Source organism: Salvia splendens, chromosome 2, assembly GCF_004379255.2.
Source record: "Salvia splendens isolate huo1 chromosome 2, SspV2, whole genome shotgun sequence".
Classification (NCBI taxonomy): Eukaryota; Viridiplantae; Streptophyta; class Magnoliopsida; order Lamiales; family Lamiaceae; genus Salvia; species Salvia splendens.
The window spans coordinates 33,707,076-33,767,719 of NC_056033.1; the positions used below are offsets into that span (position 1 = coordinate 33,707,076).

The 60,644-nt window shown below is 40.8% G+C and overlaps 3 protein-coding genes, 1 long non-coding RNA gene and 1 other non-coding gene across 9 annotated transcripts; 4 read left to right on the forward strand and 1 right to left on the reverse strand.

Moving 5' to 3' along the window:
• Positions 1 to 24,088: 24,088 nt before the first annotated feature.
• LOC121792323 (probable protein phosphatase 2C 34) lies at positions 24,089 to 26,470 on the forward strand. Of its 2 annotated transcripts, none has more exons than XM_042190221.1 (6): positions 24,089 to 24,284; positions 24,868 to 25,149; positions 25,237 to 25,545; positions 25,632 to 25,749; positions 25,829 to 26,052; positions 26,136 to 26,470. In XM_042190221.1, exons 2-6 carry the CDS (start codon positions 24,901 to 24,903, stop codon positions 26,349 to 26,351), a joined length of 1,116 nt encoding a protein of 371 aa, XP_042046155.1. In that variant the 5' UTR covers positions 24,089 to 24,284; positions 24,868 to 24,900; the 3' UTR covers positions 26,352 to 26,470. The 2 variants fall into 2 exon arrangements, with proteins under 2 accessions (XP_042046155.1, XP_042046156.1); XM_042190222.1 differs by lacking the exon at positions 24,089 to 24,284 and adding an exon at positions 24,296 to 24,638.
• A 234-nt stretch (positions 26,471 to 26,704) lies between these two features.
• Positions 26,705 to 36,705, reverse strand: LOC121792322 (phospholipase D zeta 1-like). Its single transcript, XM_042190220.1, has 20 exons — positions 36,387 to 36,705; positions 35,405 to 35,506; positions 35,143 to 35,258; positions 34,918 to 35,056; positions 34,200 to 34,364; positions 33,525 to 33,698; positions 32,662 to 32,904; positions 32,464 to 32,580; positions 31,499 to 31,638; positions 31,216 to 31,365; positions 30,381 to 30,537; positions 29,847 to 30,308; positions 29,570 to 29,680; positions 28,593 to 28,739; positions 28,319 to 28,516; positions 28,013 to 28,114; positions 27,785 to 27,916; positions 27,602 to 27,667; positions 27,270 to 27,331; positions 26,705 to 27,183 (listed from the first exon to the last, which is right to left on the reverse strand). The coding sequence occupies exons 1-20, from the start codon at positions 36,588 to 36,590 to the stop codon at positions 26,931 to 26,933; spliced, it is 3,240 nt and encodes a 1,079-aa protein (XP_042046154.1). The 5' UTR covers positions 36,591 to 36,705; the 3' UTR covers positions 26,705 to 26,930.
• A 1,470-nt stretch (positions 36,706 to 38,175) lies between these two features.
• Positions 38,176 to 40,979, forward strand: LOC121764888. 3 transcript variants are annotated; one of them, XM_042160930.1, is made up of 9 exons: positions 38,176 to 38,571; positions 38,657 to 38,723; positions 38,921 to 38,960; positions 39,059 to 39,191; positions 39,469 to 39,540; positions 39,921 to 40,001; positions 40,345 to 40,406; positions 40,482 to 40,551; positions 40,688 to 40,979. In XM_042160930.1, the coding sequence occupies exons 1-8, from the start codon at positions 38,290 to 38,292 to the stop codon at positions 40,546 to 40,548; spliced, it is 804 nt and encodes a 267-aa protein (XP_042016864.1). In that variant the 5' UTR covers positions 38,176 to 38,289; the 3' UTR covers positions 40,549 to 40,551; positions 40,688 to 40,979. The 3 variants fall into 3 exon arrangements, with proteins under 3 accessions (XP_042016864.1, XP_042016858.1, XP_042016851.1); XM_042160924.1 differs by having other exon boundaries at positions 40,726 to 40,979; XM_042160917.1 differs by having other exon boundaries at positions 40,482 to 40,979.
• A 1,474-nt stretch (positions 40,980 to 42,453) lies between these two features.
• On the forward strand, positions 42,454 to 42,560 carry LOC121793227. The gene has a single exon (XR_006049063.1). It is a non-coding gene; the product is annotated as a small nucleolar RNA snoR69Y (small nucleolar RNA).
• A 10,514-nt stretch (positions 42,561 to 53,074) lies between these two features.
• On the forward strand, positions 53,075 to 54,422 carry LOC121764912. 2 transcript variants are annotated; one of them, XR_006042658.1, is made up of 3 exons: positions 53,075 to 53,329; positions 53,438 to 54,152; positions 54,262 to 54,422. It is a non-coding gene; the product is annotated as an uncharacterized LOC121764912 (long non-coding RNA). The 2 variants fall into 2 exon arrangements; XR_006042657.1 differs by having other exon boundaries at positions 53,446 to 54,152.
• The last annotated feature ends 6,222 nt before the right edge of the window (positions 54,423 to 60,644 follow it).

The following is a 60,644-nucleotide window of genomic DNA, read 5'->3' on the forward strand; positions in this document are numbered from 1 at the left end:
GCCTTCCTCAAGACAGCATTCGATCCTACCGAGATCTAATGGATGCTTTCCATAGGAGGTTCTTTCAGAAAGCGGAAGCCCGAATTACCTCGGCTCAGCTGCTTTCTATACGTCAAGGTCGCGACGAAAAGATCAGCGACTTCCTGACGAGATTCCACAGGGAATGCCTACAAGTAGATAATCTCAATGATCTACTTGTCATTTCGGCATTCCAAAATGGAATCCTGCCCGGAGCTCTCTACAGAAAGCTCGTGGAGTGCGGCCCGCAAACAGCTCAAGAAATGTGGGACATTGCGGACCAGTTTTCCCGTGCGGATGAGGCAGACCGTCGAAAACGGTCTTTAGACAGCTCATCCCAAGAAGAGAAAAAGAAGCCCGATCAAAGCGGCCAGGTGCTTCCTCGCCGAACTCCTTTTGAAAGAATTCAAAGGGCACCGGTACAAGGCAGATTGGGGCCACGGCTCAATCCTGAGAAGCCGCCCGCTCAGTTCGTACCATTAAACAAGTCAAGAACGGAAATTTTCGAACTACATTCCGATATGTTCGAAAAACCAAAGCGGATGACGAAATCAGCCGCGCGGCGACCTCAGGATCAATATTGCTCCTTCCATCAAGCCCACGGTCATGATACCGAGGAGTGCCGAAATTTGGCTGCAGGTATTGATGTTCTTGTGAAAACAGGAACGTTAAAAAAATACCAAAGCAAGCAGCCGAAAAAGAACAAAAAGCAGAGAGGTGCGAACTGCAATCCTCAGGATCCGAAAAGGCGTGAAGATCCCGAAGACGACGACGAGCCGCAATATGATGGAGTAATCCAGACTATTGATGCTCTCCCTGCCGGGAAGACTAAGTCGTCCCTAAAAGCAGAACGCAGAGGTTCCAATCAAGAGGAGCCGACACATAAAAGGCTGAAGAAAGACGAAGTGATTACATTTTCAGATGCCGATCCCGTCCCAGCCATCTCTCCTCACCAAGACGCTATTGTCATTCAAGCCGGAGTGGCAAACAAACTGATCCACAGAGTATTTGTGGATACAGGAGCGTCAGTCAGCGTTCTTTTTAAAGAATGTTTTGATAAAATGGAAGTGGATCCAGCTCGGCTCAGTCCGGCTCCACTTCCTCTGAAAAGTTTCGCCCAGGAGGACACCCGCCCTGAAGGTATTATCAGCCTTCCGATCACGGTGGGGAAAGCGCCTACAAGCTCCAATACGATGATCGAGTTCTTTGTGGTAAGAGCTCGGTCCCCGTACAACATCATCCTGGGGAGAGACTGGCTCAACACAGTTCGGGCCGTTTGCTCTACTTATCACCTCACCATCAAGATCCCCACTAAAGGTGGGATAGCGGTCATCCGAGGTGATCAAAAGAGAGCAAAAGAATGTCTGCAGATTGCGCTTAAAAGTGCCGAGCAATCAGTTCGGCACCATCAAGCATAGCAATCACAGCAACCGGAGTCACAGGCAAGCGAGATGACCGAAGTCACTTCAGAGCCGAACTCAATGACCGTTCGGTTATGCGAAGACGATCCATCCAGAACGGTCAAGATCGGCTTCGCAGGAACGCCTCTACTCCGAGAAAAGACCATTCAGCTCCTCAAGGAGTACAAAGATGTCTTTGCATGGTCTTCGTTGGACATGACCGGAGTGCCCCCCGAGGTAATCACTCATCGGTTAAATATTGATCCTTCAATCCGGCCAGTAAAACAGAAGCAAAGACTCTTTGCGGCAGAAAGAAGCCAAGTCATTCATGACGAAGTCCGCCAATTACTAAAAGCGGATGTACTATTCGAGGTGAAATATCCTTCTTGGGTGGCCAATCCTGTGATGGTCAAGAAAAAAGGAGGAGGATGGCGGATGTGCATAGATTTTACCGATCTAAACAAGCACTGTCCTAAAGATTGCTATCCCCTTCCGAATATAGATAAAAAAGTAGAAGCTTTGATCGGCTTCGAAATTTTCTGTTTTCTTGATTTATACAAAGGATATCACCAAGTGTTGATGGATGAGAGTGACGCTCCGAAAACAGCTTTCGTTACCGATTTCGGCATTTTCGCTTATAAAAAGATGCCATTCGGTTTAAAGAATGCCGGAGCCACTTATCAAAGGATGGTAGACAAGCTTTTTCGGCACCTAATCGGAAAACAGGTTGAAGTGTATGTCGACGACATAGTTGTCAAAAGCAAAAACACTTCGGAGTACGAAGACAACCTCAAATCCACCCTCGACGTGCTCCGAAAAGCCAACCTCAAACTCAACCCCCAAAAATGTACCTTTTTGGTAGATTCGGGAAAATTTCTGGGTTGTTGGGTTTCAAAGGACGGACTCAAGGCAAACCCTTCAAAAGTTCAAGTTATTCAGAACATGGCGATGCCGAAGTCCATACACGATGTGCAAAGACTAACTGGATGTCTAGCCGCATTGAATAGATTCCTTTCCCAAGCAGCCGAAAAGCAACTGCCGTTCTTCAAAGTGTTAAAAAAGGCACCAAAGTTTGAGTGGGGAGCCGAGCAGAAAAAGGCTTTTGACGAGCTCAAAAGTTATTTAGCCGAGCTTCCAATTCTCTCTGCTCCAACAGATGCCGAAGTGATTTTCTTATACTTAGCGGCATCCGATCAAACCATTAGTGCGGTGCTTGTACGAGAAGAAGGCCTAAAGCAGTTTCCCATCTACTTTACAAGCCGAGCATTAAGAGGTCCAGAAACAAGGTATCAACCTCTGGAAAAAATTGCTCTGGCATTAGTGAATGCAGCAAGGAGACTGCGGCCATACTTCTATGCTCACAAGGTATGCGTCTTAACCGATCTGCCTCTTCGGCAAGTTTTGACCAAGCCAGAAGCATCAGGCAGAATCGCCAAATGGGCCATAGAGCTGGGAGAACACTCAATCGAGTACCTACCTCGGAAAGCCATCAAGGGACAAGCCTTGGCAGATTTTCTTGCAGAGGCCAAGTTCGATCAAGCAATCCCTGTCATCGCCGAACAGAAAAATTCTGCCAATGCCGAACTAGCACAGCCCTTGGAATCCGAAGAAGAGCCGCCGGACTGCTGGAGCGGATTCGTAGATGGAGCTTCGAATAAAACGGGAAGTGGAGCTGGTATTCTGCTTATCGCTCCCGATGGACACGAGGTAACCTATTCACTTCGGTTCTCATTCCCAACCACTAATAACGAAGCCGAATACGAAGCCCTCCTTGCCGGACTCCAGCTAGCGCAAAGTCTATGTATCAAGTCTCTCAAAATCCATTGTGATTCACAAATCATAGTGAATCACATGTTGGGTACAAGTGAAGCCCGAGATGAGAGGATGAGGAAATATTTAGACAAAGCGCAAAGCATTAGCCGAAGTTTCTCTTATTTTCGGATAGTCCGCATTCCCAGAGCAGGAAACAGCCGAGCAGATACTTTAAGTAAGTTAGCCGCATGTCCAAGCTCAAAGGTGGAGGAATTGATGCATCGAAGCATTGACGAAGCTGAGGTACATTCAGTAACCAGCTCGCCGAACTGGATGACGCCAATCTTACAGTATCTAGATCAAGGACAATTGCCCGAGGATAAGAGAGAAGCTCGGAAGATCACATGCCGAGCACTTCGGTACGAACTTCATGAAGGAGTCCTCTTTAGAAAGTCTTACCTCCAGCCATTATTGCGGTGCGTAGGACCAGAAGAGACGGACTACATCCTCAGAGAAGTTCATGAAGGATCGTGCGGTAGCCACATCGGAGCTAGAGCTTTAGCTAAAAAAGTTCTAAGATGGGGATATTATTGGCCAACCTTGGTACAAGAAGCAGTGCAGCTCGTCAAGACATGCCCGAAGTGCCAAATCCATGCAAATATCCCAAGGATGCCGCAGACCGATCTATCCACTATGCAAAGCCCTTGGCCTTTTATGCAATGGGGTATAGACATAGTAGGACCACTACCACAAGCTCCTCGGCAAATGAAATTCCTTATCGTTGCCGTGGACTACTTTACGAAGTGGGTGGAAGCTGAACCATTAGCTACGATAACGAGCTCGAAGGCATTGGATTTCGTCTGGAAGAACATAGTGTGCCGATTCGGCATACCCCACATCCTCATCTCGGATAACGGGACTCAGTTCACCGACAAGACGTTCAAGAATTGGTGCCAAGAGCTGAATATTCAACAACGGTTCACTTCGGTCTCTCATCCACAAGCAAACGGACAAACGGAGGTAACAAATCGTATCCTGGTGAAAGGGTTAAAAGCTCGGTTAGAACAAGCCAAAGGACAATGGGTAGAAAATCTCCCTCAAGTCCTATGGTCCTACCGAACTACACCCACAACCTCCAACGGTGAAACTCCGTACAGTCTTGTGTACGGCACTGAAGCCGTGATTCCGGTGGAGATCGGCATACCCAGTCCCCGAACTCTAAATTTCTCGGCAGAAATGAATGACGACGGACTGAGAGCCGAGCTAGATCTTACCGAAGAAAGAAGAGACTTGGCATGCATAAAAGCAGCCAAGTACAAGGAGCAAGTAGCCCGGTATTACAACCAAAGGGTGAAGAAGCTGCAATTTCAAGTGGGAGATCTCGTCTTGAGAAACAACGAAGTAAGCCGAGCAGAAAAGCTGGGCAAGCTCGAACCCACATGGGAAGGTCCGTATCGGGTGTCAGAAGTCCTCGGCAAAGGGTCTTACAAATTGGCTCACATGTCAGGAGAACAGGTACCCCGAACATGGCACATTTCCAACCTCAAAAAGTTCCATTTGTAAGAGACAGTCCGGTCAGTCAGTCTTGAGTCCTGTTCGGTCAATGTGCTTTCTTTGGTTTGCTTGGTCTTTGTTTGTCTATGTGCGTTGTGTCTGTCTATGTGCGTGTCGTCTCTTACAAATGTTACTGAGGTATCTTGTTCTTCAAAGGCTGATCCCCTTTTTAGAACATATATAAGCTAACGATTGTGAGTCAAAGCTTCTAAAGAGGATACAAGACCACAATTCAGCTTAAACAAGCAGTTCGTCTGAAACGAGCTGCAATAAGCCAACGATTGTGAAGTCCAAGCTTCTAAAGAGGATACAAGACCACAATTCAGCTTAAGAATCAAGCACTTCGTCTGAAACGAACTGCAACGAAAGTCTGATTCACGCGATAAAACTTGCCTGAATTAAGACAAGGGAAAGTCCGATCCACGCGATAAAACTCGCCGAATTAGGACAAGGGAAAGTCCGATCCCCAAATTAGGACAACGGAAAGTTCGATCCCAGCGATAAAACTCGCCAAATTAGGACGCAAACCAAGTCCAGTCAAAGAAGAGTTCACTTCGCTTTCCGGGGGGGGGTAATGATGGGGTACGTACTCAACAAGCCCAACAGCAGTAAAGCCCATCAGCCTAAAGCCAAGAAAGAGTATCAGTTCGGCATGACTAAAGAGTATCAGAGTTCAGTTCGGCACAACCAAAGAGTTCGGCCCCAGCCTACAGCTCGGTAAAAGCCAACCAATCAAACTCTGCTCTCAGGTCGGCATCAAGCTCTACTCTCAGATCGGCAAAAGCTGCTCGGCCATAATTCAGCAGTTCGGTCTCAGTATTCGACCGAACTGGGAGATAGCGGACTCATGCATGACCTCCACGACATCCACGACATAATTACTGATGATGTAAGCCACTGCCTAGTTAGTGGCCACGCAGGATCTCATGACCTCCACGACATCCACGACATAATTACTGATGATGTAAGCCACTGCCTAGTTAGTGGCCATGCAGGATCTCATGACCTCCATGACCTCCACGACTTAGGGTGGTGATGCAAGCCACAATCTCAGTTCAATATATAAATAGAACTTAGATCTGACAGAGGAGGACTCTCTCACTCTTTCGTTCTCTAGAGACAGAATAGATTATATAGCAAGTGTGTATTGTAAGCTGTAATCCCAGATCACGCAATACAACTCTGCTCTCTTTTCTTCCCGTGGACGTAGATTTACTTCAGTAAATCGAACCACGTAAATTCATTGTGTCGTGATCTTTATTCTCTACCAACATTTACAAACATCAGAAATTCGCGGCTTCATCACTGGCGCCGTCTGTGGGAAACAGAGAACCAAATCTGTGATAAAGCGAATTTTTGACCCTTTTTTCACCACAAAAAAATGCATGCCAGATCACATAACTCCCGTGCCTCCGTCCGTGATGACCATGAGGAAGCTAATCCAGCAGCCCATAGGCCTGGAAAGCAGCCTCGTGAGAAGTCTGTCTCCAGTTCTCACGGTGAAGGAACAAGCCGCTCAAAAGGTCCACATACCGAGTCTTCCCAGCAGCCTGATTTGAATGAGGCTGTCAAGTTGTTCTTGGCTGAGAAGCAGGAGGAGTTCTTAGCTTTCCTGCAAAAGAGCCAACAGCCGAAGACGAAAACGGTAGATTCTCCTTCCTCATCCAGACATGAAAGTCACTACCGCAGTAGTGCCGTGTCCTCCAGGAAGAAGAATCCTCAACCCCGACATGTTCCTGTTTCTCCTCGGCACCGGAATCACAGGAGAACTCCTTCTCCTCCGTACCGAAGAGATGTCGGGTTCGCCATGTACGGAGCATTAAAGACTCCGTTCTCGGACGATATCATCCGAACTCCTTTGCCGCGGAACTACCGGACACCGTCAATGACTTATGACGGGCTAGTGGATCCTCATGACTTCTTGGGATGCTATCAATATAATATGGCGAACCAGGGTCTCAATGAGGTCCATATGTGCAAGCTGTTCCCCGATGTTTTCTTGATTTATACAAAGGATATCACCAAGTGTTGATGGATGAGAGTGACGCTCCGAAAACAGCTTTCGTTACCGATTTCGGCATTTTCGCTTATAAAAAGATGCCATTCGGTTTAAAGAATGCCGGAGCCACTTATCAAAGGATGGTAGACAAGCTTTTTCGGCACCTAATCGGAAAACAGGTTGAAGTGTATGTCGACGACATAGTTGTCAAAAGCAAAAACACTTCGGAGTACGAAGACAACCTCAAATCCACCCTCGACGTGCTCCGAAAAGCCAACCTCAAACTCAACCCCCAAAAATGTACCTTTTTGGTAGATTCGGGAAAATTTCTGGGTTGTTGGGTTTCAAAGGACGGACTCAAGGCAAACCCTTCAAAAGTTCAAGTTATTCAGAACATGGCGATGCCGAAGTCCATACACGATGTGCAAAGACTAACTGGATGTCTAGCCGCATTGAATAGATTCCTTTCCCAAGCAGCCGAAAAGCAACTGCCGTTCTTCAAAGTGTTAAAAAAGGCACCAAAGTTTGAGTGGGGAGCCGAGCAGAAAAAGGCTTTTGACGAGCTCAAAAGTTATTTAGCCGAGCTTCCAATTCTCTCTGCTCCAACAGATGCCGAAGTGATTTTCTTATACTTAGCGGCATCCGATCAAACCATTAGTGCGGTGCTTGTACGAGAAGAAGGCCTAAAGCAGTTTCCCATCTACTTTACAAGCCGAGCATTAAGAGGTCCAGAAACAAGGTATCAACCTCTGGAAAAAATTGCTCTGGCATTAGTGAATGCAGCAAGGAGACTGCGGCCATACTTCTATGCTCACAAGGTATGCGTCTTAACCGATCTGCCTCTTCGGCAAGTTTTGACCAAGCCAGAAGCATCAGGCAGAATCGCCAAATGGGCCATAGAGCTGGGAGAACACTCAATCGAGTACCTACCTCGGAAAGCCATCAAGGGACAAGCCTTGGCAGATTTTCTTGCAGAGGCCAAGTTCGATCAAGCAATCCCTGTCATCGCCGAACAGAAAAATTCTGCCAATGCCGAACTAGCACAGCCCTTGGAATCCGAAGAAGAGCCGCCGGACTGCTGGAGCGGATTCGTAGATGGAGCTTCGAATAAAACGGGAAGTGGAGCTGGTATTCTGCTTATCGCTCCCGATGGACACGAGGTAACCTATTCACTTCGGTTCTCATTCCCAACCACTAATAACGAAGCCGAATACGAAGCCCTCCTTGCCGGACTCCAGCTAGCGCAAAGTCTATGTATCAAGTCTCTCAAAATCCATTGTGATTCACAAATCATAGTGAATCACATGTTGGGTACAAGTGAAGCCCGAGATGAGAGGATGAGGAAATATTTAGACAAAGCGCAAAGCATTAGCCGAAGTTTCTCTTATTTTCGGATAGTCCGCATTCCCAGAGCAGGAAACAGCCGAGCAGATACTTTAAGTAAGTTAGCCGCATGTCCAAGCTCAAAGGTGGAGGAATTGATGCATCGAAGCATTGACGAAGCTGAGGTACATTCAGTAACCAGCTCGCCGAACTGGATGACGCCAATCTTACAGTATCTAGATCAAGGACAATTGCCCGAGGATAAGAGAGAAGCTCGGAAGATCACATGCCGAGCACTTCGGTACGAACTTCATGAAGGAGTCCTCTTTAGAAAGTCTTACCTCCAGCCATTATTGCGGTGCGTAGGACCAGAAGAGACGGACTACATCCTCAGAGAAGTTCATGAAGGATCGTGCGGTAGCCACATCGGAGCTAGAGCTTTAGCTAAAAAAGTTCTAAGATGGGGATATTATTGGCCAACCTTGGTACAAGAAGCAGTGCAGCTCGTCAAGACATGCCCGAAGTGCCAAATCCATGCAAATATCCCAAGGATGCCGCAGACCGATCTATCCACTATGCAAAGCCCTTGGCCTTTTATGCAATGGGGTATAGACATAGTAGGACCACTACCACAAGCTCCTCGGCAAATGAAATTCCTTATCGTTGCCGTGGACTACTTTACGAAGTGGGTGGAAGCTGAACCATTAGCTACGATAACGAGCTCGAAGGCATTGGATTTCGTCTGGAAGAACATAGTGTGCCGATTCGGCATACCCCACATCCTCATCTCGGATAACGGGACTCAGTTCACCGACAAGACGTTCAAGAATTGGTGCCAAGAGCTGAATATTCAACAACGGTTCACTTCGGTCTCTCATCCACAAGCAAACGGACAAACGGAGGTAACAAATCGTATCCTGGTGAAAGGGTTAAAAGCTCGGTTAGAACAAGCCAAAGGACAATGGGTAGAAAATCTCCCTCAAGTCCTATGGTCCTACCGAACTACACCCACAACCTCCAACGGTGAAACTCCGTACAGTCTTGTGTACGGCACTGAAGCCGTGATTCCGGTGGAGATCGGCATACCCAGTCCCCGAACTCTAAATTTCTCGGCAGAAATGAATGACGACGGACTGAGAGCCGAGCTAGATCTTACCGAAGAAAGAAGAGACTTGGCATGCATAAAAGCAGCCAAGTACAAGGAGCAAGTAGCCCGGTATTACAACCAAAGGGTGAAGAAGCTGCAATTTCAAGTGGGAGATCTCGTCTTGAGAAACAACGAAGTAAGCCGAGCAGAAAAGCTGGGCAAGCTCGAACCCACATGGGAAGGTCCGTATCGGGTGTCAGAAGTCCTCGGCAAAGGGTCTTACAAATTGGCTCACATGTCAGGAGAACAGGTACCCCGAACATGGCACATTTCCAACCTCAAAAAGTTCCATTTGTAAGAGACAGTCCGGTCAGTCAGTCTTGAGTCCTGTTCGGTCAATGTGCTTTCTTTGGTTTGCTTGGTCTTTGTTTGTCTATGTGCGTTGTGTCTGTCTATGTGCGTGTCGTCTCTTACAAATGTTACTGAGGTATCTTGTTCTTCAAAGGCTGATCCCCTTTTTAGAACATATATAAGCTAACGATTGTGAGTCAAAGCTTCTAAAGAGGATACAAGACCACAATTCAGCTTAAACAAGCAGTTCGTCTGAAACGAGCTGCAATAAGCCAACGATTGTGAAGTCCAAGCTTCTAAAGAGGATACAAGACCACAATTCAGCTTAAGAATCAAGCACTTCGTCTGAAACGAACTGCAACGAAAGTCTGATTCACGCGATAAAACTTGCCTGAATTAAGACAAGGGAAAGTCCGATCCACGCGATAAAACTCGCCGAATTAGGACAAGGGAAAGTCCGATCCCCAAATTAGGACAACGGAAAGTTCGATCCCAGCGATAAAACTCGCCAAATTAGGACGCAAACCAAGTCCAGTCAAAGAAGAGTTCACTTCGCTTTCCGGGGGGGGTAATGATGGGGTAAATGATGGGGTACGTACTCAACAAGCCCAACAGCAGTAAAGCCCATCAGCCTAAAGCCCAAGAAAGAGTATCAGTTCGGCATGACTAAAGAGTATCAGAGTTCAGTTCGGCACAACCAAGGAGTTCGGCCCCAGCCTACAGCTCGGTAAAAGCCAACCAATCAAACTCTGCTCTCAGGTCGGCATCAAGCTCTACTCTCAGATCGGCAAAAGCTGCTCGGCCATAATTCAGCAGTTCGGTCTCAGTATTCGACCGAACTGGGAGATAGCGGACTCATGCATGACCTCCACGACATCCACGACATAATTACTGATGATGTAAGCCACTGCCTAGTTAGTGGCCACGCAGGATCTCATGACCTCCACGACATCCACGACATAATTACTGATGATGTAAGCCACTGCCTAGTTAGTGGCCATGCAGGATCTCATGACCTCCATGACCTCCACGACTTAGGGTGGTGATGCAAGCCACAATCTCAGTTCAATATATAAATAGAACTTAGATCTGACAGAGGAGGACTCTCTCACTCTTTCGTTCTCTAGAGACAGAATAGATTATATAGCAAGTGTGTATTGTAAGCTGTAATCCCAGATCACGCAATACAACTCTGCTCTCTTTTCTTCCCGTGGACGTAGATTTACTTCAGTAAATCGAACCACGTAAATTCATTGTGTCGTGATCTTTATTCTCTACCAACATTTACAAACATCAGAAATTCGCGGCTTCATCACTGGCGCCGTCTGTGGGAAACAGAGAACCAAATCTGTGATAAAGCGAATTTTTGACCCTTTTTTCACCACAAAAAAATGCATGCCAGATCACATAACTCCCGTGCCTCCGTCCGTGATGACCATGAGGAAGCTAATCCAGCAGCCCATAGGCCTGGAAAGCAGCCTCGTGAGAAGTCTGTCTCCAGTTCTCACGGTGAAGGAACAAGCCGCTCAAAAGGTCCACATACCGAGTCTTCCCAGCAGCCTGATTTGAATGAGGCTGTCAAGTTGTTCTTGGCTGAGAAGCAGGAGGAGTTCTTAGCTTTCCTGCAAAAGAGCCAACAGCCGAAGACGAAAACGGTAGATTCTCCTTCCTCATCCAGACATGAAAGTCACTACCGCAGTAGTGCCGTGTCCTCCAGGAAGAAGAATCCTCAACCCCGACATGTTCCTGTTTCTCCTCGGCACCGGAATCACAGGAGAACTCCTTCTCCTCCGTACCGAAGAGATGTCGGGTTCGCCATGTACGGAGCATTAAAGACTCCGTTCTCGGACGATATCATCCGAACTCCTTTGCCGCGGAACTACCGGACACCGTCAATGACTTATGACGGGCTAGTGGATCCTCATGATTTCTTGGGATGCTATCAATATAATATGGCGAACCAGGGTCTCAATGAGGTCCATATGTGCAAGCTGTTCCCCGAGCTGCTCATCGGGAACGCTAGAAGGTGGTTCGACAGCCTTCCTCAAGACAGCATTCGATCCTACCGAGATCTAATGGATGCTTTCCATAGGAGGTTCTTTCAGAAAGCGGAAGCCCGAATTACCTCGGCTCAGCTGCTTTCTATACGTCAAGGTCGCGACGAAAAGATCAGCGACTTCCTGACGAGATTCCACAGGGAATGCCTACAAGTAGATAATCTCAATGATCTACTTGTCATTTCGGCATTCCAAAATGGAATCCTGCCCGGAGCTCTCTACAGAAAGCTCGTGGAGTGCGGCCCGCAAACAGCTCAAGAAATGTGGGACATTGCGGACCAGTTTTCCCGTGCGGATGAGGCAGACCGTCGAAAACGGTCTTTAGACAGCTCATCCCAAGAAGAGAAAAAGAAGCCCGATCAAAGCGGCCAGGTGCTTCCTCGCCGAACTCCTTTTGAAAGAATTCAAAGGGCACCGGTACAAGGCAGATTGGGGCCACGGCTCAATCCTGAGAAGCCGCCCGCTCAGTTCGTACCATTAAACAAGTCAAGAACGGAAATTTTCGAACTACATTCCGATATGTTCGAAAAACCAAAGCGGATGACGAAATCAGCCGCGCGGCGACCTCAGGATCAATATTGCTCCTTCCATCAAGCCCACGGTCATGATACCGAGGAGTGCCGAAATTTGGCTGCAGGTATTGATGTTCTTGTGAAAACAGGAACGTTAAAAAAATACCAAAGCAAGCAGCCGAAAAAGAACAAAAAGCAGAGAGGTGCGAACTGCAATCCTCAGGATCCGAAAAGGCGTGAAGATCCCGAAGACGACGACGAGCCGCAATATGATGGAGTAATCCAGACTATTGATGCTCTCCCTGCCGGGAAGACTAAGTCGTCCCTAAAAGCAGAACGCAGAGGTTCCAATCAAGAGGAGCCGACACATAAAAGGCTGAAGAAAGACGAAGTGATTACATTTTCAGATGCCGATCCCGTCCCAGCCATCTCTCCTCACCAAGACGCTATTGTCATTCAAGCCGGAGTGGCAAACAAACTGATCCACAGAGTATTTGTGGATACAGGAGCGTCAGTCAGCGTTCTTTTTAAAGAATGTTTTGATAAAATGGAAGTGGATCCAGCTCGGCTCAGTCCGGCTCCACTTCCTCTGAAAAGTTTCGCCCAGGAGGACACCCGCCCTGAAGGTATTATCAGCCTTCCGATCACGGTGGGGAAAGCGCCTACAAGCTCCAATACAATGATCGAGTTCTTTGTGGTAAGAGCTCGGTCCCCGTACAACATCATCCTGGGGAGAGACTGGCTCAACACAGTTCGGGCCGTTTGCTCAACTTATCACCTCACCATCAAGATCCCCACTAAAGGTGGGATAGCGGTCATCCGAGGTGATCAAAAGAGAGCAAAAGAATGTCTGCAGATTGCGCTTAAAAGTGCCGAGCAATCAGTTCGGCACCATCAAGCATAGCAATCACAGCAACCGGAGTCACAGGCAAGCGAGATGACCGAAGTCACTTCAGAGCCGAACTCAATGACCGTTCGGTTATGCGAAGACGATCCATCCAGAACGGTCAAGATCGGCTTCGCAGGAACGCCTCTACTCCGAGAAAAGACCATTCAGCTCCTCAAGGAGTACAAAGATGTCTTTGCATGGTCTTCGTTGGACATGACCGGAGTGCCCCCCGAGGTAATCACTCATCGGTTAAATATTGATCCTTCAATCCGGCCAGTAAAACAGAAGCAAAGACTCTTTGCGGCAGAAAGAAGCCAAGTCATTCATGACGAAGTCCGCCAATTACTAAAAGCGGATGTACTATTCGAGGTGAAATATCCTTCTTGGGTGGCCAATCCTGTGATGGTCAAGAAAAAAGGAGGAGGATGGCGGATGTGCATAGATTTTACCGATCTAAACAAGCACTGTCCTAAAGATTGCTATCCCCTTCCGAATATAGATAAAAAAGTAGAAGCTTTGATCGGCTTCGAAATTTTCTGTTTTCTTGATTTATACAAAGGATATCACCAAGTGTTGATGGATGAGAGTGACGCTCCGAAAACAGCTTTCGTTACCGATTTCGGCATTTTCGCTTATAAAAAGATGCCATTCGGTTTAAAGAATGCCGGAGCCACTTATCAAAGGATGGTAGACAAGCTTTTTCGGCACCTAATCGGAAAACAGGTTGAAGTGTATGTCGACGACATAGTTGTCAAAAGCAAAAACACTTCGGAGTACGAAGACAACCTCAAATCCACCCTCGACGTGCTCCGAAAAGCCAACCTCAAACTCAACCCCCAAAAATGTACCTTTTTGGTAGATTCGGGAAAATTTCTGGGTTGTTGGGTTTCAAAGGACGGACTCAAGGCAAACCCTTCAAAAGTTCAAGTTATTCAGAACATGGCGATGCCGAAGTCCATACACGATGTGCAAAGACTAACTGGATGTCTAGCCGCATTGAATAGATTCCTTTCCCAAGCAGCCGAAAAGCAACTGCCGTTCTTCAAAGTGTTAAAAAAGGCACCAAAGTTTGAGTGGGGAGCCGAGCAGAAAAAGGCTTTTGACGAGCTCAAAAGTTATTTAGCCGAGCTTCCAATTCTCTCTGCTCCAACAGATGCCGAAGTGATTTTCTTATACTTAGCGGCATCCGATCAAACCATTAGTGCGGTGCTTGTACGAGAAGAAGGCCTAAAGCAGTTTCCCATCTACTTTACAAGCCGAGCATTAAGAGGTCCAGAAACAAGGTATCAACCTCTGGAAAAAATTGCTCTGGCATTAGTGAATGCAGCAAGGAGACTGCGGCCATACTTCTATGCTCACAAGGTATGCGTCTTAACCGATCTGCCTCTTCGGCAAGTTTTGACCAAGCCAGAAGCATCAGGCAGAATCGCCAAATGGGCCATAGAGCTGGGAGAACACTCAATCGAGTACCTACCTCGGAAAGCCATCAAGGGACAAGCCTTGGCAGATTTTCTTGCAGAGGCCAAGTTCGATCAAGCAATCCCTGTCATCGCCGAACAGAAAAATTCTGCCAATGCCGAACTAGCACAGCCCTTGGAATCCGAAGAAGAGCCGCCGGACTGCTGGAGCGGATTCGTAGATGGAGCTTCGAATAAAACGGGAAGTGGAGCTGGTATTCTGCTTATCGCTCCCGATGGACACGAGGTAACCTATTCACTTCGGTTCTCATTCCCAACCACTAATAACGAAGCCGAATACGAAGCCCTCCTTGCCGGACTCCAGCTAGCGCAAAGTCTATGTATCAAGTCTCTCAAAATCCATTGTGATTCACAAATCATAGTGAATCACATGTTGGGTACAAGTGAAGCCCGAGATGAGAGGATGAGGAAATATTTAGACAAAGCGCAAAGCATTAGCCGAAGTTTCTCTTATTTTCGGATAGTCCGCATTCCCAGAGCAGGAAACAGCCGAGCAGATACTTTAAGTAAGTTAGCCGCATGTCCAAGCTCAAAGGTGGAGGAATTGATGCATCGAAGCATTGACGAAGCTGAGGTACATTCAGTAACCAGCTCGCCGAACTGGATGACGCCAATCTTACAGTATCTAGATCAAGGACAATTGCCCGAGGATAAGAGAGAAGCTCGGAAGATCACATGCCGAGCACTTCGGTACGAACTTCATGAAGGAGTCCTCTTTAGAAAGTCTTACCTCCAGCCATTATTGCGGTGCGTAGGACCAGAAGAGACGGACTACATCCTCAGAGAAGTTCATGAAGGATCGTGCGGTAGCCACATCGGAGCTAGAGCTTTAGCTAAAAAAGTTCTAAGATGGGGATATTATTGGCCAACCTTGGTACAAGAAGCAGTGCAGCTCGTCAAGACATGCCCGAAGTGCCAAATCCATGCAAATATCCCAAGGATGCCGCAGACCGATCTATCCACTATGCAAAGCCCTTGGCCTTTTATGCAATGGGGTATAGACATAGTAGGACCACTACCACAAGCTCCTCGGCAAATGAAATTCCTTATCGTTGCCGTGGACTACTTTACGAAGTGGGTGGAAGCTGAACCATTAGCTACGATAACGAGCTCGAAGGCATTGGATTTCGTCTGGAAGAACATAGTGTGCCGATTCGGCATACCCCACATCCTCATCTCGGATAACGGGACTCAGTTCACCGACAAGACGTTCAAGAATTGGTGCCAAGAGCTGAATATTCAACAACGGTTCACTTCGGTCTCTCATCCACAAGCAAACGGACAAACGGAGGTAACAAATCGTATCCTGGTGAAAGGGTTAAAAGCTCGGTTAGAACAAGCCAAAGGACAATGGGTAGAAAATCTCCCTCAAGTCCTATGGTCCTACCGAACTACACCCACAACCTCCAACGGTGAAACTCCGTACAGTCTTGTGTACGGCACTGAAGCCGTGATTCCGGTGGAGATCGGCATACCCAGTCCCCGAACTCTAAATTTCTCGGCAGAAATGAATGACGACGGACTGAGAGCCGAGCTAGATCTTACCGAAGAAAGAAGAGACTTGGCATGCATAAAAGCAGCCAAGTACAAGGAGCAAGTAGCCCGGTATTACAACCAAAGGGTGAAGAAGCTGCAATTTCAAGTGGGAGATCTCGTCTTGAGAAACAACGAAGTAAGCCGAGCAGAAAAGCTGGGCAAGCTCGAACCCACATGGGAAGGTCCGTATCGGGTGTCAGAAGTCCTCGGCAAAGGGTCTTACAAATTGGCTCACATGTCAGGAGAACAGGTACCCCGAACATGGCACATTTCCAACCTCAAAAAGTTCCATTTGTAAGAGACAGTCCGGTCAGTCAGTCTTGAGTCCTGTTCGGTCAATGTGCTTTCTTTGGTTTGCTTGGTCTTTGTTTGTCTATGTGCGTTGTGTCTGTCTATGTGCGTGTCGTCTCTTACAAATGTTACTGAGGTATCTTGTTCTTCAAAGGCTGATCCCCTTTTTAGAACATATATAAGCTAACGATTGTGAGTCAAAGCTTCTAAAGAGGATACAAGACCACAATTCAGCTTAAACAAGCAGTTCGTCTGAAACGAGCTGCAATAAGCCAACGATTGTGAAGTCCAAGCTTCTAAAGAGGATACAAGACCACAATTCAGCTTAAGAATCAAGCACTTCGTCTGAAACGAACTGCAACGAAAGTCTGATTCACGCGATAAAACTTGCCTGAATTAAGACAAGGGAAAGTCCGATCCACGCGATAAAACTCGCCGAATTAGGACAAGGGAAAGTCCGATCCCCAAATTAGGACAACGGAAAGTTCGATCCCAGCGATAAAACTCGCCAAATTAGGACGCAAACCAAGTCCAGTCAAAGAAGAGTTCACTTCGCTTTCCGGGGGGGGTAATGATGGGGTACGTACTCAACAAGCCCAACAGCAGTAAAGCCCATCAGCCTAAAGCCCAAGAAAGAGTATCAGTTCGGCATGACTAAAGAGTATCAGAGTTCAGTTCGGCACAACCAAGGAGTTCGGCCCCAGCCTACAGCTCGGTAAAAGCCAACCAATCAAACTCTGCTCTCAGGTCGGCATCAAGCTCTACTCTCAGATCGGCAAAAGCTGCTCGGCCATAATTCAGCAGTTCGGTCTCAGTATTCGACCGAACTGGGAGATAGCGGACTCATGCATGACCTCCACGACATCCACGACATAATTACTGATGATGTAAGCCACTGCCTAGTTAGTGGCCACGCAGGATCTCATGACCTCCACGACATCCACGACATAATTACTGATGATGTAAGCCACTGCCTAGTTAGTGGCCATGCAGGATCTCATGACCTCCATGACCTCCACGACTTAGGGTGGTGATGCAAGCCACAATCTCAGTTCAATATATAAATAGAACTTAGATCTGACAGAGGAGGACTCTCTCACTCTTTCGTTCTCTAGAGACAGAATAGATTATATAGCAAGTGTGTATTGTAAGCTGTAATCCCAGATCACGCAATACAACTCTGCTCTCTTTTCTTCCCGTGGACGTAGATTTACTTCAGTAAATCGAACCACGTAAATTCATTGTGTCGTGATCTTTATTCTCTACCAACATTTACAAACATCAGAAATTCGCGGCTTCATCATTTATCAATCTTATACTATATCTCATCACCCATTAAATCAAACACCCCGAAATCAGTAAAATCGTTTTCATTTTATGGACAAAAAGGAAATAGTAATAAAGTTTAGGTATAAATGATTGTTCCTGTGATGACAGAGCTATTTTATTATTTATGAACATATTCTTCATTTACATCATATACACAATAGTAATAAAATACAGTAAGTTTTAATCAGAGAATTTTAAAATAATCATTGCAATTGAAAAAAATAGAACTAGGATTATATTTTAGTGGGATGTAATTATATCTACATGAGGGAAAGTAATTAATGAGTCAACAAGAAAAAGTATGACGCATCATCCATTGGTTTGGTTTCTCTCTAGTCCCTACTTTGTATTAGCGCATTATAGCGTGCAATTAGAACTGAAATTTATTATGGATAAAGGCAACGTTTTTTATAAGTCGCGTGGGAATTAACCGTACCGAAATTGAATGGCAACGCGGTGGATGCGTCGTTTTCTGGTGCGCCGCCCCACATGTGATTGTTGGGTGTGTGCTACGTGTCTTCTTCTAAGTGGGTGTGGTGTTTAAGGTATGGGTTCTACTACCCTGCTCCACAATTTCATCACACCGCCCATGCCTCCTACCTTCATCAAATTTACTAACAATTTTGATAAGGGGGTGTAACATATAAATTGAATCAGGTTTATCCAAGATTTTAGTCTAGTAACACAATCTTACCATACTAATTCTAGTAGTTGTTTTAAGCTTAAAATTCATAAGAGTTTGGTTTAATAATTAAGATTATTTTCAGATCGTGGTTATAAATTTGTAACTCCTCACTGACATATGACAAACAACACCATAATCATGTGATAATAAAAAATATCTTAATTCGTAAATTGTTTAGAAAAATGTCCTACATAAATATCCTAATTAAAGTGCATGTGTTGTTGGTATTAATAATTTTTGTGTAAAGTAATCCACATTTTTTAAACTACACTTGTCTAAAAAATATGTGAGAATAATGTAGGAAATGCATAAATTATCACCAAGACACCAATCATTATATATATTCAGTGATCGTTATGTACCCGCAAAAACCTTATTTTTAAAATTAGATGAAATTATAGTCGTGCATTTATATAATTCACGAAACCACGCCGAAATTGAATAAAAAAAGAAATTTCTTTTTTCATGTTTGAAACATCAATAAACAATTAATTTTTTTATACACTAACTAAATAACTGAACATCTTTTTTAATAAGCTGTTACCTTTTTTGATAAGAAATTATTATGATCTCATTGATGATGAGTATGAATTCAATCTGATTGGTGGAAATAACGCTTTCATCGCCACCATTTGTTTTGTTTCTTTAACTCCAAATAAGTCTACGTTCGGAGACTAAGTATTTAGTTAGGCATTGAATTTTAAATCATTGGTCAATTATTAACCACAAGAAATCATTCCAACATAACGTCCTAACCTAATCTTCTTTATTTATTTTTTTTTCTAACCAATTATTTTCGGAGAAATTTCGGAATAAGGGGTTAAATTCGCTGACCTTTCGTAATTAGGGATTCAATTCGCTGGCCTTTCGTAATTTAGGATCGAGGCATGCGTATTCTCCAGAATAAGAGATTTGTGATATTTTATCTTATTTATATTCTTTTTTAATATTATTTCTCACTAATCATTTATCAATTACCTAAATTACCCCTTAAAATTTTTACCTAAATTCTACTTCATAAAAATTTCAGCAGCCTAAATTATATTTCATAAAAGTTCGCCGTTTCATCTCTTTTCCCCCCTCTCTGTTTCAGCGCACAAAATTGGAGCACTAGATACAATTAATTATTCTTGAGTATTCAAGGTGAGGATTTTCTTTCACCTAACTTGTTTTTAACTGTCGGTGGCTCGGTGCACATATCCTAAATTTTTGTCTGACATATATGTCTCAAAAGAAAGAAAATTTCGATACTAATATCAAATTGTTATGTACTAATATCAACGCACTATTTTTGTACTAGTATGTACTAATATACTATTATTGATAGTATATTAGGGTGTTGATATTAATTTGCTTACGGAATTGGAAAATTTGACATGCAATTGTTTGAAATTTTATGCAGCAGAATACATATATATGTACACTTGTTTGTGGCAGAATATATACACGTTTGTTTATGTATACATACATATTTGTTTGAAATTTTGTATAATTATGTTGAAAATTTTGATATATTTAGTTCTTTTGTTATTTGGTAGGATGGATCACATAGATGAAATTGATACTATTGATTGGGATAATATAGAAATTATTCCACTTGAAGAATCACAAATTGGTGCTCCCGAGAGCTTGATGGATGAAGAAACAATGTTTACTTTTGTTGGTCTAACCTTAGAGAAACCTAGTGATGCAGTAGAGAAAATGAATTCTGATCCAATTGTTAATGAGATAGTGGACATAACAGTTGATGATCATATTCCTAATGAAGATACTGTATTTCATGATATGGAAGACCCTCCGATGGATGTTGGAACAGTATATGCAAATATGAATGATTTCAGGAGAGCAGTGAAGCAACATGCTATAAAGACTCAATTTGAACTAGGAACAGAGAAATCCAATCCAAATTTGTTCAGAGGCTTCTGCAAAGCAAAGAGTTGTCCATGGTCAATTGTTGCTAGGTTGATGAAAGAAGAAAAACATGTTAAGGTAATTTGCTAACTTGTTAATAATTTGTACTGTTAATGTAGTTAATATATTTGCTAATTTTAATTATGTGTGCATTTCTAACTAATATATTTGTGTTCCTGAAATAGGTTACTTTGAATAAAGGTGAGCATTTTTGTTCATCCACTGGTAGAGTGCGTACTAAGATGGCATCGTATCATTGGGTTGGAGAAAAGGCAATCTCTTTTTTAAAGAAAGATCCAAACATGGGAGCAAAGAAGTTGCAAAATGAGTTACAGGAGAAGTATGTAACCACAATTAATTATTCAACTATATATGCTGGTATGCAGATTGCACGTGAAAAATTGTATGGAACATGGGAAGACAGTTTTGGGAATTTGTTTAACTTTAAGGCAATGGTTGAGCTTAAAATGCCAGGGAGCGTGGTTGAGATAGGGTTGAAAGAGACCGAAGATGGAGTGTACTTTCAAAGATTTTTTTGTTGCTTCAAGCCTAGTATCAATGGCTTCCTAAATGGGTGTAGGCCATATTTAAGTGTAGATGCAACGGCTCTTAATGATAGATGGAATGGACAGCTAGCTTCAGCAACCGCATTAGATGGCCACAACTGGATATTTCCAGTTGCTTTTGGGTTGTTTGAAAGCGAGACCAATGAAGAATGGATTTGGTTTATGGAGCAGCTAAAGAGGGCAATTGGAAGTCCACCTCATTTAGCTATTTGTTCAGATGCATGCAAGGGGTTGGAGAATGCTGTGAAGGCAGTGTTTCCATTGGTAGAGCATAGAGAGTGCTTTTTCCACTTGATGAAGAATTTTTCTAAGAGGTTTCAAGGTCCAATTTTTGGACACATGTATCCTGTAGCTAGGACATTTTGTCCAATTTATCATGAACATCTAATGCACAAGATGTACGGAGCAAATGACATAGTGCAACCCTTCTTAGAGACATATCACAAACTACTTTGGATGAGGAGCAAATTTTCTGAAGAGATCAAATGTGATTATATTACAAACAATATTGCGGAAGTATGGAACAGATGGGTGAAGGACCTTAAGGACCTTCCAATAGCCGAGCTAGTTGACAGCCTGAGATCCAAATTCATGGAGCTCTATGCAAGGAGGAGAAATATAGGTGAAAGATTTGAAGGCCACACTATGCTTCCAATTGTTGTTCGTCATCTCAATATTCTTAGTAGAAAATTGGGTCAATTGAAGGTTAAAGTAGGTGGCATGGGTGAGGCAGAGGTGACTGAGATCACAGATAGACACAAGGTAATTAGACATGTGGTGGATCTTGAGCAACACACTTGCTCATGTAGGGAGTGGCAAGTCTCGGGGAAACCGTGCCCACATGCATTAGCAGTGATAACTTCACGTAGAAATCCTAAAATGGAAGATTACCTACATCCTTATTTTTCTGTGAGTTTATTTAGGCTAGCATATGCAGGGGTAATTAGCCCATTTCCTGACAAGTCTCAATGGCCTAGCATGAACCCTGGCTTCAAGGTGTTGCCTCCTTTGCATAAACGAGCTCCAGGGAGACCGAGGAAAAATAGAATACCAGGATGCTTGGAAGGTAAGGGCAACAAATCTAGGACAAAAGGAATGTGGCAGGTCCAATGTATGCAATGCAAAGAATTTGGTCATAGGGAATCATCAGCTAAATGTGTTTTTAATGGAACAAAGAAAAGGTAATTACTTGGAGTTGCATCCTACTCTTTATTTTATTATCTCAATCTTATTTTAGTTTTATTTACTTGAGTTGCAGGAAGAGTCGTGCAAAGGGACGACCTTTAGATGGGATACATACCAGTGCATGCCAAAGGCAGGAGGCAGTAGAAGAACCAATGAGGTACGAAGAATTAACTGTGTATAATTTGTAGTTTGGGACTGACTGTTTTTTATATACTGACATTAGTATAAAAAATTTTCAGCCTAGTAGATTGCAGCATAGAGGTAGTGGAAGCATAAACCTAGAAGAAAATACAGTAAAAATATATGCGAAGAAGAAGCTCACTCCAAGGAAGCCAATTTAGTGATCATGTATTTTGAGGAATTATGCTTTTGAAGAACATTGTTCATGGATGATCTATCCTTTTGTGGAAGTATTTTTTGAAACTATAATTTTGTGGAAGTATTTTATGAAACTATGATTTTTTTGAAGTATTTTGTGAAACTATGATTTTTTGAATTCATTGCTTTTTTGGAAGAAATTGTGGAAGAAGACTTTTGGTAGTTGCTCTTCTATATGAACATGTTTGTTTTTGGATTTCTTAGAAAAAGTTACCCATGAATAAATAAATGTTGCTAGATTGCTTATGATTAAAAACTAGCCTTTTTTCGGTTAATAGCATAAGGAGTTGCATCCTACTCTTTTTAATATTATTACTGTTTATGATTCTAATTCAGACGTAATTTAGGCTGCTGAAATTTTATAAAGTAGAATTTAGGTAAAAATTTTAAGGGGTAATTTAGGTAATTGATAAATGATTAGGGAGAAATAATATTAAAAAAGAACATAAATAAGATAAAATATCACAAATCCCTTATTCTGGAGAATACGCATGCCTCGATCCTAAATTACGAAAGGCCTGTGAATTGAATCCCTAATTACGAAAGGCCAGCGAATTTAACCCCTTATTCCGAAATTTCTCTTATTTTCGATCGAGAAACCATATTAAATATTTCAGTTTTATGATTAAGGATCCTTGAAGATTGCCCCAGAGTCAATTATTAAACAATAGTAGTAGATAACATAAAGTAATTATCTCAATCAAGCACTCAAAAGTGATGATAGCAATTCTTCAAAAAATAATGACGACTCTCGGGTATGTGTGTACATATACTCTCCCATTTTGCTAAAGTATTGCAAGATTTATTAATGTTCTAATTATTTAAATTTTTTGATTTATCAAAAATACAAATTTCATTAAATTTTAAAAATTATATAATTAAAATCATAACAAAACCAAAAACACGTAATTAGAATCCTAAAAAATTTGACAAATTACATAACTAAAATAAAATAAAAACTTGTGAATTTAGGGACTAAACCGGTCGAAATGATCCAAAGCTTCCTGCAAGTGCGTGTATGAGCTCCTTTTGGCCTAGATTGGTTGTATGCATTTGCAAATCTCTCCTAAAATATCTTCGCCTTTTGGTTGTTTCAGATAACCAGATCCACTGAAGTGTTGATGGAAGGTTCCCTTATTTCCTCTCGAGCATAGCAAATACGAGCGTTGAATTTATTGTCAAAAAGTTGAATTTTGTTCAACAAGTACATAGGGATGTCGGACTTGTCAGTTATGTGGGGGAACGTAGACACCTTGGGTTGTTGATGGGAAGGACATCGGAAGTTTGCCAGAACCAGAAGTCGAGGGTGAAAAAATTATTAATTGAATGAATTTTTTTCATAAGAGTGAATAGAAGGGATTAGAGATTTAGAAAATGAAAATCATTGTAGCAGGATATTTGTTTTAGTAAAAATCATTTTAATTGAATTCATAAATATTTAATCGATAACAAATGAGTCCACCTATTGCCATGGTTTGATTGAGGAGAGGCGAAGGGGGCATGCATGGTGGGACGTCAGCCTACTTTTTCAAAGATTAAAAGTAAATAATTTATAAAGAAAATTTATAATTTTTTTCATATGCAAAATTCATAGGAAATGAAAGAAGGGAGTAATAGATTTAAAGTAAATAATATATAAAGAAAATTCATTGTATTTTTCATAGGCAAAATTCAAGGGTCATTGGTAGAAACAGCCGTTAGAAGAAACAGTTAATTGAAGTGATGGTGAAATATTTTTAACGCGTACACATACATACATGGTATGGTAGTAAGTAATAGTTCTACATATGTGTGCGTCTTTGTTTTCTTCTCCTCTCCTCTCCCATCCCATCGCATTCAAATAAGCCATGGATTTCGATCCTTCCCCACTCTCTCCATTTCTCACTTCCTCCGCTCCGGATTCCCTTCTTTTCCGGCGCTCCACCTCATCTCTCCGCCCACTTATTCTTGCTTGACACCGCAATTCTTACCTGAAAATTCAAGGTCTTTAATTTGTCTCATTTTATCGTTTCTGTTTTTGTTTTTTCCTTTTCTTTTTTTATTTGGTCGGTTGAAGATTGGCTGGAAAAGCAAAACAATTTTGGAGAGACTTCCTTAAATTTGATGTCACATGTTTATGCTTGTCTTTAGTCTTTTGTCCAAATCAGATTTGAGCTAATGTAATTTGATCATGGTGGGAATCTTCTTACAAAAGAGTAGAGAGGAAAAGGGGTTTTACTTTCTTAAATTCATGTTGATTGTCTTTGTGTGCTGAGAATATTTGGGATCTTCTGTATTGATGTCCATTTGTTTGACATCTTCTGACATGGTGACACAGTCATGATGTTGGAATTCCATGTAAGAATTCAGATCAATCTGCTTTTTCTCTTCCAGTTTTTATAATCCATTCTAGCTAGTTTCATCTTTTTGGGTATATTATGCAACCCCAACTTTCTGAGTCAGACTACATCTTAGTTTTATTGCAACTTGCATAAGATTCATTCGATCATGTGCTTGTTCAGCCTAATATATATAGTGATTGAAAATGAACTTGGATTTGTATGCTCAAAGTGTTGTTCTTGTTTAGGTTGTGGGCTAAAGCATATCTGTGGGAGGGGATATGGGGCATTTCTCTTCGATGTTCAATGGTCTGGCGAGGTCAATTTCTTCGATGAAGAAAACGAAGAATTTGGAGGACAACGGTGATGGGAAAGAGGCCGTTAAAGCTATGGCGAAGGATGCCAAGAAAAATGAGTTGATACTGAGGTCATCAGGGGTTGTGAATGTTGATGGATCCAACAACTTGGCCTCTGTTTACTCAAAGAGGGGTGAGAAAGGTGTGAATCAAGATTGCTGTATTGTTTGGGAGGTATGCTTTCTTTTTTATGTACAGGGATGAGCCTAGTTAGTTTCCCTTTCTGTGAATTTTGAGTTAACATAAAATTGTTGTGTTCAGGAATTTGGGTGTCAAGAAGACATGATCTTCTGTGGGATATTCGACGGGCATGGTACGTGGGGGCATTTTGTGGCAAAGAATGTTAGAGACACGATGCCTACATCTCTTCTCTGCAACTGGCAAGAAACACTTGTTGAGGCTGCAGTTGATCCTGATTTCGATTTGGGGTCTCAGAAGAAGCTCCAGAACTTCAATATATGGAAGCGTTCGTATCTGAAGACGTGTGCGGCCGTTGATCAGGCGCTGGAGAACCACCGTAAAATTGATGCATTCAACAGCGGCACCACAGCATTGACAATTGTTAGACAGGTACACGCTAACGGTGTATCTTCTTCAATGAAATTGTTTTTGAAGCATGTACACTCTTATCTGAAAATGGCTATGGTTTTGACCAGGGAGACAATGTGTTCTTAGCAAACGTGGGAGACTCGCGTGCTGTGTTGGGTACGCCCGGTGATAATGGGGATATGGTGGCAGTGCAGCTCACCATGGATTTCAAACCTAATCTACCTCGTGAGTCTCTCTCCGGCTCTCCCTCTCTCTTTGCTATATCTGACTTTGGCTAATACTTATAAATTGTGTGTGTGTGCAGAGGAGGCGGAACGAATAACACAGTGCAATGGGAGAGTATACAGCCTGGATGAAGAGCCAGGGGTTCACAGAGTGTGGCTGCCACATGAAGACTCCCCAGGGCTAGCAATGTCTCGAGCTTTCGGGGACTACTGCATCAAGGACTTCGGCGTCATTTCTGTGCCTCAAGTCATCCACAGACATATAACAAGTAAAGACCAGTTTGTAGTGCTGGCCACAGATGGGGTATGTGTTCAAGTGCAAGTATATGTTTTTCTGAGTCTTGATTTGTGGCATTTCTTGATATGTTTTTTTTTTCCTGTTTAAAGGTTTGGGACGTTGTATCGAATGAAGAAGCAGTGCAGATTGTGTGGGAGTGTCCGGAGCGGGGTAAAGCTGCAAAGCGGCTGGTGGAGCGGGCGGCCTATGGGTGGAGGATGAAGAGAAGGGGAATAGCTATGGATGATATATCAGCAATTGTACTCTTTTTTCATTCGTCATCTGCTTCTCCACACGAATTTGAACTTGTACCTATGCTCAACTGAATTTAATACTCTTGGCTACTGAGCTGTACCAAAAAGTTGGGGATGGTCAGTGCCACATCAAGAGATTCCCGTTTAGTTATAATCGGATCCTTAATTTAAGAATATGAAAATTTTGCATATAATGAATGTCTCGTGTACATGCATGATTTAGATTGTTTTTCAAGGCTAACACGAAGTAAATGACACGTATATAAGAAATTGTTCCTTTTAAAGTAAAGTCATGCCGACACATAATTGGTCGTTAAAAGCTGGCTAAATACTAATTGGACAGACAAAACCGCTGGAAACTCTCAAACCACACATTTTTTGGATGCTTATGCAATATATATGATGAGGATGACCAAAGTTTGACATTATGAAATGAAAGATCACAAGATAGACTATCAGATGAATATAATCTGAAACCGATATGAGTGTGTTTATGTATACAATGATGAAAATAGAATATATTGACATGATGTTTCTACCTAAAATGGACCAAATATGAGCCCTTGCTTCAGCTGTGAACACTCGGAATCAGGATTCATGTTTGCTTACACTTTGTACACAAGTCTTCAACAAATATATTCATCTACACATTCAGTGGAATACCTGTGGTGAAGCGTAGAACTCACCCTCGATAAACATTGGTCTCAGGTCATCTTCTTGCCTCATGAACTCCAGTGGGAAGGAAACAAGTTGTCCTCTCACTGATTCTAGCTTCGTCTCTGGATCAATTGTGATCACTTTCCCATTTTCATGATATTCAAGTTTCTCCGGTGCCACTCCTAAGTCAATTGTTGTGTGCCTAAGCTTCTGTTTCCAGTGGTTCATACTTTGTCTCAGAGCGGATCTGAAATGAATGGCAACACTCATTGATTACAATAATGAATTTACGTAAAAGAGAACAACAATATATATAGCTTTAGAGTATGGCACCTGGAGTGGATGGTGTCATTGGGGATGCAAGAGAAAACATCATGATATATCTTTGTATTCGACTGTCAAATGAAAATCAATTAGAGGAAAACTGAGAGATAAAGAAAAAGAGGTGAATGCTTCAACTCCAAAAGACAGTCAGCATGTTTTAGTAAATCTTGGCAAAAATGAATGTCTTATCAGCTAGACTTGGTACAACTATACATAGGGAAACAAATAGAAACAAAGATATTGCCTAGTATCTCTATGTTTAGGCAGATATATAAGCACAGATGTTTAATACCTACATGGTTGTGCACGAATATACACACTGTAGTAACATTTTTGCTCACCTCGGCTATTTCTAACCAGAAATCTTTGTATGTTGTGTCAGCTACGGGGTCTTTTATTTTAGCGACCTGGAATTGAGACAAAAAAAATTAGCACTACAAAGCCTTTTGACTCTTCTAAAGAAACAAGATTCCAAGTCAATTATCTTAAAACATATCTTCAATGATATTTAAGATTACGCTCACCTCCTCAGCGTTTAGACCAAGGTGCTCAGTCCACAAGGAAAGTCTAAGGCTAAAAGAAAACCTTCCCGCCTTCCATGGGCTCCCATCCATGGATGAATCAACAAACTCTTTATCTTCTAAGATAAGAGCAATCTGGATGACAAATCATGAACATGTACTTTAATATGGAAAAGGAAACATCAATAATCCTATGGCAGTTTGATTATTGAACCAATGGGGAACACACACCTCTGAGTCTCTTGAACCCAACAAACTGCGATCATTAATATTGGACGACCCAATCAAAGCAAGACGATCGTCTACTATCATAACTTTGCTGTGGACATAAACCTGTAAAAGAAAGACAAGTCTCAGAATAGGTTGATCAAGAAGCATTACATGGCTAGAACTGGCCATGTCAAAACTAACTGGCCACAAGGGAATGGGATTGCTAGGTTCATGTATGGTGATTATAATATCGTACTGATCAAGGAAAAGTGCTAACTGCAGTTAGATGAGAAGGATAACAAATGAAATTAGCCCAAATATATTTACCTGACTGGTAACCAGAGGACCACTACCAAAAAGTCTGCCATAATTTCTTAAACCAAAGAATGATATGAAATTATGCATCAAGGGACCAAGTTCTGAGCTAAGTTTTTGTAATATTGAACTTTCTGCTCTGCAAATAGTACGATACTGCCAATGCATTATTGCTCTAACAGTAGCGGCACCTCCATCATCCACACCGCCCTATTTAATGAATAGTTTCTCAGAGAGATATAGTAACAACATTGAAATGGAAGATTTCTGTTCAGCAGGAAAGTACCTGAAACCCAGGTAAGAGTGGGAGCACGATTATGACTCTGAAGCACTTTTTTTCTTTGTGAGCCCGCATTATGCGGTTATACAGAGATTCAAGCACACGGTTTTGTATAACTTCATCTTCTGCAAGGCCTGATATAAAAAATTGATTCTGGAAGTAGACAAGGAAAAAAATTGGCATATTACTTCTTGCAAAATTCATGTTTCATTTTGCATGTTTCAGTTTAACACTATATAAAAGGGTGTAAGATCACAACATTTTTTTTGCAGAAGTACAAAAGATGAGTCCTCGTTCAATAATTTTAAACCATGTATGACTGAAAACAGAAACATGTTAGTGCAGAAGGAGCCGTCAAACCTATTTCAGTACTCATTTATGTTAACCTCAAATAAACTTAAATCATGATTTTGGCTGAAGGCTTAACATACTTCACCGACCTTGTCATGCAAGAAACTGCATAAATTGCAGCCATTCTCCCATTTTTTACCATTACTCTTGGGACAAAGAGGTTACTGCAACTCTGCTAATACAGTCGGATTCTTAGAGGCTGATGAAGCATATATAATAGTAGGTCATTGCTGAAGAAATCAAGTTCAAATAATGAGATGTCTAGCATGGACTTTCTCTGTGAACTTTTCAGGACACTTGGAATTTCATATTCATGAAAGATAATGAAGATTCACACGAATCACATCTAGTACATATCTTGTCTCATATGAGAAACAAAAATCAACAGACCTGAAATTGAAGAATATCCTTCAAATCTCAACTTGGTGGAAAACTTACTGAACTAAGTGACAGGATGATGATCATATTTTTTATGATAAAAAATGAGATAATTTCTTTCTACTTAAATACTCCATGTAATCACATAACCTTCTAGAATGCATTTTCCTGTTGGCGATATTTAAAAGTTTAAAATATTTAGAAGAATGGAACAGATTTATCTGTCCTAAGAAATGAAGACACATAAAGTTCACCTCAATGTATATGAAGTGCTCTGCCTCCTCAATGAGAGCACAATAAGCTCTATGAATGCTGTCCTCAGTTTGATTTGTCCCGGCGGACCACTGGCTCACACTTCTGACAACCTATACCAATGAAATATACAACTAAAAACTTCTGCAGCTAATGAAACCACCTCAGTATTTTGAGGAAGCCACAATTATTTCTCAAAGCTGGGAGTCTCATGTCTGATAACTGGAAAACAGATACCAATTTGAACAAGATATATTTCCACTGGTGATAATAACTAACCTGGCAGCGGCATAAACTCCGTGGACCAACTTGTGTTACTTCATTGGCTGATTTGAATTGGCTTCGTTGCTGATCTGAGTTTGTCTCCACTGCTGTTGCATTTTTTATACAGGCAGTGTCATAGTTATCGAAGAAACTAAATCCTGTGTCTTGGTTGGAAAGCGAGCTGCTTCTACTATGACTAATATTCTCAGTTGTATGTCTACTTGAGTTGAAGTCATTCCATCTATTTTCCATGACAGGAGACTCTGGACCATTCGCTTCATGTGGCAAAAGTAGTGGGATGTCATCAGGTGGTGTTTCCGAGGAAAATGAATTTTTCCTACTCAATCCCTCTGGTTCGACTTCAGATATTTTCCTGTTAATGTCTATTGCACTGGTTTTTCCCATGTAGTGTGGTAAAACCATCTGATTTTGCGGTATAAGTAGAGGTATTTTCTCTTCATTTGGTGCTTTACTCCTCTGGTTTGATGGGGGGAAATATATTAGTAACTGAATATTTTTTTAGTTTACACCAGACGCATGGAGGCTAACCTTTGCATGGTTCCAGCGCTGAACAAAATGTCTAGCAATATCCCTGCAAGGAGGGCCCCATACGGCACAATGAACATCATGCCATGGCATCCGGGGGTATTTTTCTCTATCCAGTTCATCTTTTAGTGTATCCTCCCATGAATTTGGCTCTGATTCTCTGCACTTACCATGTAAAGTTTTAAAATCAAAAGCCCAGTGCGTAAACATTGGTAACAAAAACTTACGCGAAAATAGGAAATAGATACCAACAGATTTACACCTCTTAGTCACTAATTTTGTTGTCAGCATTCAAGTCCCATAGTTTTCGCAGTAAATCATGTTATGTGGGAATCTTCTGTAATAGCACACGAACAAAGGCTATTATTGTTTAGAATTTTACTAACACGAGCTGCTCCTAGCTTACACTATGGTATAGGAGGTGCCGTCGATCAGAAGAAGCAAAACGAAATCAGGATTTGGAAAACAAATGCTTTTATTGTTTTTAATAATTTTCATCAATTGGATGCTTCTTTATAGAGAGGTAAGCTGGAAAAGCAATATGATTGAGTGATATAAGCTCTGCTAACTAAAATACTATATACAAGCAATATAAGAAACCCAATGGAAAACTGAATAAAAAATCAGCTATTCGGCTTGTAATAATATTTACTTATCAACTATAGCCAAAAAGAACTAATGGACAAAATCTTTAGGTATTTAACCAGTAACAAACCTAGAGCTTGTAACAACCTAATTCCTGGACGAATATGAGCATTTTAAATAAGTCACACACTTATCCAGTACTAACTTTCTGAATACATGTATGATATATGTTTCATATTACAAGATGATTTACCTGGGATTGTAGTAGTCTTTCCCAGGCCATAGCGAAGAAGGCAAATCACTTATTTTGTGTTCAGTGGTGTCAAATCGGCCAAAGCATAAATCTAGCCCTCCAATATAACATATCTTGTTATCCACAATAACAAGCTTTTCATGGTGAGACCTGCACGAACCATTATTTACTTCTTGAAACGAGATTTTAAAGCTTCTTGAATAAGTCTGAATGAACTTCCCAAAAAACAAAAAAAAAAGTTCTTTTATTTCTCTAGTTTAGGATTTATGAAGCAACAACCTACCATAAGTAGACGCCAGTTGACAAATGATCAGGATACCGTAGAACTTTGACATTTTCGTGAATGCTAAGAAGCTTTCTCTTACTAAATAAGCTATTAATTTTTAAAGCAAGAGAAACTTCCTTGTAGAGAAGAATGTATATCTGCACAGTATTATATATAAAGAATTCAGAGAAGAACTATATTTATTGACATAGAAACAAACGAACTCCAGCATATCTTTGCTTTCAAGGCTATAAACAAGAAAAAATGGTTAACCAGAACCTTGAGGTGACACTCAGAATGGTAACAGCTATGCTTTCTTGTAAAGGAAATATAAATTTCCGTGTCATTCATATTTTACGTCAGTCAAGATAGTGTATTTGGCAATTTTATAGGCTGTCAGCTAGTTTTAACCGGTAAAATCAAAGTGAAGTTGCATGCATCTTCATTGTGCCTTAGCTTTCATGAAAAAAACTAAATTCTGGTCTGCATTTAAATGATAATTTTAAAGTTCCAGATCACATATTTGTACAAACAACATTAATATTTACCGGAATTGGACATTTGGGACAAAGATGAAGAACTAAACAAATGAATGATTGCTAAGTAGTACTCCCTCCGTTCCGCTTTAGGAGTCCTGGTTGAGTCGGGCACATGTTTTAAGAAAGTGTTTGAGTAGGTAATAAATAAATGTTGTAGTGAATGTTGGTACCCACTTTTAATTGAGTGTGTAATAAATAAATGTTGTAGTGGGTGTTGGGACCCACTTTTAATACATTTTTACTTACTTTGTAGGCATTTTTTATTAGTTTATCCCAACCGGGACTCCTAAAGCGGGACACTCGAAATTGATCAACCGGGACTCCTAAAGCGGGACGAAGGGAGTAGTTGACATGCTTAACAAGATGAGAGTAGTTGAAAGAAACAGAGAGTGTTATTGAGTATCATATTAATTGTCCTCTTGGGTCTGAATACTTAAATTGTACCTGAACCCCTTCCTTTGCTTTAGCCTCTAGTAAATTATCAAGCCTTGAGGAGCTGTTGTTGTGATATGGTCGTCTTAAGTACAATTCTGGGCAAAGCCACCATCCGGTTATATATATCTGCAAACTTATTGCGCTAGTTTAGATATTTGAATGGCCAAAAATGGTGAGACAATTAAATGAAATGTCTGGAAACTTAACCTCGGATCTAGCTCGCTCTATGGATGAAGCAATTGATTCAAATGCTCCTTTTCCATCTATGAACCATTGAGCTAGGCTTCCATCTTCTGCTAGTCCTCGAGTAGGAGCGAATGAATTAAAACGGTGAGGATGACACCAACTTTCAGAACTCTTTGACTCGACGGCATTAATTGCAGATATCCACTCTATAACTTTAGAGTTACTTGTTGTCCTTATCTTTATGCTTCGATTCCCACTACAAACCTGTTCACCATTTAAACCAAGTAGATCGAGTAAGTTGCTTTCAAATTAAATTAATTCAAGTTTTGCAAGAAATGAAAACTGAATGCTGCAAGTTACAACTGTGTTGACTCTGCCTCACAAATTATACAACCATAGACAATAAAGACAGCTTTAAGCTTCAAGCATATCAATGTACATAAGAAAGGGTATCGTATTGTTCAACTTTTACCTCAAAGAATCTCCAAATTAAAGTTATAGACTGATTATATAGGCCACCATTTTCAAATTTTCAAAAAGAGCATATTCGGGATTGAGTATATAAAGAACTGCTTTCATTCTGATTTGGTCTTCATTCATACATTGACTAAGTCGTGCTGTATGAGGTAACTATATGGCTATATGCTGCATCCTTCCTATTTGATAAGCTGAAAATCATGTGAATTTCTTTAACCAGTTTCACGCTATATTTTAACCTGAATCGGTAAATGTTGTAAACATATATAAATTGAATACCCCAAAGCCTAGAAAAAAAATTAACAAAACATGGGGTATCTACAGATATAAGCTAGAGAAAGATTTATTTAGCGTCAAAAATTTCATCTACTATGCTTAGCCAAATAGGATGTGAAAAAAAAGCTGACCTTAAATGCATGACGCAAAAGATTCCATTCCTCCGACAGTTTTGCCAAGTGCACTTCATCATCTCCTTTCTTATTTGAAGCCGGCAGGACATCGAAGACAACTATGTCTAAGAGTTTGGTATCAAAATGATTTCCAAGGAAAGCCAGGCATCCCGGTTTGAGAACAAGCCAAACCTAAATTCAGGTCATTCGTGATCAAATTATTCAGAATTGACCGCCTCCAGCCCCACCCCTCCCCCAACACATCAAAAGAAACCAAAACAATAATTCAAAAGTTATCCACATATCATCTGAAAACCAGAAATGGAACATCCATTAATATATCTTGCTATGTTTTTTGCATAATCTTTATTGCCAGTTACCTACTTGTTTTTGGGTTTTAACAATCATTGAAAGATTTCTAATCATTAACTTAAAGAATAACCAGATCATTTCCTCTAAAACATTTGTAACTGACAATGTTGTGATTGAGTTGTCTTGTATTTCCCCAGCTCCCAGCCTCACACTCTCACAACTTTTCAGGTTGCAAGATCATGGTAAATTTAAACCTAAGGTTGGCTATGAGAGAATGTGCAATTGATTTGAAGAAATCAAGTGTAATTTTCATTCTTGAATGCGGTACTGTGTAATCGCCACTTAAGACAGAACGTGAAACACTTGTTCCAGATCACTTACTTTTTTCCAATTTCTGCCACAACAACAAGAGCATAGCCAAGAACCTGGGCATGTATCGTTCTCTGAAGACCCGTCCAAATGCTTAACCAACACATAACCTTCCTTCAACTTTGGACCATACTCTTCTGAAAAAGATAACCTAGACACCTCCAAGAACTTGCACACCTGGAATAGGTTATAAAAGAAAACAAGTCTAAGGTCAGAATCATTTGTTATTGCATGTAGGATCACATATCACATGGAAGTATCTAAAGATGTCCCCAAAAGACCAGAGGCAAATCCAAGCAACTTTTTGAATGGCATTAGTTCAGAACATGTTCATATAATATGATATGAAAGCAAAGTACAATAAAGATACAAAGAAAAATGTGCTCATAAACTTCACAAATGCAACTGTTGAAGCATAGGACGCTGATTCAGCTATTTTCATTAGAATGGCAACCAAGTATTAAGTCTCAACTCCTTTCACAGTGTTGTAATTGGAAATGATTGATTTCATTTAGGAAGGGCCAAATTTTACAAAATTAATAGCTGCTTTCTATATAAACTTTAAGAAGTACAGTATGCAATGCTTATAAAAAAGATTACGATCTTAGAGCATCTCCAAGGGGAGAGGTAAATGAAGAGGTAAAACTGAAGGAATAGATTTATATTTTTTTCTTCTGATTAGGAAGTGTCATATATAGTAGAGGAGATTAACTTAGTTTTCACTTTTCACCTCTCGTGAATTAACAATGTCCAAGTTTCCCAGAAAATGATTCAGGTAACCTTGCATTGCAGCTTTTCCTTTGTCTGAAATCTGTTGCTTACCGATGGCCGGCCCAATAACTGAAAGAGCAGCTCTTGATGGAACATTTCTGCCCAAGAAAATACCTTGAAGATGAATAAAGGAAATTTATAATACTTCTAAATTAAAAGTGCAAAAAAAAAAACTTTTCACCACCTGTTCCTAAGACTTTCGTCATGATATATTGGCAAAGCTCCATTATCGGGGTCATCCTCATCATGCAAAACAGTTGCATGATCTCCTACTCCTATGTTATGCAGAAGTTCCTTAACCTATTTTAGGAAACACAAGTTGCGACTAGGATCAGCAAAAACCATGCGGGTCATTATAAAGGACTGCTTCAAAATCATGAAATTGAATAGCAAAATTGTAAAACCGGATATGTCATTCATGAAGAGATATGGGAAAGAAAGAGAACCTGCTCCTGCTTCTCATGAAACTCTTCGATTAATGCACGTTTCTTTAGTGAGAGGTGTAAATAAATTACTTGAGAAGCCTTTTTCCGCAGTTGCCACTTGAACTGTCAAATAGGAGTAATTTTTAGTTAAACTTAAGCGAATGTAATCATATTATGCACATCATATGAAGTCTAAAGAAATCAAAATACAGCTTTAAAGAAAATGAAGAGTGTACAAGTAAAAAGAATGAAAAGTACACAGCTTTGCAAAATAGAAGTGTGTCATGTGAAAATGCATGGTGCTTTACTTCATTATTATGCAAATTAGATCAAATAGTCCAAAAGCTGAAGAAAGCACTATAACTCAGCGAAATGCATTAAACACTAAACTGGAAAAATAAAAACCACCCCGGGGCCTAAATTAGCATACCAGCCAAACTATGTAGAACATCATTACGAAGAAAAACATTATTCATTTCAATTCTGTCAGGTTACACAGAGTTCCAGTAGCATCTGAGCTTGTATCTAGAAAAATCAACTAGTCTTGAACTCCACTTAAATTTTAAAACAAGCAGACTAAGTACTTATGTTCTACTGAAAGGTCCTACTATTATTTTCCCTCGCCTAGTCAGCCAAGACCCCAGGTCCATCTCCACCGCAGTCCAAAGAAATTCCACGCAAATGAAAATTTTCCAAAAAAGGGAAATCCAATCGGAACTGCTAACCAATTAATTCATCCAAACCTTCAACTACAACATTCAAACTAAACAAACACTAAATATTGGAATTAAAATCTGATTACATCCAAATCAACAGACACCTAAATTGGGGGATTAATTCACCTACGCAGTTATCGCGCATAAGCAACTACACATCAATCCATATACATCTAATTGCATACATAGACAAAGAGCGCGGATGCGCATGCCCGTAACAAAATTAAAAAAACACAATACGCGCATGCACACGCAGTTGGCACGTGACGAGGATGAATTCAGGGTACCTGCTTGTACTGGAGCTCAATGTTGTAGGACAATAGCAATGGCGTGATGTCGCTGGCATCGGGACGCGAGACCGACACTACAGTCGCCGTCGGCAACTCATCGAAAATCCAGGAGGAGGAGGCCGCGTCGCCGCTGTAGAATAGCGAGTGAGACGAGGAGAAGGCGGACCGATCGTAGCTGGAAATCAGCCTCTCCGTCGACATTGCGGAATCTATCAGGAATCACCAAATATTGGTTTGTGCTTGTGCTTGTGCTTGTGCTTGTGCATGCTCTTTTTGGCTGTGTGAGTTTTGACGCAGTGAAAGAAGAAATGAAACCTTTTTCTATTTTCTAAACTGAAAAAAAATACCGTATTTTTGGCGGCCGAAGAGAGGCTGCTTGGTAGTTGGTTGGGTGAGGGGCATCTGATTTTCGTGAACTGTGCTTCTATGATGCCACGTGCACAATACGTAGTCGTCACAATTTTTTCTTAAGAATAAACATTTTTATTAATATTATTATTAAGCGTTATATCTTTGGAATAAACTTTTTAGAAATACAAACATAAGACTACAAAAATAACAGCCCAATAATATAAATGAAACAACTTAAAGTTGTTAATCTCAATTTATTAGAAATGGATCTGGCAAGTGGGAGCATCATTGATACGAATATCCAAGTATGCGAATATGCTACACAACACAATACCATATACCCAATTTCTCTATTATTTGGGGGTGGTCCTACCCTCCTATATTTAATTATTTCTTCTCTTCTACGGATCAACCAATTGCCCAAAATCCAAATACATAGTATTAGTATGCCTGAGTTTATACCATAATTCTGTTCTTATAACTTGGATCTTCAACAACTAATACCCTAACGTATCTTTCAAATATTTAGTTTTACTCCATGCTAATTTAAGAGTTGCCAATGTCTGACACATTTAGATTAATTTTTTACTTTTATTTTAATTTTATAAACCGTTGACTTATAAACAAATATGAACATACAATTACTTGCAAGAAATAGTTGCTAATTCGATCTTGGGGGAGATAAGCATATTGCTTATATTATTAAACTTTCAATGAGTTAAATCTAGTTTCAACAATAAAATATCTAAAAGATAAAAGGAATTTATGTAGATTACAAGTTTAAATAATTTCACTCAATTTAAGAACCTTGTTATCGCGTAATGCATCAAATATGATTATACCCATTCCACTGAGCCAATCGAGCCCAATTATAATTTAGCTTGTTGGTCGGTATGGAAAGCTCGACACATTTATATTTTGTTATAGAACATCATTTTTGGAGTAATCTATTATATAACGATTTAAAATTCATTTCATATGAATATATGATGTAAATTCACTACCTTATATGTGGAACTATTGAGGGTATCATTAAATTTTCTTTCGAATGGCTTCGAAAGAATAGGCTTAAAAACCTGGCATTTGATTTGTGAAAGAATATTTTCAGCCCAAATAAGTACGCATATAAAGCCCGATATCAATTATGTAACTACAGGCCTGTGATAAGGAATTTATATTAGTCCGTTCGTTGCAGAACTGGTGAATTTATTTTCTTAAAACAATTTTGTTCATTGTTAAAATGAGTACAAATGCCGTTATAGGAACAATTTTGATTGAGCTAATCTACCTTTCTCCATCCCATAAAAATAATAATATTTTCATTTTATTAATCATTTAAAATTAAACAATTCTACATTAGAAAATTGTTAAAACACATTATTTTTACATATATACTCAAATAGTATACAAACTTAAATAAAATTTCGGTTTCCTACTTCGAAGAGAGATAGGAATATACTCCATATACGGATTTTAGCGCGATGCTTATCCTGGTTCTCTGCTGCAGCCCAACTACTCCCAACTGAAATTCCCTCTTACAATTCATTCAATGGCGGCAACCCACAGCATAAAATTCTCGAATCCAAACCCAATTTGCTTGTTGTCTTCCTCATCCCCACCTCCATTTTCAGCAAAACTCCCAAACAACAACGTTTCCAATTTTTTCGGCGCCAGTCTTTCTAGAATCACTAGCTACCAAAATTCGGCACCAACGCTGTCAAGAAGGCTCCTCCTGACCTCAGTTGCTGGGATCTGGGACGCCTTAACCGGCGGCGGCTCCGCTCGTGAAGCTGTCGCCGCTGTTCGCCGAGGAATGCTTCTATTCAGACAGGTAGAATTGCAAAATTATGACGTAATTGCACTTTTTCCTCTCGCTCTCTCTCGTTGTGGAAGTTAAAGTTTTCTATTATGTGAAGGGTGATGTTCAAGGTTCCATGGTTAAATTTGACAAGACTATTGATCTCGATCCTCGCCAAAAAGCATGTAAGCATTTGGAAGAAACCTTCTCACTTATTGAGTAATTCGCATTGGCTTAATTGAATTTATACAGTAGGCTTAACCGCTTTGAAGATAATGTTGATTTAAATGTGTAGATGGTTAATGCTTTATGATCATTATACAGTATTTATTTTGTTGTTGTTGAGTGAGTAATAAGAAGAAATTATTTGCTTGGATATCAGATCTTTGGCAGAGAGGATTGTCGCTATACTATCTTGATAGGTACTTATATTTCTATTGTTGCGATTTTTTGGAGTTATTATGATGCTATTTTGGTCTTAAGTTAACATTGGTGTCTAGATTCTGTCTCCTTCCATCAGATTTGAAGAGGGTGCAGAGCAATTTAGACTAGATGTTGCACAAAACCCGAATGACACTGAAGAGTCAATATGGTGCTTTCTTTGTGAAGCTCAGTTGTATGGTGTTGTTGAAGCTAGAAGACGATTTTTGGAGGTAAATTACTAGGCAGTGCCTTGCTAATGATGGATACCGGATATGTGATTAAGATTTGTTATTTGATCAACTTGATATCACTTTGTTTTGTACCACTTCTGTTTCAAACTTCAAGCTAAACTTATGACTATGAGATGATACTAAGCTTGCAATTGAGAATTTTGTTAAGAATGTGCGTTGTATAATGATTTTAGAAATTATGGTGCTTTCATCCTCTGGTACTTTCATGTAAAAAAGATCATCATGGACATCTGAATTGCTCATTTGCTGCATTCAGGTTGGTATAGATCCACGACCTGTCATGAGAGAAGCTTACCGTATGTTCAAAGATGGTGGGGACCCAGAAAAGGTGGTTTATGTGATACTTGTACTTGTGTAGCTCAGTAAGCCATTTCATCAACAGCATACTGCAACATTTCTTTGCCTAGTGTTTGTGAAGTTTGATTTAGTTGCAAATTGCTTCCTGCTTCTTAAATGCACTTAGTAGGTAAAAAAAAGGGTAGGTGTTGGAGAGGAGAATTATTCAATACTTAATACATAGGCCCCTTATTCCTTTAATAATTTAGTACATACTAATGTATACTTGTTGAATAATTAGCTGTGCAAGTGCTAATGTCTTTCTTCACAACGGCATCTAAAAAATATGATATAGGTCCCGACCTTGCCTATGTATTTCTTGGTGATTCTCGCCCGATCCGTTATACATAGTGACTGGTTTTCTCTTTCCAGCTTGTTGCAGCATTTTCAAGTGGCCGGGCGAGCGAATATTTCTATGCTTCTTTATATGCCGGCCTTTATTATGAATCAGAGGTATTGCTAATATGTCCTGTTTTTACTTGAGAAGTCACACATCAATAACCATCCTTAAGAGCATCTATTAGGCATTACCACTCATCTTGGTTAAGGGTTATATATGTGGAAGTAATTTTAGTGCAACTTGTATTAACCCAAAAAAAAATCTGATTGTTATAAAAACTACACAAGAGGTTATTCTATTTGTGGATAGCCAATAAAGATTGTAAGTTACATATAGCCACCCCAATTATATGTCAGCAGTGAGGAAGCATAGTTTATAGTGCTCAAATTGGAACCTGATCTGGCATTTGAAACATTTTATTCATGCGAGTTGACTGACTATCATCTGTGAATGCAGAATAAAAGTGATGAAGCTAAACACCACATAATTGCTGCATGTAAATCTCCTTACGGTTCAAGGTAAGTTGTGGGTGTTTTTCAAGTTGGCAAAGCTTTATATGCATTTAATCTAACAGTGGGTAATCCGACTCCCAGGTCTGACGACTACATGGCATCGCTCGCCAAGGTTCATTGTGCTTGCCGAAACTGGACACTCACTTGAAAGGTCACCTCTCTTCTGCTAAGATGGATATATCATTATCTCAACAAATAATTAGACTTTTATACTCCTTATAAAACGAAAAAACAAATTGATTAGTGTTCTGTTCTGACTCTCTATCTCTTTCTATCATCAAGCACAGCATGTGCCACTTAAATCTACTTTTACTCCCTTTCTCAGCAAATTCTGCACGAACTGAATCAAGCCCCGATGAGAGTGATTCACGAGATGTCTATCAAAAATAGTCCCATTCAAAACCGAAAAGTCTCTATTGTGGAGTATAATTTAGTCCCATTTAATTGGAAATTGCATTATTCCAGCTAGTATGCATGCGACCTTCTTATTCCCTACGTTCTTTATTAATACTATGAAGCGATTTCTGTTTTAGTCCGTCAACTTAAAATTATAAACTTCTTTTTTATGAAATTTTTCTCTCTCTAATGAGTATGTCTTCAAAAGTTAATATTTTTAAGGAATGGGGAGAGTATTATATTGAATGATAGATGTTACAGTAATAAGAATTTTATCCTTTGAAAGCACTAATAACAAATTTATAGTCATTAATATAATCATCAGTATCTCATTCATATTATAAAAGACTGTGTGAATTGTTGTAATTAGTTATCGCATCTTCCAATTAAAAATTTTAAATTAATCAACGTTTATATTATAATAGCAGGAGTTTGCTTGTATAAACATACAAACTAAAACTACTGGATGTGTATTATATTGCTAACTATTTAAATGACTAACTCTGCTAATTTATCGATGTAGTGTATTAAAAATGTCAATACGGTGACATTAAAAATGTCAACACATAATATTAACATAGTATATTGAAGTTCAACAAAATTATGTATTGACATTTTAATATTATCATGTTGACATTTTTAATACACTGCATTGATAAATTAACAGAGTCAATATACTATGTTAATATTATGTGTTGACATTTTAATATCACCATGTTGACATTTTTAATACATTACATCGATGAATTAACAGAGTTGGCAATTTTAATGGTTAGCAATTGATCACACCTTGTACTCTTTAGGGTGGATACACAAAAGATGTGGAGTATATGAAGGATTTACTATTTTTTAAATATAAAAACAATAGTTATACTAATATTAGTTGCCTAACTTGTTTGAACTTATTCAACTGAATTATTTATTTCTTATAATTACAATTAAAAATCAATTAATCGGCGGCCTCGGTGGCCGCATAGATAGAAATAGATTTCAAATTTATAGACGTTGACTTAACGGAAGTTTTATTATTTGCAATTATAAAATTAAACTAAACCCTAATTTGTTAACGATTTTTCTATGAAAGCCCCAGGCTCCACTAGAGATGCCCAAGGTTTTCGGTTCCGGCGGTTAACCGCGGAACCGTAACCGCCGGTTCCGGTTCCGAACCGGAGCTATGACTTTTTTCTTGAATCGGAACCGCCATATTTTGAACCGCGGGCCGGTTCCGGTTCCAAATTTTACGAACCGAAACCGTGTCGGAACCGCCGGTTCTGGACGGTTCCAAACTGGAACCGTAAAAAACAGTCGGAAAACCGTGAAATCTAGCCGGAACCGCGAAAAATCGCCGGAAACTGGCGGTTCGAAACTGTAAAAAAACCGCAGGAAAACCGGCGGTTCTGAACCGGAACCCAGAACCGCCGGTTTTCGAACCGAAATCGAAACCGTGAAATAGCCTCACGGTTCGGTTCAGCTTCCACATTTCTCGAAACCGGAACCGTCGGTTTACGAACCGTGGGCATGTCTAGGCTCCACTACAGAGGCAGCAGCTACTCTTATCTTAGCCCTAGGAGATAAAGCGGCAATTTTTGAAGAGGGATAAATATTTCAATTATGTGAGTTAGCATCTACATTTTGTTTATAGACGAAAAAAATGGTGTTTGGCAGTGATGATTAGATTACTAATCCCAGCTCTATGAGACCTTCGTTTTGTATGAAGCTCAGGGACAATACTTTTTTCTCACGTCTCGTCTGAGCCACTCCATTTTCACTTTTATTTTTTAAACATTCTATTTTCTTCATTATTTTAATCGTAAATCCATAGTGTTTAAACTCTAGCTGGAGGAGCGCTTCTTTTGGTGAATATATTCAATTAATTGGCCTTATTACGCTTTATATCATAGTTAAAGTTTCCCCTTTTCAAATACGTTTTGATTTTAATTTCCATTTCTACATTCTGATTTGATTGAACGTGGAATATCTCAATTAGCCCTAGGGTTATGGGTTACTTCATTTCAGTTTCAAATTTATTGGCCCAGTCCATCTTCTGTTACGGCCCGGCCCGGCCCGGCCCGGCCCGTTCGCTTGTCCAGATTGGTCCAAGATTATGTATTTCGGTTGCAAGATACTGCTTGCTCCCTTGTGTCCATATTTGCGTGTGGAAATTTTCGTTCAATTTAAATTATAATGATGGGATTGATTTTCATGTTATAAATAATTGATTTTAAAAGATGTCTAAATTAAATACATTTCCATTTCCATTTCCATTTCCTCTCCTCTCCTCATTATAATACAAAGAAATTAAGAATTTTATAATTATAAATACGTTGTGTTTTAAATTATGATGAGCTTCCTAAAGATATTATAAGTGAGAAATACCTTTTTTTTAAATGCAAATTGTTGTAAATGTCATACAACAATTATTAAGTAACATAAAGTAACATAAAGTCACTTAATTTAAACACATTAAAGATGTATTAATCTTCCAATGTAGGATAATTAACACTAGTTAATTATTTCCTAAGCACATGCTCCAAGCTTTAATTAAAAGCTAATTATGCCCAACTTTAATCCACTATTTCTCACTCACCGGAAATCGGATTTGAGAAAGTGAATATACTACATTTATCTACGTAAAATGTAGATCGACGCTATATCATTTAATTTCACAAAATTAAATGTCTCGTCACATTTATTCTTTGGTCAAAACCATTGACCGGGCATATTTAATCCATGATTTTTACAATCCCCCACATGAGTGGAAATAGCCAAATGCATATGCATGCAGACATAAGCTCAACCCTCGAGAGGTATATAAGCATAAGGATAGGTAGTTGTTGAATTTGAACCCTCCATAGTCGACACCATCGGATACACAGGCGGCTTAGTAGCGCGATGCTTTGAACTAATCCCCCACGGCGTGCACCGAGACAATGGTGTTAACGCTTAAACACCTCAACCTCATCCGTTCTCACGTTTTGTGTCCATTGCGGTCTTGGACACCACTTTGGATTCATAAGTACGTTTTATGAAGCGACCACACTTCGCACTTACATAGGTGATTCTTAGTCAAGTACCTTGCCATACTTGGTCTCTTTGAGAACTCCATCTCTTTGAGATCTTTAAGAACCATTAAAAGTCATAGACTTAGCCTTTACCACTAAGCAAGTTCTCCAACACTCTATTGCTCTTAGGGAATAGATATAGTTTGAGTGTTTTCCATGAATTCTCATAGCTTAGTTGTCCCTTTGAACCAAGTTCTTGGGATCTCCAGTCATCATGGTTGGGTTACCACTATGATAATTCTTTAGTTTGTGGATTTCAAACCCATTCCCTCTAGCAACTTATTCATTTTATCACGGTTTAACCCTTTGGTTAGCGGATCCGCTAGATTATCTATTGACTTCACATAGTCAATTGTAATCACCTCTGTTGTGATCAAATGTCTCACGGTGTTATGTCGTCGACGTATATGTCGAGACTTACCGTTATAGAAGCCATTGTTTGCCCTTCCAATAGCTGCTTGGCTATCGCAGTGGATCAGCACTGGTGGCACTGGCTTAGACCAACATGGAATGTCTTCAAGGAAGTTCTTAAGCCACTTGGCTTCCTCACCAGCCTTATCCAAGGCAATGAACTCCGATTCCATTGTTGATCGGGCTATACAAGTCTGTTTTGTGGATTTCCACGATACAGCACCACCCCCAATAGTAAAGACATATCCACTTGTTGAAAGTGAGTCTCTATTATCGGATATCCAATTGGCATCACAGTACCCTTCAAGTACCGGGGGGTATCTCGAGAAGCGTAGCCCATAATTTTGAGTATGTTTTAAATATCTCAAAACCCTTACAAGAGCTCTCCAATGCTCTTTGCTTGGATTGCTCGTGTAACGACTCAACTTGTTCACGGCACAAGCGATGTCAGGTCGAATGCAATTAGTCAAGTACATAATGCACCCGATGACCCGTGCATACTCTTCTTGAGCAACGGGCTCGCCTTTGTTCTTGCTCAAGTGAACGTCGAGTTCAATTGGAGTCTTAACCGGCGCGCCATCATAGGCTTTGAATTTATTCAATATCTTCTCAACATAATGTGATTGTGTTAAGATGATTCCATCATTCGTTCTTAGAATCTTCATTCCAAGAATTACATCGGCTAGACCCATGTCTTTCATGTCAAAGTTTCTCTTTAACATGGCCTTTGTATCGTTAATTACTTGAGTGTTGCTACCCAAGATTAACATATCATCAACGTAGAGACACACTATAACATGACCGTTATTAGTGCTCTTGATGTAGACACATTTGTCGCACTCGTTGATTTTAAACCCATTTGATAACATCACATTATCAAACTTCAAGTGCCATTGCAATGGCGCTTGTTTCAATCCATATAGGGACTTTACGAGCTTGCATACCTTTTTCTCTTGTCCAGGTACTACAAACCCTTCGGGTTGTTCCATATAGATTTCATTTTCTAGTTCACCATTTAGAAACGCGGTCTTTACATCCATTTGATGAATCTCAAGATTGTGCAATGCAGCAATAGCGAGAAGCACTCGTATAGATGTAATCCTTGTTACAGGTGAATAGGTATCGAAGAAGTCATGTCCTTCCTTTTGTTTAAAACCCTTTACTACTAATCGGGCTTTATACTTATCAACTGTTCCATCGGCCTTAAACTTTCTTTTAAGAACCCATTTGCATCCTAAAGGTTTAGCACCTTCGGGCAAATCAACCAACACCCATGTGTGGTTTAGCAAAATTGAATCAATTTCGCTTTGAACAGCTTCTCTCCAATGCAGCCCGTCTGGGCCAGCAAAGGCTACTTTTATCGATGTTGGTTCTTCATCCAACATGAAAGTAATGTAGTCAGGACCAAAAGTTTTTGGTGTTCTGACTCTATTACCACGTCTTAGTACTGTATCTTTTGGATCGGGCCTTGCACGCTTGCGCGATTCAGGTTCCGCATCTGCTGATTTAGAACTAGTGGCTTCTTCTTCCACTTGTTTAGAACTAGTGGCTTCTTCAATTCTTGTCTCAGAATTGGTTGAGACTTTTTCCTTGTCTTTGCAAGGAAATGTATTTTCGAGAAATACAGCATTCCTCGACTCAATTGTTGTTCCTACTGTGATAGTCGATATTTCAGACTTGTGAACAACAAATCGATATGCACTACTGTTAAGTGCATATCCAATGAAGATGCAATCAACCGTCTTAGGTCCGATTGTAACTTCTTTGGGCGGAGGAACCATCACCTTTGCCAATCACCCCCACACTTTGAGGTATTTGTAGGATGGCTTCCTTCCCTTCCACAACTCATAAGGAGTGACATCTTTTCCTTTGAGATGGATCTTATTCAAGATATAGTTGGCTGTCAAAACAGCTTCCCCCCACATGTTATGTGGTAATCCTGAAGTTAGAAGCAGTGCATTCATCATCTCTTTTAGAGTTCGATTTTTGCGTTCTGCAACACCATTAGATTGTGGTGAATATGGAGCAGTTGTTTGATGAATTATACCACTTGCGTTGCATAACTCCTCAAACGGGGCTACATATTCGCCTCCTCTATCGCTTCGAATCATTTTGATTTTACAACCAAGTTGATTCTCAACTTCGTTCTTATAATTTTTGAACGCTTCTATTGCTTCATCTTTACTTCTTAAAAGATAAATGTAGCAATACCTTGTGCAATCATCTATGAAAGTGATAAAGTACTTTTTACCACCTCTTGTTTGCACCATCTTTAAATCACATACGTCCGTGTGAATTAATTCAAGGGGTTTTGTGTTTCATTCAACCGAGTGAAACGGCAACTTAGTCATTTTTGCTTCAAGACAAATTTCACATTTATCTTGGGTATCCAATTCATTAGCCTTTAGTAAATCTAAATTCACTAATCTTTTAATAGCTTTTGAATTCACATGTCCCAATCTACAATGCCACAAATTTGAAGACTCAATCAAATAAGAGGAAGTATATGCTTTATTATTATTAGCCAATGGCTTTGCAACACTGCGAGTTGCTACACTAAGCTTGAAAAGCCCATCGGTTACATAACATTTTCCGAGGGATTTTCCAAACTTATACAAGACAAACCTATCAGACTCAAATACAAGTTTAAACCCCTTATTAACTAGTATTGATCCTGACACTAGGTTCTTGCGGATGTCCGGGACATGCAGCACATCCTTCAAAGTGATTGTGACGCCAGACGTCATCATGAGAATCACGTTGCCAACGCCGAGGACTTCGGACGATGCTTGATTTCCCATGTTGATCTTCCTCCCTTCAGCAGCAGTGTAGGAGGCAAACTTGCTCCTATCTGAGCAGACATGAGCAGTAGCGCCGGTGTCTATGTACCAGCCACCCTTGTTATCCACAAGGTTAACCTCTTCGGTGACCACAGCAATGAGGTCGTTTTCATCCCAGTCTTTGAACTCCTTCTCAACGACGTGGGCTGCCGGCTTCTTCTTCTTGCTGCGGCAGTCTTTAGCAAAGTGGCCTGGTTTGCCACACTTGTAGCAGTCGCCTTCAAACTTCTTTGAAGGCTGCTTTCCCTTCCCTTTGTCGTTTGGACGGTTTGGGCGAGGGCGTTTGTTGGAGGGACCGCCCCGCTCCAACAGGTTGGCTTTGGCTTCATTTGGGGTGAAGCCCTTAGCCTTTTGATCACTTTTGCGCACGTCAGCCTCAATGCGCAATTTCACGATCAAGTCTTCAAGGGTCATCTGCTTTCGCTTGTGCTTGAGATAACTCTTGAAGTCCTTCCAACTTGGAGGGAGCTTGTCAATGATCGTGCACCTTAGGAACTTATCGGGCAAGGTCATCCCTTCAGCCACTAAGGAGTGGATGATCATTTGGAGCTCTTGGACTTGCTCCATGATAGGTCGAGAGTCGACCATTTTGTAGTCCATAAACTTGGACGCTACGACCTGTTCAGTCCCTGCAGCATTATCTATGCTATATTTCTTTTCTAGGCTTTCCCACATTTGTTTAGATGTGGTTACATTGGAGTATACATTGTACAAACTATCATCTAATGCACTTAGAATGAAATTTTTACAAAGATAATCTCCTTTTCTCCAAGCTTCGTAGTCCGCCATGACTTCGAGCCTAGTCTCTTGGTCACTTGGCGCTGGCGGCTCGTTTTCCGTGAGGAAGTTGGCGACGCCCAATGTTGTCAAGTAGAACAACATCTTCTGGTACCACCGCTTGAAGTCAGATCCTCCGAACTTTGGTGGCTTCTCGGCGGGTGGCATCATTCTTGGTGCCATAGGTGCCGCACTTGGTCCATTGAAGGAACCAATTCCGTTGCCCCCGAAGGAGCCAACAACTTGGTTGGGCATAGAGCCCCCCATGTTCGTGTTGGGCATAGTACCCCCCACATTCGTGTTTGGCATAGTGCCCCCCACATTCGTGTTGATCCCGGAAGATCCAACACCAGTATTGAGCCCGAAGGCACCAACACTCGATCCATTAAAGGATCCGAATGAACCACTAAAAGTGGAACCAACCGAACCACCAAAGGTGGAACCAGTGGACGCCCCGAAGGGGTTGTCCCAAACCCAAGGGACGGTGGATGAGGCAGCTGGGAAGCCGGGGGTTGGCATCATCGAGGGAATCGATGAAGTGTTGACCGGTCCAGTGGTCGCCATGGTGGAGGGAATGGCGGAGGTGGTGGTGGCAGCAGCGGTGTTGGATTCCGTCGACATCTCCAGCAAAGGTTTAAGTTTCGAAAGTTTTTAGTTCAGTTTAAAAGGTCCAAATCCCTTCAAAGGCAAGTTATCTCGTCTTGCGATTGTTGGTTCTACTGATTACAAGAGATAAGAGACGGGCGTAATACAACCCAAAAGAAGGAATACAAAAGAGGAAACTGAACTAGAATGAGATTACAAATGTAAAAACGAAACAGTAACCGTGAAAAATGTTTGAGCCGAGTCGAGGAGGCCTCTTCCCGCAAGACGAGATACGCCCCGGTAGTGCTCTTCGGTTTGGCGTGTCGTCCCCAAAGGTAAAACGGCTACGTCTCTATTGATGCAGCACCGCAATCAGTAGAGCTCCGGCGAACTGGATGGAGGAGAGGGCAGAGCTTCGACAGAAGGACAATGCAGAGAGAGGGAGAGAGCTTATGATGATGCAGAAGGCTTGTAATGGTGTGTACTAATGCAGTGGTATGGCTAGCCTATTTATAGGCCAAGCCACCATGCAGGGTCAACCGAGCCATGAAGGCTCATCATGGCAGATTCGTAACCGACGTCGGTTACGAGCGTGTGGCAGGCGTGTGCCTTTCGCATGTGGAGCGTGTCGATTTCTCACGTGGCAGCCGTGACTGTGCCTCGCTTGACGACGTGTCAAGCCACTCCATTTTCACTTTTATTTTTTAAACATTCTATTTTCTTCATTATTTTAATCGTAAATCCATAGTGTTTAAACTCTAGCTGGAGGAGCGCTTCTTTTGGTGAATATATTCAATTAATTGGCCTTATTACGCTTTATATCATAGTTAAAGTTTCCCCTTTTCAAATACGTTTTGATTTTAATTTCCATTTCTACATTCTGATTTGATTGAACGTGGAATATCTCAATTAGCCCTAGGGTTAGGGGTTACTTCATTTCAGTTTCAAATTTATTGGCCCAGTCCATCTTCTGTTACGGCCCGGCCCGGCCCGGCCCGGCCCGGCCCGTTCGCTTGTCCAGATTGGTCCAAGATTATGTATTTCGGTTGCAAGATACTGCTTGCTCCCTTGTGTCCATATTTGCGTGTGGAAATTTTCGTTAAATTTAAATTATAATGATGGGATTGATTTTCATGTTATAAATAATTGATTTTAAAAGATGTCTAAATTAAATACATTTCCATTTCCATTTCCATTTCCTCTCCTCATTATAATACAAAGAAATTAAGAATTTTATAATTATAAATACGTTGTGTTTTAAATTATGATGAGCTTCCTAAAGATATTATAAGTGAGAAATACCTTTTTTTTAAATGCAAATTGTTGTAAATGTCATACAATTGGTTGATTATCAATCCTCGTTACATTTTAAGAAATTAAGATTTTTATAACACATCTGGAGACAACTGTTATGACAAGAGACAAATAAAATTTTATAATAATGAAATTATAATTTGAGTGGAGTCAGGCCCGGCCCTGGGGGGTCGAGCAGTGCCCCCGCCCCGGGCCCCCAAAACGTTGGGGCCTCCAAAATCCAAATACATACATGAGTATATACATGCTACTGGGCAACTTTTAAGGTAATAATATAAATTGTATGCTATAAATATTGTCTTGGATGTATTGAAGTGTTTTATTACTACTGTTGTTATTGTTACTATTAATTTATAGTATTATTATGGGGCCCCTCTTTTAGTTCCGCCCCGGGCCAATAAAAACTCAGGACCGGGCCTGAGTGGAGTATTATTTTTGTCGTGTCACTTTTTGTTCATTAGTTCAGCGTTAATAACAATTGTTAACTAAATAGTCTAAAAGATCTTTTACAAAGTTTTATTGTAAAAATAAAATAAAAATAGAGATTAGCTGAAACATTCTAATTTCTAAGTATTCACTGAAATGATTATATAATAAGTAAATCTTTCTCAATGACTGTGATATGACTTTCAAAATATAATAATTATTGAAAGACTGATGATTTAGAAATATTAATTTCATTGATCGTGCTAAATCGTTAAAGATGAATATAATTGATTAAAAGTTAGTCTAGATATCGATTGTCATTAAACTGAGAGATCAGTACAAACTGTGGCATCCTAAATTACATTAAAAAATATCGTTAGTCATTTTTCTTGGTAGGGTGTGATCGTCTCCGATATTCTTAATTGTATGTATAAACAACATATCTTTCTTTCTATCGGAACAGAAAGTGAAATACACATAAAAGTGGCCTTAAGAATCTTATTGGTCCTGTTTAAATTTTTTGTTTAATTTCTTTTGTCATGTTTGAAGTTGTACGCATGCTTCATTTATGGATTATTTGATTCACTATATACTGTAAGAATGCCGACAAATTTAAAAGACTTGTGTGTTCATTTTGGAATCCCATCTCACTTCAATATTAAGACAAAATTCATTCCCAAAAACAAGATCAATATTAACGAGCTCAACCTCATTAAACGTAAAAGCTTATGATGATAGCCCACATCTTCTGATCCCAAGAGAATCAAAATTTTACATTTGGTAATAGATAGCATAATCTCCAACTTTACAATAAAGAAAATTATAGTATATTTTCTATCAACACATCTATTGAACATTCCTTTCCCTCTATTTTCATCCATCACAAGCAATCCCATTATAACATATTGTTGGTTCTACTGATTACAAGAGATAAGAGCCGGGCGTAATACAACCCAAAAGAAGGAATACAAAAGAGGAAACTGAACTAGAATGAGATTACAAATGTAAAAACGAAACAGTAACCGTGAAAAATGTTTGAGCCGAGTCGAGGAGGCCTCTTCCCGCAAGACGAGATACGCCCCGGTAGTGCTCTTCGGTTTGGCGTGTCGTCCCCAAAGGTAAAATGGCTACGTCTCTATTGATGCAGCACCGCAATCAGTAGAGCTCCGGCGAACTGGATGGAGGAGAGGGCAGAGCTTCGACAGAAGGACAATGCAGAGAGAGGGAGAGAGCTTATGATGATGCAGAAGGCTTGTAATGGTGTGTACTAATGCAGTGGTATGGCTAGCCTATTTATAGGCCAAGCCACCATGCAGGGTCAACCGAGCCATGAAGGCTCATCATGGCAGATTCGTAACCGACGTCGGTTACGAGCGTGTGGCAGGTGTGTGCCTTTCTGTCACGACCGCATTTTCTAAGGATAGAAAACACGGTTGATCGCGACTAGGGGAGGACTAAAGAAGCGGGGAAGAAAGGGGAAAAAACAACACAACTCGACCATAGCTCCAAACAAATGGGAAAAGCTCGAAATAAAATCAGAGTTTTGAACAAAATAGACTTGAGTCTTTTAAGATGCACAACGGAAGCAAATGAACGCGGTTCCATGTATGAAGACATGGACCTCCGAGAGTCAAAATCTGACTGAATTAAGTGTCTTGTCTCAATAACACTTCCTCCACCACTTCACTGCTCAACCTGCACATTTAGAAATATATGCAGGGCTGAGTACAAAAAGTACTCAGTGAACACATTGCCGAAAATTACACATATACATTTGAAAATATTGTCAAGCCATCATCACAGTAACACTCGGGGTGTTGTTGAAAAGACCCGAGCTTACTAAAAATATCACATTGGGTTTTTTTCATGTACTTAGCCATATCTGATCACATTGTGCCGTTGAGATGGTGTTCTCACACGGTCACCTTCCCTGCCCATCATGTCAGAGGTTTCCATGTACCGGGAAGGTGGCCACCTTCCACGGTCATCTTCTCTGCCGTTCACGGTCAGAGGTTCCAGGTAGGGACACCACCCTACTAGGACTCAAAATCGAATCGATTCACATATATCATATTTCATAATTCACTTGGCCTTAGCCAAACAGATAGGCATCATACACAAAACATTTATGGCAAGACAACATCTTTAAAACATCCACGAACATGTGTTTGTGTTTTCACAAAATACGATTTGTATTTTAGTATAAGAAAGCTCACCTTGATTGCTTAGTTTCCTTAACTTGAATCTTTCGTTCCGATTTTACTCGCGAAGGTAACCTTTTTGAAAACTTCATAAAATAATAATACATTTAATTAGACTCAAGGACAATTCTACTTAAATTATAATGCATGCCTCATAATAAATTTCTTTTTCTTACTTCACTTATCTTTAAGAAATTTCTTAAGCTCATATATTATTTGATTCGTCTTCATCTACTATTTTCGGGCTTCGACTAAATTGGATCTATGTATCTTTTTACTTTGAAAATTTTACTCTTAACCAAAACTTTAAAATAATTAGAAGGATCAGTTATTTTCGCTAGTTACATTAATGGAAGAAATAAAAAAAAATAAAAATTTAAAGTAATCATTAATGAAATCTTATTTTAGAACTTAGGCTAAAATTTAAATATTAATTTTGCTCCCAAAAGATATTATTTTCTACTAAATTTCAGCCCAAAACATAATTAATTTCGGAATTGGGCTTCCCTCCATTTAAACCAACCTTCATTAATTTAAAGATCTGGGCTCAAAATATTTATAAAATTTTTACACGGCCCAACTAATTTAATCAGGAACCCATTAGGAATAATACACACTAAAAACCCTACCACTTATCTTCCTCCCTCATTTATTTATTTAAAAAAAAAAAACAGCAGCTTTCTCTCTCTCTCCCACTTGGACTCGCCGCCACCAGCCTCACCGCCGCCGCTCGCGGAGCGGCGGCGCTCCTCTCTCCTCTATCTCTCTTCTCTCTTCACCGTCGCGCCGCCATCCTCACCGTTTTCTCCGTCCAGCCGCCACCGCTGCGGGTCCGCCGTCGTCGCGGGTTCGCATCCCCGCCGCCATCACCGAGAATCTTTCCTCCAGTCGCCGACGCCGTTTCCGACATGTAGGTGGTCGGTTTCTCCACCCCCTCTCTTTTATTTTTATTTTTATTATTTTTCTTTTAAAGATTATATTTTAAATTCCTTTTTGATAATAAACTTTGTTAATTTCATTCCAAGATTTCCAGATTCAAGGAAAGAAAAGGAAGGATGTGTTTTTGGAGCGTGGGCTGCCATCGTCGGCGACGGAGTGCCGAGCTCGTTGCCGTAAGTTCCTCCGACAGGCTCCTATGTCATTTCAAGCTAAGTTCCCATTATTCATTAAGAATCTGATATTTTTATGTTCTTTGGATGCTATGGCTTCTATGTCCTTGAGGTGCTAAGATGTCTATATGAAATCCATATCATGCTAAATTGGTGATAGGGCAGCAGATTTTCGTCCCTAAATTAAGTTTGTGTTCTTTGCTAGAGATTGTTATTTCTATATTTTCTTTGCTATAGATGCAATTTGCTAGTATTCGTCAGTGGCTAAAATCTTGCCATATGCATGTTGTGGAAAGAAGAAAAAAAACTTATGTCGTTATTCCTCACCTTTTTATGTGTTAGGAAAAAGCTTCACTACAACTTTCCACTGATGTGTACGTCCTCTTTCTTTTTCTGCTTTGTTGGAATTGATTTGGATTAGTGTATTGTTTGGTTGGAGGTGGGGTAGTGAAGGCGATGGCTGATTGGTATGTATATAATAGTACAACAAGTGGTATGACAAAATCCTCTCAAATATTCTTTTAGCAGAGAAAATGATGATTACACCGACATCCCATTTAATGCACCATTAAATGCTGTCAGAAGGATTATTTTTCTTTAGAAAATTTTGGGTTGCAGCATTAAATGATGTGTAAGAGCCTCTGAATCTGCCTTCCCTTTTGAATTTTTTATTATTTTATTTATTTTTTTGTAATTATTTGATTATTTAATTATTTACTGGTTTATTTAATTTGGTTTAGGTATAATCGGCTCAAGTTCGTGGCCGTCCATGTAGAAGTGCCCGTCTTCTTAAAACATACGATGTATTAAATTTTGGTTGGACTTTTGTTGGATGTATCGGACATCAAGATTTTGAATTTTGGGATCTTATTTATTTATTTATTTAAATTTATTATATTCATATATGTGTAATATATTTACATGTTCTATTCACTTGCCCGACGTCAAAACAAACAACAACGACAATCTATCGTAGCTCAGATTTAATCTCATAAAAGTCACTTATATAGATAATCAAGCTAATAATATTGTTTCTAATAATATCGGCTTAGCGGGTCGTTACACTTTCGCATGTGGAGCGTGTGGATTTCTCACGTGGCAGCCGTGACTGTGCCTCGCTTGACGACGTGTCAAGCCACTTGGATTGCTGACTCGGCGGTGGTCCAAAAAGAATAGTTTGGGCCAAGCCCCAAGCCCAAAGACCACCCAAAGACCAATTGCCAAGATCCAAGATCCAAGTCCAAGATCAAGATCAAGATCAAGATCAAGATCGAGATCAAGATCGAGATCGAGATCGGGCTCGGGCCCGGGCCCGAGGCCCGCGGCCCGCGCCCACGAGCACGGGCGAGGCGGGGCGGGCGGCCGCGGCGGCGCGCGCGTGTGCGCGCGTGTGGGCTTTTCCACCCATCTTGATCCACTATAATAATTAAGTAACATAAAGTCACTTAATTTAAACACATTAAAGATGTATTAATCTTCCAATGTGGGATAATTAACACTAGTTAATTATTCCCTAAGCACATGCTCCAAGCTTTAATTAAAAACTAATTATGCCCAACTTTAATCCACTATTTCTCACTCACCGGAAATCGGATTTGAGAAAGTGAATATACTACATTTATCTACGTAAAATGTAGATCGACGCTATATCATTTAATTTCACAAAATTAAATGTCTCGTCACATTTATTCTTTGGTCAAAACCATTGACCGGGCATATTTAATCCATGATTTTTACAATCCCCCACATGAGTGGAAATAGCCAAATGCATATGCATGCAGACATAAGCTCAACCCTCGAGAGGTATATAAGCATAAGGATAGGTAGTTGTTGACTTTGAACCCTCCATAGTCGACACCATCGGATACACAGGCGGCTTAGTAGCGCGATGCTTTGAACTAATCCCCCACGGCGTGCACCGAGACAATGGTGTTAACGCTTAAACACCTCAACCTCATCCGTTCTCACGTTTTGTGTCCATTGCGGTCTTGGACACCACTTTGGATTCATAAGTACGTTTTATGAAGCGACCACACTTCGCACTTACATAGGTGATTCTTAGTCAAGTACCTTGCCATACTTGGTCTCTTTGAGAACTCCATCTCTTTGAGATCTTTAAGAACCATTAAAAGTCATAGACTTAGCCTTTACCACTAGGCAAGTTCTCCAACACTCTATTGCTCTTAGGGAATAGATATAGTTTGAGTGTTTTCCATGAATTCTCATAGCTTAGTTGTCCCTTTGAACCAAGTTCTTGGGATCTCCAGTCATCATGGTTGGGTTACCACTATGATAATTCTTTAGTTTGTGGATTTCAAACCCATTCCCTCTAGCAACTTATTCATTTGATCACGGTTTAACCCTTTGGTTAGCGGATCCGCTAGATTATCTATTGACTTCACATAGTCAATTGTAATCACCCCTGTTGTGATCAAATGTCTCACGGTGTTATGTCGTCGACGTATATGTCGAGACTTACCGTTATAGAAGCCATTGTTTGCCCTTCCAATAGCTGCTTGGCTATCGCAGTGGATCAGCACTGGTGGCACTGGCTTAGACCAACATGGAATGTCTTCAAGGAAGTTCTTAAGCCACTCGGCTTCCTCACCAGCCTTATCCAAGGCAATGAACTCCGATTCCATTGTTGATCGGGCTATACAGGTCTGTTTTGTGGATTTCCACGATACAGCACCACCCCCAATAGTAAAGACATATCCACTTGTTGAAAGTGAGTCTCTATTATCGGATATCCAATTGGCATCACAGTACCCTTCAAGTACCGGGGGGTATCTCGAGAAGCGTAGCCCATAATTTTGAGTATGTTTTAAATATCTCAAAACCCTTACAAGAGCTCTCCAATGCTCTTTGCTTGGATTGCTCGTGTAACGACTCAACTTGTTCACGGCACAAGCGATGTCAGGTCGAATGCAATTAGTCAAGTACATAATGCACCCGATGACCCGTGCATACTCTTCTTGAGCAACGGGCTCGCCTTTGTTCTTGCTCAAGTGAACGTCGAGTTCAATTGGAGTCTTAACCGGCGCGCCATCATAGGCTTTGAATTTATTCAATATCTTCTCAACATAATGTGATTGTGTTAAGATGATTCCATCATTCGTTCTTAGAATCTTCATTCCAAGAATTACATCGGCTAGACCCATGTCTTTCATGTCAAAGTTTCTCTTTAACATGGCCTTTGTATCGTTAATTACTTGAGTGTTGCTACCCAAGATTAACATATCATCAACGTAGAGACACACTATAACATGACCGTTATTAGTGCTCTTGATGTAGACACATTTGTCGCACTCGTTGATTTTAAACCCATTTGATAACATCACATTATCAAACTTCAAGTGCCATTGCAATGGCGCTTGTTTCAATCCATATAGGGACTTTACGAGCTTGCATACCTTTTTCTCTTGTCCAGGTACTACAAACCCTTCGGGTTGTTCCATATAGATTTCATCTTCTAGTTCACCATTTAGAAACGCGGTCTTTACATCCATTTGATGAATCTCAAGATTGTGCAATGCAGCAATAGCGAGAAGCACTCGTATAGATGTAATCCTTGTTACAGGTGAATAGGTATCGAAGAAGTCATGTCCTTCCTTTTGTTTAAAACCCTTTACTACTAATCGGGCTTTATACTTATCAACTGTTCCATCGGCCTTAAACTTTCTTTTAAGAACCCATTTGCATCCTAAAGGTTTAGCACCTTCGGGCAAATCAACCAACACCCATGTGTGGTTTAGCAAAATTGAATCAATTTCGCTTTGAACAGCTTCTCTCCAATGCAGCCCGTCTGGGCCAGCAAAGGCTACTTTTATCGATGTTGGTTCTTCATCCAACATGAAAGCAATGTAGTCAGGACCAAAAGTTTTTGGTGTTCTGACTCTATTACCACGTCTTAGTACTGTATCTTTTGGATCGGGCCTTGCACGCTTGCGCGATTCAGGTTCCGCATCTGCTGATTTAGAACTAGTGGCTTCTTCTTCCACTTGTTTAGAACTAGTGGCTTCTTCAATTCTTGTCTCAGAATTGGTTGAGACTTTTTCCTTGTCTTTGCAAGGAAATGTATTTTCGAGAAATACAGCATTCCTCGACTCAATTGTTGTTCCTACTGTGATAGTCGATATTTCAGACTTGTGAACAACAAATCGATATGCACTACTGTTAAGTGCATATCCAATGAAGATGCAATCAACCGTCTTAGGTCCGATTGTAACTTCTTTGGGCGGAGGAACCATCACCTTTGCCAAACACCCCCACACTTTGAGGTATTTGTAGGATGGCTTCCTTCCCTTCCACAACTCATAAGGAGTGACATCTTTTCCTTTGAGAGGGATCTTATTCAAGATATAGTTGGCTGTCAAAACAGCTTCCCCCCACATGTTATGTGGTAATCCTGAAGTTAGAAGCAGTGCATTCATCATCTCTTTTAGAGTTCGATTTTTGCGTTCTGCAACACCATTAGATTGTGGTGAATATGGAGCAGTTGTTTGATGAATTATACCACTTGCGTTGCATAACCCCTCAAACGGGGCTACATATTCGCCTCCTCTATCGCTTCGAATCATTTTGATTTTACAACCAAGTTGATTCTCAACTTCGTTCTTATAATTTTTGAACGCTTCTATTGCTTCATCTTTACTTCTTAAAAGATAAATGTAGCAATACCTTGTGCAATCATCTATGAAAGTGATAAAGTACTTTTTACCACCTCTTGTTTGCACCATCTTTAAATCACATACGTCCGTGTGAATTAATTCAAGGGGCTTTGTGCTTCGTTCAACCGAGTGAAACGGCAACTTAGTCATTTTTGCTTCAAGACAAATTTCACATTTATCTTGGGTATCCAATTCATTAGCCTTTAGTAAATCTAAATTCACTAATCTTTTAATAGCTTTTGAATTCACATGTCCCAATCTACAATGCCACAAATTTGAAGACTCAATCAAATAAGAGGAAGTAGATGCTTTATTATTATTAGCCAATGGCTTTGCAACACTGCGAGTTGCTACACTAAGCTTGAAAAGCCCATCGGTTACATAACCTTTTCCGAGGGATTTTCCAAACTTATACAAGACAAACCTATCAGACTCAAATACAAGTTTAAACCCCTTATTAACTAGTATTGATCCTGACACTAGGTTCTTGCGGATGTCCGGGACATGCAGCACATCCTTCAAAGTGATTGTGACGCCAGACGTCATCATGAGAATCACGTTGCCAACGCCGAGGACTTCGGACGATGCTTGATTTCCCATGTTGATCTTCCTCCCTTCAGCAGCAGTGTAGGAGGCAAACTTGCTCCTATCTGAGCAGACATGAGCAGTAGCGCCGGTGTCGATGTACCAGCCACCCTTGTTATCCACAAGGTTAACCTCTTCGGTGACCACAGCAATGAGGTCGTTTTCATCCCAGTCTTTGAACTCCTTCTCAACGACGTGGGCTGCCGGCTTCTTCTTCTTGCTGCGGCAGTCTTTAGCAAAGTGGCCTGGTTTGCCACACTTGTAGCAGTCGCCTTCAAACTTCTTTGAAGGCTGCTTTCCCTTCCCTTTGTCGTTTGGACGGTTTGGGCGAGGGCGTTTGTTGGAGGGACCGCCCCGCTCCAACAGGTTGGCTTTGGCTTCATTTGGGGTGAAGCCCTTAGCCTTTTGATCACTTTTGCGCACGTCAGCCTCAATGCGCAATTTCACGATCATGTCTTCAAGGGTCATCTGCTTTCGCTTGTGCTTGAGATAACTCTTGAAGTCCTTCCAACTTGGAGGGAGCTTGTCAATGATCGTGCACCTTAGGAACTTATCGGGCAAGGTCATCCCTTCAGCCACTAAGGAGTGGATGATCATTTGGAGCTCTTGGACTTGCTCCATGATAGGTCGAGAGTCGACCATTTTGTAGTCCATAAACTTGGACGCTACGACCTGTTCAGTCCCTGCAGCATTATCTATGCTATATTTCTTTTCTAGGCTTTCCCACATTTGTTTAGATGTGGTTACATTGGAGTATACATTGTACAAACTATCATCTAATGCACTTAGAATGAAATTTTTACAAAGATAATCTCCTTTTCTCCAAGCTTCGTAGTCCGCCATGACTTCGAGCCTAGTCTCTTGGTCACTTGGCGCTGGCGGCTCGTTTTCCGTGAGGAAGTTGGCGACGCCCAATGTTGTCAAGTAGAACAACATCTTCTGGTACCACCGCTTGAAGTCAGATCCTCCAAACTTTGGTGGCTTCTCGGCGGGTGGCATCATTCTTGGTGCCATAGGTGCCGCACTTGGTCCATTGAAGGAACCAATTCCGTTGCCCCCGAAGGAGCCAACAACTTGGTTGGGCATAGAGCCCCCCATGTTCGTGTTGGGCATAGTACCCCCCACATTCGTGTTTGGCATAGTGCCCCCACATTCGTGTTGATCCCGGAAAATGTTTGAGCCGAGTCGAGGAGGCCTCTTCCCGCAAGACGAGATACGCCCCGGTAGTGCTCTTCGGTTTGGCGTGTCGTCCCCAAAGGTAAAACGGCTACGTCTCTATTGATGCAGCACCGCAATCAGTAGAGTTCCGGCGAACTGGATGGAGGAGAGGGCAGAGCTTCGACAGAAGGACAATGCAGAGAGAGGGAGAGAGCTTATGATGATGCAGAAGGCTTGTAATGGTGTGTACTAATGCAGTGGTATGGCTAGCCTATTTATAGGCCAAGCCACCATGCAGGGTCAACCGAGCCATGAAGGCTCATCATGGCAGATTCGTAACCGACGTCGGTTACGAGCGTGTGGCAGGCGTGTGCCTTTCGCATGTGGAGCGTGTCGATTTCTCACGTGGCAGCCGTGACTGTGCCTCGCTTGACGACGTGTCAAGCCACTTGGATTGCTGACTCGGCGGTGGTCCAAAAAGAATAGTTTGGGCCAAGCCCCAAGCCCAAAGACCACCCAAAGACCAATTGCCAAGATCGAGATCGAGATCGGGCTCGGGCCCGGGCCCGGGCCCGCGCCCACGCCCACGCCCACGGGCTCGGGCGGGGCGGGGCGGGCGGCGGTGCGTGCGTGTGGGCTTTTCCACCCATCTTGATCCACTATAATTATTAAGTAACATAAAGTCACTTAATTTAAACACATTAAAGATG

Coding starts and splice junctions, on each gene's coding strand:
- LOC121792322 (XM_042190220.1), bottom strand. CDS start 36,590: ATGTCGACGGAGAGGCTGATTTCCAGCTACGATCGGTCCGCCTTCTCC. Junction 31,639..32,463: donor AAGCAAAGGAAGGGGTTCAG/GTACAATTTAAG, acceptor AATACTGTGCAG/ATATACATTCTTCTCTACAA. Junction 27,917..28,012: donor TGGGTTCAAGAGACTCAGAG/GTGTGTGTTCCC, acceptor TTTGTCATCCAG/ATTGCTCTTATCTTAGAAGA.
- LOC121792323 (XM_042190221.1), top strand. CDS start 24,901: ATGGGGCATTTCTCTTCGATGTTCAATGGTCTGGCGAGGTCAATTTCT. Junction 25,546..25,631: donor CATTGACAATTGTTAGACAG/GTACACGCTAAC, acceptor GGTTTTGACCAG/GGAGACAATGTGTTCTTAGC. Junction 25,750..25,828: donor TTTCAAACCTAATCTACCTC/GTGAGTCTCTCT, acceptor GTGTGTGTGCAG/AGGAGGCGGAACGAATAACA.
- LOC121764888 (XM_042160917.1), top strand. CDS start 38,290: ATGGCGGCAACCCACAGCATAAAATTCTCGAATCCAAACCCAATTTGC. Junction 39,541..39,920: donor ATGGTGGGGACCCAGAAAAG/GTGGTTTATGTG, acceptor TTCTCTTTCCAG/CTTGTTGCAGCATTTTCAAG. Junction 40,407..40,481: donor AAATCTCCTTACGGTTCAAG/GTAAGTTGTGGG, acceptor TCCGACTCCCAG/GTCTGACGACTACATGGCAT.